General features: G+C 40.6%; 1 protein-coding gene across 4 annotated transcripts; it reads left to right on the top strand.

Annotated features, from left to right (window-relative positions):
- The first annotated feature begins 41,435 nt into the window (after positions 1-41,435).
- LOC311262394 (uncharacterized protein) lies at positions 41,436-45,550 on the top strand. 4 transcript variants are annotated; one of them, XM_084361733.1, is made up of 4 exons: positions 41,436-41,509; positions 43,674-43,829; positions 44,252-44,347; positions 44,819-45,550. In XM_084361733.1, exons 1-4 carry the CDS (start codon positions 41,504-41,506, stop codon positions 45,125-45,127), a joined length of 567 nt encoding a protein of 188 aa, XP_084217859.1. In that variant the 5' UTR covers positions 41,436-41,503; the 3' UTR covers positions 45,128-45,550. The 4 variants fall into 4 exon arrangements, with proteins under 4 accessions (XP_084217859.1, XP_084217862.1, XP_084217861.1 ...); XM_084361736.1 differs by lacking the exon at positions 41,436-41,509 and adding an exon at positions 41,814-41,908; XM_084361735.1 differs by lacking the exon at positions 41,436-41,509 and adding an exon at positions 43,433-43,514.
- Positions 45,551-72,089: the final 26,539 nt, after the last annotated feature.

The following is a 72,089-nucleotide window of genomic DNA, read 5'->3' as shown; positions in this document are numbered from 1 at the left end:
AATGCACACACAGATTCTCGCAGATATGCCACATATATCCAAATAGCTGAACCTCCAAGCACTCACAGATCTACAGGCACTTGTTAACAGATGAGGACATTCAGAGGCAAACATATTGTCAGCCAGGGGTGATTTCACAGCTCAACAAACAGACTGAGCAGTGACGCTGCCATTACAGGGAGGAACAACAGCTTGTTTGTTAAATGAGGATTAAAAATACACCAACATATGTTGATGAATTAGATATCTAGAGAGCACGTACTTTTACACTTTACTATACTTTACAGTTCTAAACTACACTATACTACACTATACTATACTATATTACACAGCACCACACTATGCTATATGACATTAAACTAAAGCCAACTAAGACAATGTGTTTAATTTTGGGCTATATAAATTAAATTGGATATACTATGCTATGCTATACTACTTACCATACTGCACTATACTGCACTTTAAGACACAACACTATACTATACTATACTATATTATGCTACGCTACGCTACGTTACACTGTACTGTACTATACTATACTACACTATACAGCACCACACTATGCTATACAGCATTAAACTGAAGCCAACCGAGTCAATGTGTATATGATTTTGGGCTATATAAATAGAATTGGTCAACTATGCTATGCTATGCTATGCTATACTTTACTATGCTATGCTATGCTCTGCTATACTATTCTGCTTTTTGGCCACCATTGGTAATCAAAGCAATTTGTAAAGCAGGCATTTTAACATTGGATCTGACCCTTATTACAAAATCCAATTTAGTGTTTTATTATATTTATCATACGAACACATTGGTAACATTGTGTTTCACGACGGCAATTCCAAAGCATAGTGTGAAAAGCTTCTGTTGAATGCAAAGCCATAACGGTGGCACTTTCTGCATAGAAAAATACCAGAGCAAAGACAAGGTCAGTGACACTGCAGCACAGGTTGACAGGCGTACCAATTAGTAAATTGTTAAGCCACAAGCCCCTGTCTTTTTTCCTGCCACCACCTACAGTGTGTCTGAAAAACATGGAGCCCTAGAGAAACTGTCAAGTAGACCGGCAATAAAACTGTGACAGAAATGACCACTTGAACGGCCTGACAAATAGTGTGTGTAACAAGGAGAAAATGTACTACAGTAATTATCATCACCCATCCCTGTGTTTTCAGATATTTCTGATTCCCTGAAAGCCATTTATACAGAGAGCTAATGAACTGAAGAGAGCTACAAGGGGAGTAAGATGTGTCTCATTTCTGCAGGAGCCTATGGTAAGTTGCATGTCACTTTTACAGTTTGGTGCTGGCAAGTACTTGGAAAAGTTATCCTGTAGTGTACAGCAAAGTGAAATATCAAGTAGCTTTGCTGAAGCCCTCTGCAATTAAATTATGTGTATCAGTAGTAGCCATTAACATAAAAATTAAATCCAAACTGAAAAAAAACAAAAAACAAAGAAAAGATGGAGATTAAGTTACTAGCTGTGTGAATAGAAATACACCCAGAGAAATACACAAATGAATGGAATCTGTGACCTACTGCAAATGTACGTATGTTATTGTCACTGCAGTGTAATACAAGAGTCTGCAGATGTTTTGAGCAAAGTGAGTGAGCAAAGTGAGTGACATAAGTGACAAGCCAATATGTAATTTGTACAGGGTTAAAAATGCAAAGAATGCTAATAATCGTTTTTCAGTTATTGTCATGATGATTATTTTTCTTGGTTAATGGAATAGTCTGGTCTATAACATTTCAGAAAATTGTGAAAAGTGGCCATCAACATTCCCCTAAGCCTAAGTTAATGTCTTCAAATCACTAGTTTAGTTCAATCAACAGTCCAAAACCCAAAAGTCTTCACAGTAACATCATAAAGGACCAAAGAAACATGCATTTACTTGAGAATATTTGTGATGTCAGTACACGTGAATGAGCTTCAGTGATTGATGGGGTATTGTCAATACATTTTGTGCAAACATGTTTAATCCACAAATCCAATACAAAACAGCACTAGCAAGCAAATTCGAGGATTGTGAAATATTTCAGGGAATAACAAGCACCCAACTTCTCACACTTTTTCATCTCCAGAGCTGACTATGACTGACAGGAGTATCAGCGACTCCATCAGATGTGCACACTTTGAAACAGTACGATGCTGCAGCAGATAAATGGGACTACAACGGATTCCGAGTGCTCAATTTTGGCTATCAAACTTCGTCTTTTATCTTTGATTACCTTGAAAATGTTCATCCTTTGAGCTCCTGATTACAGCTGCAGAACAAGGCCAGTATCGCCAAACTAATATCGGTCTTCCCATGCGTGTGTTTGTGAGTAGATACAAATGAAGCTCGGTGGGTGTGAGTGCGCATCCTTGCATCTATAAGCGTGTGTTGCTCACTTGAACGCCTCCTGCTGAGAAGGCATCTGTCTGCATAACAGCCCTCAGGTAATAACAGTAAAAGTTCCCACCTGCTGTGCGAAATGAACTCAGTGCCACTCACACACACTCCTCACACGGACAGGTTGTGTTTATATTGCGGGTAACCACCAGCAGCAGCCCAGGGGGTCTCACAAGGCTCTAATTAGGTGAAGGGTGGGCAATCTAAACCCAAATCAACACACCAGATGACTTGACTGAATTTTGTCTTGACCCATCATTGGACTAGTTCAGCTGGAGGATGAACCTGAGCTGATGCTATTTCCGGGGTTAGAGTTGGGGATGAAGCCATGGAGTGAGTGTAAGTGTGACTGATACAAAATGACTGATATATAAATAAAGGACAAATTCAGAAAACAACATCCATTTCGGAAAAATACTTTTGCTAATGTCTATGACTGATTAAATAAAAAGACATGTATAATAACATTTAGGTGGAATTTAGTGAATTAGTAATTTTCCCTTACACAAACTTACTATGATATTAAAATCACAAATAGGCCACTTTAGAAATCCTCGATGGCAAATGGGGTCGTGTGACAGTCGCTTCGTCCAAGACTAGAATAGTCACAGCATAAAGAAAAAGATTATGAGAAAAAATATAAAGACAGAACAGAGAAAAAACTTTAAATAAAGATAAGATAAAACAAAATGGTGAGCTTTACTTAACAAATGAGAAGTAAAAAAAATATGTAAAAACAAAAATATGTGCAACTCAGTTAAAATAATATTGAATATTAGTTGAAATAAATAATATCTAAATATACAACATGAATTACAGATTATACAACAATGATTGTACAGATTACTGCACAGAATTGTTGCACAAAACTATTGTACTGTTATTGAATGACATAAATGTATTGAGTGAGCCATGTCATTGCCCATATACCTACATCTTTGTCAGTGCTTATAAGAGTTTTATTTACTTACAATATTCAGCCGAAACATTCCTGTTTCTGTCGGACAAAGATGATGGTGGCCCAGAGCTTGAGGTTTTGTTGGACACTCCACATGGAATGGGATGTTGAGGGATCAGATAAAACTTGGGCCAAGATATTCACATAACATCAAGGTTAAGAAATTGTATAAGTCTTCATTTTGGGCGGCAGATAAAAACGCAATTGGCACGATAAAAGTATATATTCTTTGTTGCTATCAGTCCACCTCTCCTTCAGCTTTTTACCAATAATGACCTAAAAGTTAGTGATACGAGCAAACTAATCTAAACTAAAGCCCTTCTGGTGATTACATGATTTCCCCTAAAGGGGAGCCGGCAGAGTGGAGGAACAAGGAGGAGACACCAGCCAGCAGCAAGATGTATGGCTCTTTGGGCGTAATGCTAGAGGGGAAACAGACTTCAGCTTTATCCAGACAGTAATTGCATCATCAATTATGACTGCTAAACGCTTTTTAAGTCACCTGCTGATGCGGCCACCATTAACCTCGCTGCGCTTGACCAAGGTGAACACTGCACAGCGCAACGTATGTCAAACATGCCATCAATGCACGCGAGCAGCACTCAGGTGTGCCTTTGTAGCCACACACACATGTAGGACAAGGTGGTTTCTGCTTGCAAAACTACAGTGGAGACAAAAACAAGCATATTTCTATTCATTTTAGAATCAAGTAAAGTTCCTTGACGTTTGAAATCTTTATTTTGCAGGAGAAACGGTTGTTTAACCCGCTTTAGAAAGTATGTAGAGGCAGTAATGTGGCCTGTAACACAGCCGGTGAGTTAATATGCCCTCTCTCTCTCTCCCTCTCCCCCGCTGTGTGCCTCTGTCTCTGGATCTCTGACTGGGAAATCAATACTGTCTCCAGCCCAGCACAAGTCAATATGTGTCACCGTGCCTTTTCTGTGGAAGCATTCATATGTGTTGCGTGGCCGCGACTGTGTGAATGCATTCCAGCAGCACACCGAAGCCGATAGAATATCAAAAGTCCTTGTTCTCACAAATAGATGGAAAATCGTCCAAAGTGAGGCCAATTTGCTGGTGTTTATCTCAAAAGGTTTCAGTTTATTAGTCTGAATTTTTACAGTTCTGTTTAACTTTTTGAATAGAAGTCTGTATCATTGAAGCTCTGCAGCGGGGAGACACATCAAGGAACACTTAATGAGCATAAAGAATGCAATTTGTCCGTTCAAACCGATACTTCAGCTGCAGAGAATCCATCCTTTTATTCAATCGCACACCCAGCTGCTCAAATTTAACTTTTACTTTGATTGCATAATAGCACTAGGACACCTGTAGAGAATGCTATTAGTTGGACTCTGGCAACTCAGTCACCAGAATAAATGTTGTCAATGTATGTTTCTGCAAACCATGGATATGTTGAAACTTTACACTTCTTTATGTTCAATTTTACACTGTGCATTGGCTAGGTTTAGGCACAAAAACCACTTGGTTATGGTCAGGAAAAGATAATGTTTTGGCTAGAAATACTTATATTTTGGTGGCAACAAACTTCCCGTCAGATTCAGATTTTTTATTTACTCTTGACCATTACATCATGGTGTGGAGTACAAACACAAAACCATAATACACCGTAACTATCCAGAAATGATTCCCAGCACAAGCCAAGTTATTTAAAGAGACGAAACATTACTCAAAATGTTCCTAGCTTAGATACACTCTACAGTCTGCAATAACAGTATAAAGTTAAATATACGGATAATTAACAAAGTATGTCTTTCTATCATCAATGATACTTAAAACAATATTCTGCAATATTCATCCCCCTGGCACCGCCTATTTTCACAAAGTAAATACTTCTCTTACTCCTCTTTCAATCCACAGTGCAGTCCAGTAATTTTGTTGAAACACAGTCCTGAACTGCGGTCATTGGCTTGGCAGACACGTGGTCTATGACAAGTACAAATGTGAACGTATCACGTTAACTGCCAACATTTTATTCTGGCGACTGGGCAGAATCTGTAGCCTTCTCACTGATAATTAATCAAACCCTGCCTGATAAATTTTACCTATTTTACAGAAGAAGAAAGAGCTATCCCTGGTTTTTGTTGTCCACATCACTGCAAATGCCGTCTATTGTCAGACCTGAGCATATCTTATCCACAAAAATATTGGCCTTCATTTATTAGTGTATTTTCCTGGATAGCTCTTGTGTGTTGATGCATTTACTGATATATGTGCTGATGTGTGTGGTACGTGAGTGGGTATGTGAATCTGTGCATGAGAGAGAGAGAGAGTGCCTTGGGCTGTCTCCTCTTCTACCTTGCTCTCAAGGCACAGGTCAGGCTACAGGCTAGACCTTCATGCTGGGTTACAGCACACACAACACGCGATGGGGCTCTGGGAGCAACGTGAGTCTCCCAAGAGCCTCAGAGCGAGTGTACATTATGCCGGAAAGCCTATATTTTTAGATTCTAGTCTAAAAAACATCCACTTAGAAGTGATTAAGGCAGGCGAGATATTAGTCAGACCAATCGGTGAACTATGGGGAGTGTTAAAAGGATGGTAGCCAACATTGCTGCAAATTAATTGATACAATGTGGATAAAATGAAGCTTGATTGTGCATCATTGTCTTTCTTCAAAGAGGTTTTGTCATTTCCTTTGTTTTCTAGTTTGGAACTCAGACACGGAGACTAATGACAGACCGGTGACTGATGTCTGCAGCAGCACTTGAAAATAAAATAAAGCCTTGCCAAGTCATTAGGAGGAAAACAAAAAAAAATTTGGACTGGCTTTGTGAGTCCTGTTATTTTCATCATTGATTCTCAGTCTTGAAATGGTAATCTTTGTGAAAGCTGTTTGATTTTTGTGCCAGTGTTTCTGAAGGGCACTTCCCAGGAATCATTCATTATTCAAACAACAAGGGAGCTTCGCTGTGACGTCCTTTGTCTTGGATCGCCTATGGATAAATAGACCATAGGTGTAACTGGTGTGTTTGTCTTACTTCCTGTGTGTGTGTCAAACAACCTGGAAATGTGAAATGCATAATTTCCTGTGAAGAGCAGCGTTCTCGGAGGAAACACACGATCAGAACAGGAAATGTAAATGTGTGAATTGACTGCTTAAAGCTCGTTAAGTTTAAAATAGGATATGTTAATCGCAGAAGTGTGAAGTGCAAAAGTGCAGCTTGTTCAAGAAAGTTATGAGATAAACTTCTGCTTCTTTTCTGTGATTTGCTTCTAACCTTTAAATGTTGCTCTCACTTTTTTTTATATCGATCACAAAGATACGGGAAAAACAAAGTTGTGGAACTAACTGAACTGAACTTACTGAAAAATGTTATAATAAACTTCATATCAGGGATGGTTTAATAATTAAGGCTCTTGTGATTAAATACAGGAAATCAATTAGGCAATACGGAGACACGGATAGATGTCATGATGATCAGTATTTCTATCAGAGAGAGAGAGAGCTAGAGAGACGGAGGCTGGCCTCCTGCGTCTGTAAGCCTCCAGGCCCTGCTTTCAACCCAGAATCAATGTTACTCCACTTAGAAGTAAATTGAAACAGTTTTTCCATCGAGTCCCCGCCATTTTAATTTTCACCTGAAGGGGTCAGAGAGAGGACACTTTAGTGATGATGAAAGACATTTTCCCATTTTCACAGCTTGGTCACGCTTTGACACATCATTATCCCATTGACTTAATACATGGCTTCCCCTCTGCCTCACCCTTCCTCCCTCGTCCATCAGCACCCGCCCCTCTCTCTTTCTCTTTCTCTTCACCTCTGTATACATCTACCTGTAGATCCCTGTATGCTTTCGCACAACTCAGCCTACTATACCTCCCGTAATTGTCCTTTAACTTCCCATATCTTAATACTCCCTCCTCATCCCTTTCTCCATCTACCTCCTCTCAGTTTTGTGCCATTTCTCCCCCTCCTCCGAATTCTCACACCTTTAATGCACTCCATCCATCTCCACTTTGACTGCCTCTTCTTCTATATCATCCTCCCCCTTTGTCATTCTTTTCCCCGCACATTCTTTGTTTTTCTCTGCTGCAGTTCCTTCAGTGTGTGCCAGCTCCTCCCTCTTCCACTGTGAGACAGTTTAATGGCTCTAAAACAAAAAAACAAAAACAAATCCCAGACTGAGTAAAGCGTTCATCAGTATTTTGCATTTCACTGCCAGAGCAGCGCTTTCACTTCCAAGTCTTAATTGCCATCTAAAACAAAAATATAAAGGGTTCCCTAAATGTCACTTTTGAACTTGTCTGCATTGGCGGGAGAGCTTTGATGGCCCATTATAGTCAAATCCTAAAAAACTTACATGCACATGTAAGCCCATTAAAACATGCAGGCAAGTACAAACCAACACAGTTTCACAAAGACACCTTGCGAACAAAGAGACATCAAAAGAGATATAAAATGGACCTCTGATGGATGGCTGTAAAAGGGTTATCACAAGCAACACTACCCAATATTATATGCTTGTGCCCTATATTTTGTATAAAATGCACTTGTTGAAAAATGGGAATAAAAAAATGGAATGAAACACCCTCTCATCACTTCAACGTCTCAACAAAGTGAGAGGTTATTGTGAATGTAAAAGGAACCAAACTGAAGTGATGTCCTTGTTTTTTTGGCGGCCATTTCACGGGCCGTCCAGTTTATTTACAAGGCAATGCAACCACGGCTAAGTGATGCACACAACTCCTCAGTTAACATGGGAACTCATGGCATAGTTAGATAGCTTAGGTTTTTGTGATTCGATTCATGCAACCATTTCTAGATACAACCGCATCAACAAACATACTGACAAACAATCATACAAAGTTTTGACGAACATTTCTCTTATTCCCAAACGTCCAGCAGATCCATTTCAGTAAAATTTCTAGTGGTAAGTATTCCATGCATTAATGGTGACAAAATAGCCACAACCTGCAATCGTGCATGCTTTTATCTGTCCACAAACGTCCTCCATTCCACTCCATAATGCCATTATTCAGTTATATGAGCACTAGAATGGCAGCTGACCTCCAACCATTAAACTGACTCCTCATTTGACCACATAGGAGCTTATATGCCCCGACCCAAAGCCTACAACAGCAAAGGAGTGATTGTTTGGACAGGAGACCCTCTCACTCCAACAAACTGGAAATGTATAATGCACAATTTCCTGTGCAGAGGAGAGTTTTCTGAAGAGAAAATGTGGATGTGCGTATTGACTAGTTATAACTTGTTTAAAATGGGATGTGTGTACAAGTGCAGCTAAAAAAAAAAAAAGACTTTAAGTAGCCCCTTAAATAAACAATCACTATCACACTCTCCGGACCGTAATATCTTCTGGATAAGGTCTCTGGTTTGTTGAGTCATTTTTGTCATTTTGAGACACACAGTGTGACGGGCTAAAAATATAACGATTAGTAATATCACTTCATCCGCTTTTAAATAGGCTATACATGCAGCTTGTTGCTCATAAGAACTCTGTTTTTGCACTTAAGCCAATAAAACTGAGCTCAGAGAGAGTGTATGCTACTAGACTGTGGACAGGAAGCAGGGAACAGTGGGAGGCGTTCTTCCCTGTTGACTCAGGATTGCGTCAGGCGTAGACCTCTGGATAGATACTCCCACATCTCTCAAACTCCACTCAGCACTGGAGAAACTTGCTGCATGCAAGCTGACAAGCATCATCTCAACAGGAAATAGACAACTGTAGAGGATGCAGAACCATTTGTGTCATAGTCACATGTTGTGAACAAATAGTCCTGCTATGTGCTGTTACACCCTGACACAACACTAATCAAGACTTGGGTCTTTAGAGGAAACACAAGTTACCTAAGTGAGAACAAAGAAAATGCAATGACCCGGCCAAGCAAACCTATGAGCCAACAGCACAACATCACTGCACTGTGGAAACATGCAGCAGTGCTGCTTCAGCACCACGGACAGCTACTGGCCAGCACCAGGGCCCGGTGAAAGCAACACCGTCAGCACCTCCTACAGGAACAACAGGCACTGGCTCAGCCTGATGTCCAGCAATAGTCATGGTGATATACACACATAGTCGCTTATATAGGTACTTTTAATACCATTTTCAAACAGATTGACTCACAGTGGACTCGATTACAATAAATCATGTACTTTAACATCCATGCCCAGTGTAAAGGATTTTAGTGGCATCTAGTGGTGGGGTTGCAGATTGCAACAAACGAAGTACCCGTCGTCTTACCTCCCATACTGCGGCCACTAAAAACACAGAAGACCCTCTGGAGCCTCTGGTTTTTCGCTGTGGCCCATTGTCGAAACATGGCGATGCAACATGGAAGAGGACCACGGTGAGCGCGTCCACCGTCTTGGACAGCTAGGTACGGCAACATCACTAGGACAAGACACATGCAGAACTGCAGTAAAACAGTTAGTTTACAATCATGATTACATTTGCTAATAATTATTTTGGATGCCATTGAGTGGTTTTCTCTCGTACATGCTTCGGCAGTATTGTTCTTAAAATTTCCATCTCAATAAAGCCCCTTTTGAATTGATGTGATCGGGAGAAGCAGTGATACAAGAGGCAACCATGTGCTACGGTCTGGAATAATCATTAGTAAATGTAATCGTAATCATCATCTGGATAATTTATGCCATTTTTTTCTTTTGGTTGTAAGTATTCCTCTCTTCTTTGAAAAGTTTTCCCTTGCATGAGCTCTGCTGGTTTGAGAGACACCAGCAGCGCTCCTGCTACCTCTTTCTCTCAAATTTGCAGTTTTAAAAATCTCTTTTGATCTGACAAATTCTTACAAGGACTGAGGACATAGTTGCAAGTGTAATGTAATTCTTTATTTAATTAAAGCCTAAACAACCAAAACAATATTCTTTTCGTGAGCTAATTTTTCCAAACACTCTCACCCATCTGAGCATTCAGAGTCAAACGAGGAAGAAAGATGCTCGTATCATAGACTTGTATCACAGCTGCTACATCTAATGGGTTGGTGTTTTACCCCTAAACTACAGGGATACAAACCCTAATCTAATCTACTCTGCTTATTATTGCAACGTCATACAATTATTTATAACAGTAAACTAAGATCAGAACCTTTTCCATCAGCTGACAGGTTGTCCCGGTGCAGGATAATCCACGTGTGGCAGCATGGTATTGGAAAGCAACTCTCAGGCAGAGTTTGCACATTTTGTTCCTCTGTGTTGAGCCTCATCTATCAGGACTTTTGTCAGTGCAAAGTCTGAAACAAAACAAAGGACTGAAAAATCTCAGCATTATTACACTTTTTCCAATTTGCTGCTTAAAGGTTTTACATGGACTCCACATCCTGTACGAGGCAGTTGCCTGGCCGGCTCAGCACTAACTCTGTCCTTTATGTCCCATCTATATTTTAATGGCAGGACGTGGTGTGTGGGCGTTGAGCGAGGGAGGACCACTGTGGAAGCTCTCTGCTCCCAGGATAATTAAATCAAGCTTTAAAATGTAAATATACCATAAAACAATATTGAGCTCCACTGGTTTTAATTGATACCCGTCCTGAATGCTCGATGAGGCTGTTAATTTTGACTGATGGCTCACTACGGCCGCATGATCACTGACAGCAGGCCTGGAGATGGAAACCATCGCACTCCTACAGTCAGGACTCAATCAGAAACTTTCAAGGGTGGAAAACCGAAGGAGAGGTGTGCATTCGCTGAAATATCAACACTTATAAGCCACCTCTACGTGTCATCTCCCCTGTGATCATTTTACCAATTCCAACACAGCAGAGGGGGTGCAAGAATGCCAGACTGGAGCGTAGTTTGCCAGGTCTCACATGTGTTTCAAGTGTCAGCCAAAAGCCCACACCTCCCCTATCAGCCATCCAGCACAGCCTCCACCATATACAACATGCACTGCGTCCAGGCTCTTTGCCATGCAGACAGACCGGGTCTGACTGGGTGACAAACGCAGACTTCAGTTGATGTCGTATTGGTCACCAATGACAGTCCAATTTACAGTGCCTCCGCAGAGCAGGCGGCAATGAATTGATTTAATTATAGCCTCCCCTATGTTGGTATTTTCTGCCGAGCTGGAAAATACCATTTGACTGATGTGTGGTTTGAAGGCCGATACAAAGACTGACATTTTCAAAGCTGTATATCTAGACGCTGTTTTCAGTGTATTTAAATTTGACCATAAACTCAGACGTAATAAATATCCGCATCAAATATATCACTAAAAACATGACGCATTTTTTCTCCGAGCAGAATGTGGTCTGGAGAATGCTGAATGAAGGATGACGGCAATAAAACGGTATTAAATTCTCTTTGGCTCTGGCAGGTAACCATCAGTTAGACAAGAAACTATGAAAAGCTGCTGCACATTATATTGGCTAATTGATATAGTGGCTTAATTTTCTGTCGCAAACAGTTGACATGAATCATTTTGATAAATCCTTTTGGCTGACTGTGGCCGACAACTGGTCTGTTTCACTGCAAATTTGATGGGCCAGATTTTAAAAATCCAAAATTCAGATGCACCAGACATTTTCAGCAGCATATTTAAAGGAGCAGTTCACCCAAAAATGAAAGGCCTGTCATTATCTAACAAAATAAAAACAAACAAACAACCAAAAAAAAAAGACATAAAATGGCACCATAAAGCTCGTCTGGCCAAGTCTCTGGAAGGCCTGAGGTCACAAATCGATTTGAAAAGAAAATATTTACACCCTCAATGCATGGTCAAGCTCATGCAACAACTTCAATGCGCTAACACTTTTAGCTTAGCCGCTAAAGTGAAGGTCTCTGCTTTAAAAAGGGTTTATTTAACGCCTTTTCAAATTAATTTGGGATCTCTGGGCTTCTGGCAACTTGGATTACGCCAGATGAGCTGTATGGAGGCATTTTCTTCGTTTTTTTATTTTTTGTTTGTTTTTGACATTTTAAAATAAATCCCCATCTGCTTCAGTTGTTTAGAAGAATGCTGCAACACTGTTTTGCCGTGAAGCTCAAGAAATGTTACGTTTCGTGGATGTGAGCAAATATGACCCGTTTCTTAGTTTCTGGTATTGAGAAATGTAAATAAATGCAAATACATGTCTTGAAAAAAAAGCAACATAAGTACAGAATATGGTGACTTATACAGTATGTTCATACATCACATCTATGAGCATATGTGTGTCAGACATACACGGACATTCACACTTTATATTAAAGTCGACATATTTTGTAAAATTCATGCACACTGGGCCACGCGGAGGTTGCCTCTGGGCCGGCTGTGGTCACCAATTGAAAAGGCCTTATAGCATGTAGTACTGTACAGTCACTGCATATATCATTGTGCAGTTCTTGTGTGTGTGCATGTGTGAAAGTTCAGATAGTGATTTATTAATGAAGGAGACAAGGCCTTTTCCTATTCAGCCCTCACTGCTCCAATACTCTTCACCAGAGCCAAAAAGGAAATATATAATTCATAAGTGCTAATACAGTGGCCATTTTGCATTGTTGAGAGCAGCTGCGTGATGCAGCCTTGATGATGCTTCATTATGACCCAGCATTTAAGAATACGCGCTGTTACTGCAAAAAGTTTCTCTTTTGTCTTTCAGAGGAGGGTTCAGCTGCTGCAGGAGTGAGAGTTAGCCTGTTACAATTACTGTGGGTCTTGGGTTGTTAATGGTGTGTGGGCAACTGTCAACTCTCCAAGTACCTGTTATAGACTTGGAAAGGCTTCTTGAAAGTGGAGACGTTAGTTAATGTTGAAGAAACATGTGAACTTGCCAGCAAAGCAGGCGCTCCCTCCTCTATTCCTCCTCCTTCTCTAGCACTTCCTCCTCCACAGTTTCCCAGACTGACTTTGCTTCCTTTCGTCATCTCCTCTCATCTTGTCCTCTAGCCAACCTCCCTCCCTACCTGCTCTCTGCATCACTGCTTTTCTTATATGTCCTTTTGCCTCATATTTTCTATACCTACTAAAGTCCTCTGTATATCCCCCTTTCTATTCCTCCTCGGTCTGCCCTTCATCATTCCCTCCACACTCACCCTACTGCCCCCCTAAATTAACTTTTCTCCATTATATAACCAGGGGTAAAGGTGGAGAAGCTCATCAGTAAGTTCATCACTTATGCTGCCTGTCAGACACACTTTATGTGCAACTGTCTCTTCACGCTGTGCCTTTTTTGTCTTTTTTATGCAACACGTTTAATATCTACTGCAAAATCAATTGGCTGCTTTGAAAAATGAAAGTAAAATTTGATTTGCTCTGGTCTCGTCGCCACCTGAGTCAGCTCATCTCCCACGGGAAATTCTCATCACAGTGTGATGCAATTCCATCAATTACACACTCAAGACATAATGCATGAAAGTAGCAGAATTTGTAGTGGCCACATTTGAACCTCTGCTGAAATAGTGCACAATGTTATTGCCGTTACACTGTAAATCTATTTGATGGGAAAGTTGGAAAGCAGACTAAAAGTTGTCAGTGTTTCATTTATTGCATCCCATCCCTATCCCATCTACTTGTGTGACACAAATGATTTGGTTTAAACTGACATTTAAAAGTGTTTAATCTAGAAGAAGGTGGCTGTGCTGCTGACACCCATAAAAAACCTCTAGCATTTGAACTTTTCACACAACTACGTGACTTCTCTCAGCTCAGGAGGATAAAGAGCCGTAGCACCCAGATTAGTGTTCGTCTTAACTAATTATCCACCGCTAATTAATGTGGGGAAAAAGCAATCAAAATGGCTACACCTGTCTAATTATATACAAGTCAAACTGTGCGGGGGTTGATCCAAGAAAAGGTGAGTGATGAAAAGTCTCTGGGTAGGACTCCTGTGCTGACAACCTGTTTAATTAGGATTAAATAGGAAGTTGTTAATTAATTAGTGTATCATGGTTGACCGGGATTTGGATGCTTCATGGTCGGAGTTGGTGGTTGCTGTGAAGACCTGCTGTAGAAAAACTTCTCAGGAACACTGAGACTCTTCCAAGGACATTTGTGTTGTGTCCATCACTGCAACGATTGCTGCTTTCCATGCTGGCGCTGAAGGCTTTGTAAAGGGACATCACCCTGAAAGATGGAGGGAAAATTCACACTTCTTGTTCTGCGTGAAAAGAAGTTCAGCCAAAGTTGATATTCAGATTCAGCAGTCTGAATTAGCTAGACAAAGTGGGTTTCGTTCAGTCGTGGTCTGTTTGAGGGGCATGGGGCGAAAATACTCTATATTCTTCTGCAGTGGTTTAATGGCTTTCTGACTAGTGGAGGCAATCAGGTATGAGGACTTTGGAAAATTGGCTCTTTCTTTAACAGTGCATATGTTACAAAAGGAACACTTAACAACCGGCAGCACCAACAACTCTTTCGGCCTACATGTGTGAGTAATGCATGATGACTGACCACTTTTTTGCTTTACCATCACAACATAATGGGTACAACTGAGCACTGAGGCTTGCTGAGTGTCACATTCAGCGGGCAGAATGTGTTACTGAGTCATGAAGTAACAACTGTGACCACTTGGATTGAAAACCAGTGCCACTAACAGTCTTTTCAAACTTCTAATTAAAAGAACCCAAGCTGCTAATTGCATTACATCACACATTTTCCTCCACTTGAGTCATCCCCATCCCATGCTGAGGTGTCTCGCTCTCCAGGCTGCAAAGTGAGCTCAAAATAACTGCTCTTTTTAGTTCTCAGACCCAAGGCGGCATTGGGCAATAAACAGCCCTGCTTTGTCCATCATCAGTACGGTCCGGAGGGAACCTAAAACCTGGGACTTGATTCCCGTTGGCACTTGTGTTGGCATGTTTCGGCATCCTAAGAGCTGCTGCCTGGGGGCTGCTGATAGAGTGGCTCCTGTGCTGTAAAGGGGCTGATTGAAATCAACTGGAAATCAACCCTCTCTACCTCTCTCTTCGCTCTTCAGCAGGGCAGACTCCAGATGGTGCCGCCATTTGCGTCTCTTTTTATTTTGCTTTACTGGCACATGGACAACTGGCACTGAGTAGAAAGAACGGGGGAAAGGAGGGACGCTGCGCCTTTCCTTTATGAGGCGGCCAGGAAGGAGAAAGATACTTTATCCTTCACCGCTGGATGTCAAAATACTCTCCAGGATGTGAAAGTGATGTAATGTTTAGAAATATAGACCTCTGGTGGATGCATGTATTATCTCTGCAGGAGCCCTCAAATTAATACATAAAACATTTCAGGAGAGTATCCTGAGCAATTATGTTTGAACATTTTATAGTCTACGTCCAATGCCAAGAGACAGTGCCAATGCAGGAAGTAGTGTTTCCTTTATAGAGTGAGGCAGAACAACTTTCAATATCTCTATCGGGTCTGAGCTGCCGAAACCCAACCAAACCTTGACCATATTTTCTTCGCTGTAAATGTGAATGTTCCCTAACCTTTTCGTATTTCCACGTACAGATGTCATACAAAGCAAGTAAAAAATAAATATTTGCATCAGACATTAAAAATAAACATCGTCATCAAACAAAGCCTGGGATCAAAGTTACTCAGTTATACCTTTAAAGTCAATTTAGAAATGACAAAAGTAGACATTTTAGATCCCTGCAAATAAAGAAACTTAAAATCAGTAAAACCATATATGATGATTTGACTGTTTATTAGGTACACTTGGCAAAAAAGTACATTCAATACCAAAGATCTTAAATAAATTTGACCTTTGGGAAGCTTTAAGTGTTCAGTTTTTGGTGCCTATGACCTTTTTGCAGCCTAGAGTCACACCCAAACATTTATATATTGCCCTAAAATGAGCATGTTCAATGTGTTTCCATTCACATACCATACAACAGTGTAGCAACTCCGACACACCAGCCCTTGCCATATTCACAACTCTCTCTTTGTTGCTGGTAGCTGACCTGGAACTCGAATTGTCCTCAAACAACTTATCTAAAGGAGGCAGGCGGGTCTTAATGCCCTGGCATTTCATTTGCGCCCACCATTATGTGACCGGCTTGCATGAACAACATGCCAAGGTCTGTTATCATTTTAACTGACAAAACAAATAGCTACGTAACATTTAGCTTACATTATAAACTTATTTTAACCCACACCCTGAACTTTTCATTAATCAAACCGCACTGAGACTGTTTCACAATGTTAACCACACATTCATTATTGTAACCATCATGTTGAAGTGCACCTGACTATTGTTACCATGGAAACAAAGTTCACCTGAAGAAGGTCACCTGACTGTGTCCTTTTCTTGCATGTCCAAAACTTGTGAAATGTGGATGGTGATAAAAGACGTGTGAAGAGCTTAAAATGCGTAGACGCACTAAATGGTACGATATTTATTTCCCATCCCATGAGATCACGTTGCGCTTGCACGCCAATCAGCTTGTTGTGTTGTACCTCAACACATGTTGCTAAGAGCGTATGGCTAAATGTTTTAGTGCCAGACTCTCTCTTGGGAACTAGTTTGGCACAGCTATATGACCAGCCCTATAATGTCGAGCTTAAATGTATAGTATCTTATTGTTTTTTAACTATTTATCTGTATTTGTATTTAACTTATGTTACTAAACAGATATCTGCATAACTCCAATGTCATTGTATCTTGTTTCCCACCAATACAGGGCTCTAATTGCTTCACATAGAAATGTATGTTTTAGGAAACTAATTTTAAATTCTCTGCAGCATTGGTGCAATTGGTATGAATAGTAATTTATGCACTTTAAACCTGAGTAAATCTTCAGCAGTATAGTTCAACGGTCCCTTCACCTCTGTCTGTAAATATGGCAGAGCGGGACGAGGCACCAGCAGCAGACACAGTACACTGCTGCACTGCTGTGTCTTTGCCCCCCTCCCTCCACTCTCCCCCCCACATGTTGTCAGTGTGTTCGGCGTGTGTTTGTTTGGCGTTGTTTTGATCGCCGATGCTTGTGTGTTTGGGCTGTGCTGGCTGGGCGGCGAGCGTGCCCGGTGCAGAGCTGATGGCGTGCCAAGTGCTCCCTGCGGGCCGGCTGTGCCTTCCACTCTGCTCAGCCACCGTGAACGCCGAGCCGACAGACTGCTGCAGGGGGAACACCACTTCCTTCTCTCCTTCTCTTCCTCTCTCCCGTACACACAGAGAGGCTGCATCCTCACCCCACATCAGCTTTTTTCCTCCCAACCCCCCCGCCATCTATCTCCCAGGTTTTCCTTTTCTCTACTTACCTTTTTTGCACTCCTACATTTTTTTCCCTGTTCCTCAAGAGACACATTTTCAGTCATATTAATTTCAAAGATCGTTATGAATAGTTTTAGATGTTGAGATTCAAAAAAAAAAAAAAGTTCTTCCAGTACAGCAATTAAAGCAACATTATGTTTTATGGCTTGTTTTTTTCTTTCTCTTTTTTTTGGTGCCCATACAGTTTGAGATTGCAATTCACTTTTCAACCATTGTTGTAAATATGGACAGCTCAACATGGGCATTCGTTATTATAGCATTACTTACAATCAAAAAGTAGCGCGTCGATAACTCTGCTAACACAGCCAAACATCAAGGAAGTGCCACAACACAAGCTAACAGCTAACCAGCTAACATTACTTAACTAGTACGCAGCATAGAGTCCAGCTCAGTGTCTGTCTTGCAGCCTTATATTTAGCGAACAACTTGGCAACAACTAAAGTCAGTCCAGGATTCACTACTTCCTCCTACTTCTTGCTCCGTCAACGTTTCACCTTCACAACGCTTCCATTCCACCACCTCTTTCCGCATTCTGAGCCTGAAAACCTCGTCCTGTGCTAGTTGTGTATACACCAAGACTTCCCCGGTGCTCCATGCTGCAGTACGGTAATGGCTAGCATGGCTAGCTGCATATCTTGTAACTAAGCTAACTTAGCGTAGACAACCGGCTGCTTTGTGAATGTACAGTAGTTGTTCACATACTAGCCTATATACTACGTGTGTTACAGGAGGATACGACTAGACAGCACACGTTAGCTTGTTGTCCTATTACTCTCCCTGCAGCTGCTGCTGATGTGTTTACTGACCCTGTCACATCCCCATACTGATGCTTAACTGCTCCTGCTGTTCATTTGCATGTTGTTTCTTGCATACGCCTAGCACAACCAAAGCTCCAAACCGACACACGATACGCGAGCCAGCCCAGCACGTTGTTAAAAGCAAGTATATCTTCAGCCTAAGCGGTTACTTTAGCAACAAATAAAGCTATCTGTATCTGTATTTCTGTGTTGGTTTGTGGGTGGTGTACCAGCTATTTTGTGCCATTCCTAAGAGCAGTCACATGCGGTTGCTTAAGTTCCGTGTTCTCATTTATCTCCTGGCAGCTAGGCTGTACAGAGACCTCCTGTCCCATTGGGTTACCCCTGCCCAGGTTCTGAGTTGCAGTACCTACTGTTCATTAACATTTAGCTCTAATTACTAGGCTCATTAAAGCATCGAATTAGCACCAAAAATTCTCTCAGCCTCCTCTCTGTGCTTAATCGTTAAGCAAATGGAGCGTCACAAGTTTGAAGTGATTACTATTGAGATGTAAGTGCCACGGCCCCGTGAAATGTCACTCAGCTGCCCTAAAAAGAGAAACGGGAGAGAAAGAGAAGAAAGACTTGAAGCAATTTACTCCAGCTTGGTGGGAAAGCTGTTTTGTGTGCACGCAGGGAGGTCAGTTCTAGCTTCAAACATCACACAGCTATTATTCTAGCGCTACATGCCGTGAGAAACAGCTTCTCCAGAAGGTCAACAACATTTACATCCAGAAAAAAAAAAAGGGGCTGACAGCTGCTCACCTGTCAAGCTAATGCAAACTTCTCAAGCATTTGGGTCACTCCCACTACACACATACACACACGCACACACACACACAAACATTAACACCTTCACTCTTGTCCGCAGGTTTGTGCATTGACTTATGAATACCTCAGTTTGCACACACATGCATGGAGCGCACACCAGAAAACACACACATATTGACAAACACGCTGTGCTGCTTGGTATTCGGGAGGTCAAGATTAAACGGCACTTACGTCGGTTGATCCTCCCAGGTCACCATCTCGAATAGCTAATGTCAGATTAATTGATCGGTTTATACTTCTGAGAGAATATATACAGCACATTAACTGGGGATGAATAATTAAACATTTCTGACATGCCGATAAACACACATGCAACCTCTGTGGCACACGAGTGTGCACGACATGCCCCTGAAACTGGCCTTCACAACTTTGCAATTGAGACAAATGTGTGATCCGAAGCGTTGCAGAACACCACAGTCATGTTGAAGCATATTAAACAATCAAAGTCTGTTACTTCATGCATGCTTGATTCTAATTGAGTTATTGGCTGCAACGAGGAATATTTTGGGCCGATTCAGTCAGCAGCTGTAATAGAGAACGCTACATGACAAGCAAAGTCAGTGGTGATTTGTTCATCACTCTTTGTGTCTCGGTGCCATAATTCATAAACTAAAGAAGCAGTCAACACTAGAACGAGACCAGACACCCTCATCTGGCCCACATGGAACCACCAGAATAGAATAAACTGTTGCACATATTTGGGCCAGTTATGGTTTATTTGGTTCACTATTGGCTGACATGTGGTCGTGGTATGGCCTGCTTGTGGTCCGGATCTGGCAAGAGTGGACCACCCAAGTGCAATCACGGTACCTCGTATGTAGGTAGGATGAACCGATATGCTGTGGGCCAGATCTGGGCAGCAACAAATTTGCTATCCCGAAACAGTCCCTCTATCCGCAGTTGTACTCACTCATAACAAAACAAAACAAAAATCTGGATCTGCACCAAATGTTAATGGGGTCTATTCTGGGCTGAGACCCATCCTCCATCCAAGTTTCGGGGAAATCTGTTCAGCAGTTTTTGTGTAATCCTGCTGACAAACCAACAAACAAACAGAGGTAATAAGTAGCCATGGATACACGCATTAACACTGCATAAACATGGTATATTTAATAAGCAGTTGACACAGTAGGAAGTTTTAAGGATTCTACTTTAATACATTCATCTTCGATTGCTCATTTCCACCAAAAAGGTTATCTTCTCACCCGTGTCCTTTGTTTCTTTTGTTGGTTGGTTGGTTTGACAGCAGTAATGAATGGATTTCCATGAAACTTGGATGGAGGACGGGTCTCAGCCCCAGAAGAGACCCCATTAACTTCTAGTGCGGATCTTGTTAAAGAGACAGATCTCAGGATTTCTTTCTCACTTTCTTGATCATTGCGAGACAGGGCCTAATTTTTTGCTGCCATTTTCGTGAAAGAAATCAAGCATATTAAGATGGCTGGTCTCTCAGGGTGAGTACAATTTCTTGCGAGCCTAAATTATGGTTAAGCAGTTAAAGGTAGTTTAAAAGTGAGTTATTTATTTTATTTTTATTTTTTTTGTTGGAGAAAGTTGCACTAATAACAGAGAACATTGTATTACACACTTAAGATCCGGTGCCTGCCTGCCTCTCAATCAGTCTGGAGGTGGAGGTGACCTGTCTCATGAATAAAATTCTTGTGTGGGCTTAAAAAAAGTATAATTATAAATGCTAAAAAATGAAAATGGGATCTGAAAAGTTGGAGGGAGTTCTCCGGCGCAGGGCACAGGGTTAGCGATGCCATGGGTGTTTTACTGAAAGGCAGCAGGAGACGGAGTTAATGTGGTGTATCACTTTCGGAAATACCTGCTCCTATTACGAGCCACTCATCTCCAACAAACTCTCCCGTGACTCTTTCTACCTCCATACTTCTATTTCTATCTGTCTCTCCGGGTCTCACCTCTCTCCATTTCATGGCTGTTTTCTTCCTCTATTTGCTTGACAAGACAATGGATAATAACCCTGGAATAGCACAGAGACCGGCAAATGAGAGTAATCAAGCTGTCTTGTCCTGGTGGCGTTCAGGTTCACTCATCAAACCCTAATTATCACCCTGGAAACCAATGTTCCGCTTTAATTGTTCTGATGAATGAAATATTACAGAGAGGAGTCGGGCTGCAGCCGAGCGGAATAACAGCTTTTAGCCATAAAACACAGCAGAGTAGGAGGAGGAGGACGAGGAGGAGGAGGAGGAGTGAAGGTGACTCAGGAGAGAACGAGACATAGTGTGCGAGAGCTGGCAAAAGTAATGGATGAATAGAGTTCGGCTTGACAGATGTAAGAAAAAGAAGAGGAGGGGAAAAGGAACGGTTGAGACAAACTATAAAAATGACAGCGACAAAGTAAAGAAAGGGAAGCAAATGACTCAGGCTGAGGATGTTTAAGCGCGGTTTAATTGCTTCACGATAGCACACAAGGAGGTGTCTGGCTAGTAATCGAGACAGATTGCACCCAGAGGTTTTTTACACGGCCCCCAGGTGAGTTGTTCCGGTGTAAAAAAGCACTGAATTATTGGGCACGCATACCCATAAACCGTTACACTCCTGTATGGCTCCCTCTTGACAAAGAACACCAGTAATCAAATCTCAAATCAGAGGCAGACATAGATCATAAATTTGAATAAAATGCATCTCTTTATTGTCTTTTTGTCTTTTAGATATTGTACCTTTTTATTTCCTTTCCTTTCCTTCTCTGATTTGTTTCGAAGACGTCACGAGCGAAACAAACCTCCGGATAAAAAAACCAAGAGGGCATGAAATGAGACGGTTGCACACAACATCTGCGCTTTTGAAATTATCCCTTAAGGCTGTCAGATGAATGCATCCTCTCCTCTCGTACGCATACCCTACATGCACACACACATCTCGTCCCTCAATACTTTCGTGAACTCTTAAAAGTCCTCGCTACCTGATTTTGCACCCAGACACCATGCCGTAAAGGGGGGAGCGCGCCGTCATCAATAATGGAGCATATGGGACATATCCGCAGGGGTTTGTAGCATTATTGATATCAGTTTCTACCCGCCCCCCAGTTGTTTCCAGTGCAAAAACAGCGGGGGTGGAGCCACAGAGAGAACAGAGAGAGATGGCTGACAGGGAGTAGCGGGAGCCTGGCCAAACACACACACACACACACACACACACACACACACAAATAATAATCCATGTGTGTCTACATACACACATGTACTGTACATGTACACATTTGCATGCACTTGCACTAGGATGACAGAAGGAGTTAATGTCAACACATCCTGGTACCTAAACGACTGATTAGGTCGAGTGTCCGCCTGTCAAACAACATACAATATATCACCACTAAAACAACATGGCTGTTTCAGCGTTATTGCGGCACATATACCAGACCTTCGTCGCAGTTTGTTAGTTTTGGCAACATAACCAAGTTTACAACAAAACAGCATGGATTAGCCTTGGATCACTACTTTGCATCTGTGTCTTTTGTCACCGACGTACCTTCATAACCTAGGTCACTTATATTATGTCATATACGTGACGCCACTTCTCTACTTTGGTAAGTTTAAAGAACTTACCAAAGTATACAGTCACCTTTGGCTTTTGGTCTCACTCTGAGCACAAGGAGGGGTTTCTTAAATGAAAGTCCTGCGCTTGTTTGGCCTGTACAGCCGTAATCACCGCGTAAATATGGGTTGCAATGACCTGCGGTAAACTAGGCAAATGTTTGGGCCCCCCACAGAAAGGGGCCCCCCATGGCCACTCATATCGGCACATTTTACTATTAACCCCCTTAAAGCTCCCATACAAGGAACTGTACTGTACCACTGCTGCCCCAAAATCAATGCTTAATGAGTTGATGATCTCTGGCCCTATGACGTTGTTTGGTTTCTAAATTTAGGTTGTAATTGTTCAAGTTTTAAATGTTATTTATATTCACAAATTCAACTAATTTGAACATTGGAGATTAAAAAAAAAAAAGTTGGGGATTTCGTACATTTTTCATTGATGCATTTATAGTGATGGACGCAGGTTAGAGGGGCCTCCTGGAAATTTTAACCTTGGCCTGCAACAGTCTCTAGAATCAACGCTGCCAATGGTTTGGCAACCTTCTCGTCTGTAACTCCACCGCCATCCCCTCCACCTCCTGATATGAAAGTCAGGTCATTAACATGTAATGCGAACATGATTTGACACTGAGGTACGTAGCATGCGACACGTTCAAACGCGAATGTGTGAGTGGTTTTTGCAGGAACGTTAACTGCCAGCATTTTATCCTGGCGACTGGGCTGACGAGTTTCACTGATAATTTAATCGAGGAAAGAGGATGTAAGAGACATCGACAGACTTAGACGGGAAAGTACAGACACAGAGGACAGATTTTAATAGCAGGACAAGATGTTTCCTGTTATACATAGGCACTGTGACCGCCTCGGCGCTTCATTATTACTTCGTAAAAGAACTCATCGACTGATAACTTTCATGTGAATCTCCACCATCAGTGGAAGTACAGATTAACATGAGACGGTTTAATAAGCCAGTTTAATAACAGTGGGATGGTAATATGGTGAGGTTGGAGAGTTAACTTTGGTCGTATCAGAAGTTGTCTGAACAGCGTTGAGTCGGAACACTTTGCCCATTGCGTGACTGGCCTCCCTGAACACCTTTGCCCACAGTAAATTATGGAGGAGATGTAACTAGTCCTGTAAAACTATTCTTTATTGTACATTATTCATTACTCGTAAATACATAATGGCTTTAGCTATACTGTCTGTATAGCTGAATTCATTATGTATTTTCGTACATCAGACACACATACACACACGCACATTTATATAAAGTAGTATCTGTGTTTGTCTTGAGAATACAAACTGAGCATGATAACCTTCACCTCCTCTGTTCACTTTCTCGCCAGGAGCTTCCCTGTCTGTAATCACACAATCCTCTGCTCTTGAAATATAATTTATCTATTCAGAGACACAGATATTTGAGCTTTGGACTCCTTAACTAACCATTTAAAATTCATTCATTTTAACAAAACATTTCATACACAGTGGAAATCTGCTCTGTAAGTTCAGCTGACACCGAGTGAAATGGAAAAATCGGTCCATCTCACACTGGATGTGGACATGCACGGATTTGTGCGGTGACTTGTCCAAACCCACTACATGTTAAGTGTTGATCGAGCTGAACGCACACCACCTGCTGCAATTTGTCATGAAACGAAAAATAAAAAAATAAACGACAAAAGCTGCGAGTACGTGGGGAGGCTGCGTCAGGGGCTGGTGATAAATCACTCCTAAATTGCACATCCAAACTATTAAGCTAACAAGGCGGTCAGCAGCCCGGGTTGACTTCAAACAACGGCAGCACAGTTTGCAGAAAAGAGCGCGCAGAGTGAGACGAATGCTAAACGGGAGAGATCAGAGAAGGAGCGCGCGTCTCTCCGAAATGAAACATTTCCTGTCTATTGTCTTTTGTCCTTGGGGCTGCATATGGAGGCCTGACTACTGTGTTGCAGCTGATGCACAATAAAAGGGAAAGGTAAAAGAGCAGCGTTCAGGTTCATCACGCCTCTGGGCAGAAGTGTGTAAACCACACACAGCTGTGTCATAAATAATACACATAATATTAAACCAGCAGAAATCAGGCTGATAATATCAATGCAGGTCTTTATGGATCGAAGCTGACAAAATCATTTAATCTTTCCTTTACAAAGCCTTCAGTGTTTCTTCTGACCTCACTATTGGAGGCTGGAAACACCTTAAACAAAATACAGTAACACTTTATAATAACCACTAATAAGTAATGGTCAATTTCTAGGTAATTACACTTAAGTTGATAGTTATTTCACAAAATTAAATTGTTTCAGCTATTCAACTGATGTTTATAATACTTTGTATTAATAAATACTGTGTAGTTCTTCTATAAACATCATTAAAACGTTGTAGCTGAACAGTTACATTGCTTAATAAATGGTTTATAAAGCATTTCAGTGCAATAACTATAAATTAATGTTTAATGTTTCGGGGAAGAACTTATAATCCATGTTCATTCATTGATTTTCACAACTGAACTTACTGAATAAACAAACTTTATTTTATGGTGCTACTTACAGTATATTTGGAGGACCCTTCTAGCTTCACACAGCGTTCTGGGGACCTCCTTCCCCTATGAGGACATCTTGTTTATTTGGTTATGGAAATATATAAAATAAATATTTCATAGTTTGTATTATAATGACCTATGACCTTATTAATATTGTAAATTTTATATTTCTGGGTTTGAATTTATTTTCCCAAACTACATAGTGCACCTTTAATAATGCTTAAAAATAGAATAGTTACATGTTGCATTTAAAAATTAGGGCAGAATAAAGATTTATTTTTCAATGTGAAGAAAAAAATTGTTGAAAAGGTAGCACAGGATGCCAAAAAAAAAGAGAGATAATTTATTAAAAAATAAATTATATGAATGAATAACAATTAAATTACTAACAAACGAATAAATGAAACCACAAAAGTATTACGATATATTAATGTATTCAGGGGATCACAGAAAATCAGCCTGCTACTGATTAAAGGATTTTATACCACAAAAAAACACCAAAAACTGAAATGCTGGCGCCACAAAATACCAGTGCAAGTCCCGCACAAATTAGAAGTCTTGTTCCTGTCGAGGGCAACAAGTCCTTGCCTCTTATCTGCAGTCCAGCTGCGTTGGTTGGTCCTATCAGCAGGCTGTTATCTTGGTGCCCTCTTAAACCTCGGCACTGTATGAGCTACCTGGGCCTTATCAGTGTCTGTCCTCCTAGAGAAGGATCCATGGCCGCAGGGCCTTCACCGACCCTGGATCGACCTCTCCTTGGTTCTTCTCTTCCAGCCTGGTTGGCCTGTTTTACCCTGAGCTCTCTCTCTCTCTCTCTCTCTCTCTCTCTCTCTCTCTCACTGCCAATGTCATGGTATATAGAGTAGATTTACAGCCAGCTTACGTAAGTTTTTGAGTGAAGAAATACAGGAAAATTCAATGTGTCATTGTAATAACCACTTGTGGCTACGGGGGCCACTGTTCAGGAGCCACTTTAACTGACAATCAATGGCTTTTAATGCTGCTGACAATACATGAGATTGGTTATTGCAAGGTTATTAAAACTGGTCCAAATCTGATTTCAAGTACAACAGAAGGAAACAGCAGTACATACTAGTTTAACAGAAACATTTTGTCTTCCTGTAAATATATTTCTGTTGTATAATTCCCGTTGAAAGCCAAATGTTTAGCGCCTGACAACAACAATGTGCCTGCACGTCTCTTCATGCTGGGAAAAAGCCACATTGGTATTCATGGTGCACTGTAGTTAGAGCACCCAGCATCCAGCACATTACAGCCAACCAATTATTCCATAACAATTGAGAACATGCATATTAGAAATGTCAAATTACAAGAACTAAACGTGCTCGGTGCACGCCTTGCAAAACAATAACTGGGTAAACAAGACCACACAGCTTTGCCAAAGTCAAATGCTGTCTCCTACTTTATGAATAAAAAAATAAATAAAATGAAGTAACACATCTGCAGCATTTGTTGTGCTGCTAATGTGAAGCAGAATGGAATATAAAAACCTCAGAGTAGGAAAAATAAAGGGACGAACCACTACTATGTCTTTGAAAAGGACTACCGGAGGATAGAGGACCTGTTGCGGGGGGAGAACTGGTTACATTACATTCAGTCTTTCTGTCTTTTTAAGTACATATTAAACAGAAGGAATTACAAAGAGATTTAATGTTCCTGTTGGCTGATTCTCCTCCATGGTTTGTCCATATTAACATTCTTCAAGTTCTTAAAGAGATCTGTAATAAAATGACAGAATTATTATTAAAACACAAGAACTGTGAAATGTGAGCACAGGAAATTCATAAAAGTTATTATGAAAATGACACAGTAATTGAGAAATGGATTAGGCTTTTATTAAATGGTAACGGGAAGGGTTTGACATATCCAGGACTGTCATTCTTACGCACACCGAATATTATCAACCCAGTTGCCAGAATAAATGTTGGCAGTGTATTTTTCGGCAAACCGAGGATACTTTGAAACTTTATGTGTCTTTATTTTGCAATTTAATATTTCTTTGCAGCCTGGTTGCCAGGATATAATGTTGGCAGTTAACGTTTCTGCAAACCACAGGTACATCCCAGTGAATACATGTCATAGGCAATGTACCGTATTGACATTTGTACAAAACGTACCATATCACATGTGTATTACATTTTTATTACCTGACTTTCACAAGTGGTGGAGTTACAGGCGACAAGGCTGCGAAACGGGCGACAGCGGTTTGAGACTGTGTTTTGATATTTGTAAACGTGAATCCGACCATGTTTATGGCGACCACAACTGCATGTTTTTCCCAGGAAGTCCGGCCATCCCCAGCCCTGTTTGTGGTGATCAAAACAAGCCTAAACATGGTCTAGTCCTAACCCTAACCACGTTTTTTTCTTTTTTTCACCTAAACTTAACCAGCGCACAAGCACAGCATTGTGACAACAGAGAAAAGGCAAACTGAACCTAAACATACATTGAGTTGCAACGTAAACAAATGGATAGCTTTAACTTACCTGTGGTTTCGCAGAAAAAAAAAAATGTATGTTGTGCTGTGCTCATGGTCTGGTTAGGTTTAGGCAAAAAAAAAAAAACCCCACTATGTTAGGGTTAGGAAATGACCATGTTTTGGCTTGACTTGTTTGGCAGTGGTCTCTCAGTCGGCAGCCTAGCTGTCTCGCCACCGCCATCTCCTCCTCCTTCTGGAAGTACAAATTAAACTTTTAGAGAAACATAAAATGACAACATTTTATTCTGGTGGCAGGGCTGAATATTATCTTGATTTTAACTGAGAAAACTCGACTGACAAACACGACAAACGGCAACAAATTGTTTGTGCCCTGAAATATAAACAAAAAATCAAGCATAATCCTTTTTCAAAATACACACAGTATGAGCACACACGGCACATGGCCCAACGTGTACACTCATTGAAGTTGACAGGAAAATGAAAGAACATCACGGCCGCTGACGACCCCACACTGCTGCGAAATAGCCCGTCTCTCACCGGGACATTAAAAAAGGACATTCTCATGCGAGTAAATCTGTTGTGACTCACGTTAATTGACAGGCCCAAGTGGCTGTACAGAAGTGGGCTAATGCTATCCCAGGTAGCTGCGTGCTGACTGTGGTGGTGCTGGTGGCTTTACGGTGGCAGTAATTATTGGAGTGGCGAAGGTGACAGCCGCGCTAATGAGTGTTGACAGCCACACCCCCATGGCTGTTTGTTCTAATAGCCTAAACATCAGGCATAGAACGAATTAGTTTTCCCTGTCTTGCACACACACACACGCACAACACGCTGGTGTAATCACCAGCGCTAATGTGTGACGTGCATATTTGTGCATGCAACACAAAAACACAGGCATGCATCTTTGAATATGAGACACTTATTGGAATTACAACTGTCTCCTCCTTATCCAGAGAAGGTTGACTGAGCATCCGAGGCTCTTTTGCAACAAGATTACACTCAAGCTGTTCGATTCATTCTCACCTAGTACAACTACAACCTGCTGCTGTTGAGCATCTCTCTGTAACAGTCGGGGGTTATGTGCCTTGTTCAAGGACACCTCAAGTATACAGTAACATTTTGCTGTGCTGAGATTTTTATGCTTTACTGGGGCTTCAAGACTGCAACTTTAATGTTACAAAACTGACTTTCCCTCACATGGCATTCGTATATATCAACCCAATCACCAGAATTAATCGTTTGAAATGATGTTTCTGCCGCCCGCAGATATGTTGAAACGTTATACTTCTTTACGTTGCAACTTAACGTTTCTTTGGGTTACATTTTCAATATTATGTTGTGACAAAACTGTGCTTATGGTCTGGTTAGTTTAAGGCACAAAAACTACATGGTTAGGGTTAGGAAAGCATCATGTTTTGGCTTAAAATTCCTGCTTTGGTCGCCACAAACACGGCTGGAGATGTCCTGACTTAGGCGACTGGGCTGTACGGTGTCTTGTGTAGACATTATGTAAATTTCACTACAAATTCTCAGGGCGCATACCACAAAATATATTTCAGTAAACTCCAGCACAGAATTAGGCAGCACATCTTGGTTTCCAGTGTTCATATGGCACCAAGGTCAATAGCATGCACTTTCGCTTTAACTGACAACTTATAGTTGTATACATATGCCTGCATACAGGCTGTTTTCCACTTTCCAATATCACTAAAGGCATAGTAGTATATAGAACAATAGAAACCTGGAATTCTTTACCACTGCTTTTGACAAAATAGACAAAGAAATCAATGTTTAAATCAGTGTTTAAAAACATTTGCCTGAACTGTAATGTTCAATTTATATTAAAAATGTCTTTATGCATGTCTATATGTTTTTAATATGGACCCTAGTGTAGCCATGCTTCAGGGCACAGCTAATGGGGATCCTTATAAATCAAAAAATGTATTATTATCATGTCATACTTAGAATGAATGGCTCACTTATCTGTGCATCACACTTCAGTTCAACATACAATAAGGTAATGAGCTTTATGACATCTGACAAACTGCCACCTCTTTAAACCAGTCAAGTTGTTGTCTGGTTGCTGCAGGTGGTTGCCAACTGGCTGCCAAACAGTTGCTGCAGTCACATTTTTCAAAGTCAGTCAGTAGTCTTACCTTAAATCCACAATTTAACAGCACGTTTTCATAGCACAAGAATCTAAGAAGTTTCCACACACTCATCACACTGCTCATTATCCTGATCATCTGTTGAACACGCCTCGTTTCCCCTTTTCACGTTAACAAAGAGATAAACAATAGCTGAGTTTCCTGATAAGGCAACAGCGCGTGCAATAGATTAGAGTGACAGTAGAGTGTATTGTTCAAACAAGCCAACACATGGACTGTTGGGCTCAATGTCGAAAACGAATTTTGAATTTAGCAAGGTCATTATCACATTTTTTTTTTTAATTTGAACTTTGAATTAAAAGCGACATCACTAACGTCAATACAGTTTTTATTCACACGAAATATAGTTCTATGAATGATTGTATAAAAAAATCTGAAATACTACTTCGGATGTATGTTAATTTCATTGTAAATCAGATCCAAACCTTCAGCACTGAGAGACACTGAAGCAGGTTGCAAGGTCGCACAAAGAGTTCACCATGCATTTAGCCATGATGCCCCAAAGAAATGGAAAAAACAAAGAACCATGTCGTTGTATTTCCTAGCAAGCATGCCCAAAGAGCATGGCCCAGGGGAGCCAGCTTGAGAGGCAAACACTGTGAACAGCATTCTTTTCAGAACAAAACAAGAGGCCCAACAGCAGAAAACAACTGCGTTCATTTGCCTGATCATTATATTGTGACAACTTATCTGGCTCTAATTTGGAAATAATGAATTATATTAGCCGCAAATCCTGTTCCCTTCTAATTAGTGGCTCTGGGACCAGGTTTGTCGTTTATGAGACGATCGAGAATGGAGTAATTACATTGTATAAATCAATTAGGGCCTTCCAGTTGTGTACAATGTATTTTCCAAAGCAGATTAAATGGCGCTTATGATAAAGACGGAACCTGTCCAGCGTACTGTGGAGTGGGAAATTAAAAGGAGGGAAGGAGAAGGAAGTGAAAAGAGTCTGAAAGGGGGGGTAGGGCAGAGGAATCAAAACAGGGCTACAAGGGCAAGGGCATGCTGAGAGGATAATTTGCACTTCCAACTCAGTCTCTCACATGCAGGCACAGAGACAGATGTGTGCAGAAGGGCAGAAAGAGTAAGAATCTGGAAAACAAAAAAAAAAGCAAAAAAACATGCCCAGTCTGGTTTTGATCGATGTGAGCTTTAAGAATGCCGATAATAATTTTGAAATCGTTTTGACACATTTTCTGAAATGAGAAAGTACTTAAAATACGTATGCATAATGGTGAGTTATGCATCATATCAGTTTAAGTGGTCATAATGGTTCAGTTAAATAGTTCAGATATCATATGATATGTTTGGCTTCATAAATGACATCCAGATTTATGCATTTCCAGGATTTTGATCTTTGCAGTATCTCATTCTGCAAAACTGATGTTAGCTTACACTGATCCAGGGCAGCGCTGTTGTGTGATGATTAATTTAACATTGTCAAATGTGATGTACTTAACTGGGAATTTAAGACATGTCTGAAGAATGGCTTGGGCCCAGAATGTCACATTTGGAGGTGATAAATGTTAGCGGGAGCATTCATCTAGGGTGTGGACTCGTATTTTTGACTCTTGTCCCTGTCCAGCACCAGGTGTTTCATTGTTTTTGGATGTGCATGCTGCCAAAAACGTTCTGCATTTTAAGGCTATTGCCACAATATGATGCACAACGTTTTGAAAGTCAAGTGATTGTAACGCTTTTTTGTTTGTGTCGACAGGTTAGCCAAACATGATTTTTTCCTAACCCTAACCAAGCGGTATTTGTACCTAAACCTAACCAGCATCGTCAGACTAAAATGGAAAACTGACCATAAAAAAATGCAAAGTTGCAACTTAAAGTTTCAATATATCCATGGTTTACAGAAGCATTACCAACATGTATTCTGGTGAATGGGTTTATAATGCAGAGTATACCATCTTACTTAATGTAGACCAAAAATGAAGTATTTTTTTATTTACCAAAAAAAACAACAACAAACATTTATATTATTAATTAAGCAATCGGATCAAGTTAGAGGCATTGTTTTGGAAGTGTAGTCAACGCTATGCGACTTTAAACAATTCAACAAGAAAATCCTGAAAAATAATCACTCCTTTTGTTACAGTTACTCTACAGTACTGTACATACGACATGTGTAACATGACGTTTTATTCTCGGCGGTGCTCAGATCTCTTTTTAATTTTGTTGTCACAGGTTGTGAACATTAATTAGACTTCTAATCATGCCGGTTCTGCCCACTCAGCCAACAAAAGCTGATTACAGACCTTAATTGAATCTTTGGCTTGATGCTTTTAATTTATTATTTTATATATTTGCATACTTCGTTTTACTTAAAATCTCTAATTATACCGATTTGATAAGTAATCAGAGCGATACCAATTAATAATTCGGAAAAGCTAGTTTGGCTTCTCATTGTTTGTTGAGTCATTTTCATCATTGATCCCTTGGATTAGCTGTTACAGCTGTTACCCAGCTATTTAAGGTTGTGATGATGATAATATGACTCACTGTGAAAGTAATTAAACATGGCATAACATAGCATGCAGCACGAATATAAATCAAAATACTACTAATAATAATTTTTTACCTCCACCATGCAGGTTAAGTTTTCACCTTTGTCTGTTGGTTTGTTGGTTTGTCAGCAGGATTACACAAAAACTACCTAACAGATTGCTGGGAACCTGGATGGAGGCTGGGTCTCGGCCCAGAATAGACCCTTTTAACTTAATGTCTCAGGGAATATTGTATTGGTCTTGATGAAAAACAGCAGGCATATGTAGGTGGCTGGTATCTGTGAGTGAGTATGGATAAAAAGTTGGATGTGGATCCAAATAAAAATCCAGATCTAGCAGGCTTAAATATGTTTGAGTTATTTTATTATTTTTTTTTTTTTATGAGATGCCAAATAATTCTGTGTTTCCCACCAGCACAATCCCTTTTGTTTATCACTGACATTTGATGTGTCTTATTGTTTGGTTACTTGTGCAAACACATAAGGCCTGAAAAAAACTCAAATGACTCAAAGCACTTGTCATTGTTGAGAAAATACTGTGAATGCCAGCGCTGTAAAGAATGATCACGAAACAAGAAATTAAATTTGCATAAAAATTCGGCACTGATTAGGAGGTCCACCTACGTATTCTCTCAGACCTTTTTGTGGGACGATTTTTACAGTATTTAATTGGACCCCACCAACCCTTACCGAGCAGATCTGCACAAGGACACACACCGCTCTCCACCCTTCTGTTGCTACGGGCTTTGCTCCAACAGTGTCACCAACAGCTATTTCTGGTGCCACATGCTCTGCCACCTTACTCCTCTCAGCATTTTTTTTTTCCTTTGCATTTATCCTCCCACTTTCACTCTATACTGAAAAAGGTCATCTATGGATATAATGATCATGTGATTATGGCTCTGATTATGCTGGATGAGTAGATATCTTTATATAGTCTGCCAATGGAGTGAAGAATTACAGTTAACTACTTTATATGAAAAATGGACACATACTTTTTTTCTCTTCAAAATTCCCTGCAGGAATCATTACAGTTACAGTTTCTTCCAATTATTATCTGTAAGCTATAGCAACTCCACCCTGCTTCTCCTATATAGGAATCTTTCAAAGCAAACAAGGAATTTAAAGTGACTTGCTGCGCACCCCCAGAGCCTGGGGCATCTATAGTATAAGTTACATACACTGTGACTCACTTTATAGAGAGGTCTGGGGGGAGAGGGTCACAATGTGTTGGATGTTGCTGCATTATGACATACAAACTGTTCAAACAGCGTCTGAGAGTGATGACACAAGGAGCCTTCAAGAAATAGATCATGAGAGAGGAGAGGAAGAGGATGGGATAGAGAAGATGTGGTGAAGCAGTTGGGTCGAGGAAATACGACAACAGTGCAAGCAGAAAAGTGAAGAGTCAAAAGGGAAAGATAGGGGGGATGATGAAAATACAGATAACACAAATAAAATGCTAATTTTAAGAGAAAGAGAAACTATTTTTTGGTGTGTCAACATTATTTAGACTATTTAATCTTCGTGCCATTACTCTCATTTAATGGCATCAAGTGTGACTGAAATACGTATAATTAGCAGCACTATAATATTGCAACATCTTTGCTCTAATGGCTTTGTCCTATAGTATGTACTTACATTAGCCTACAGGGATCAACCCTGTTAGTCTGTTAAATGCAAAGCTGACTCACTGAGCCCCTGAGCAAATAACGTACACTTAGATGAAGAAATGCAGTTTAATATAGAAAGCTATTAGCCTTAAATGTTACTTAGTTGTTTTTTTTTTTGTTTTCGTTTTTTTTGCCGTGGCTACCTCCCCTGGTGGTCAGAAAATCACCATTAGTAGTTAATAGCTCATGAATCAACGCCTGATGGACAATGACTGATTGTGTGTGTGCGTTCTAACCATTGTAGACGGCGGACAGTTAAGGACAGGGCTCCCCAAACATTTAAATTAAATCATTGTTAATGCTGTTTTATTTTTTACTCTTTGAATATGAAGGATCCCTTTTTTTCCCCATAATCAAGTCTGTCAATTAAGGGGTTTTAGGATCCTAGTACTATTTCTTATCTCAATAATACAACAGGTATTTGTATGGAAGAACATTTCAACCAGTTAAAGATTAAAAGAGAGATGAAAACTAAGCTTGATGAAAAAAATATTCCTTTAACGTAAAATATTCCCACAATAAGTCATTGTTATGAAATAAAAAGTCACAATTATTAGATAAAAAAAAAAAAGATGAAATTGAGGTAAAATTAAAGATAAAAAGTAAAATGATGAAATAAAAAGTTCAAATCATGAGATTAAAAAATCAATCATGACATATAAAGTCATAATAATTAGATAAAATTTAACATTTATCTCATAATAATGACTTGCTATGGGAAAGTAAGATAGTTTTCATCCATTTATTTTCTTTAATTGACAGAAGTGGGCTTCCATATGTTTGCTTTTTGTCCGTGGTCCAACATTAAGTTTCAGTTTTGGTCCTCCAGGGAAAAGGGTTTGTACAACCCTGGTTTAGAGCATTTTTACCTGTATTGCCTCATTTCCTCTGTTGACAATTATTTTATTTTGAAAGATAAATTGTATTATTAGTTATTTCACAACACACACACACACACACACACACACACACACACACATACACACACACACACACACACACACACGATAGCGGGGCTTAAGCTGAATTAAGTGTGTTATGTGGTGTTGTCTGTATTGTATGTTTCAAAGGTCTTTTTAAAACACAGACCTTGAAAGAACAGGTGATTGTGAGGTGAGAAATAAACAATGCAAAATATTTTTCTCATTAAAAATAATCTGTAAAGGCAGTTCATTAGAGTTTAAAGATAAAAAAAAAAAAAAATAACATGTACCATCAGCCTGTTTCATGATTGTTTAGGTTCACATAACAGTCCATAGGTTGCAGAGGAAGCCAGCAGTAGTGATGAAAACGGCCCAGTTTGCTGCGACAAAGTCATAAATAAATAAATAAAGAAGTGGAGGCTTGCGTGACAAGAAGTGATTTAACAAGCCTCTCTTTTCTCCCGTTCGGGAGGGGCTTAGTGCTCCGGCCTGACTCCTCCTCAAATATCACGCTTCATGATGGTGACAGAGTTTGATGGTGCAAGCAAAACAAATGTTGAATGAAGTTGGTGTGAATCCCTTACAGTCTGCAGAGGAGGAGGGGTGGAAATGGAGAGAGCTTTTAACACACATTGCTCTATTATAAGATTTCAGGTCAGGCCATGCTGAAGAAAGACATAGAGCGTCCTCTGCTGCTGTCTCCACACTTCAGTCTTCTGTTGTACCACAATGATGTGCTGATAAGATGACAGCATGACTGAAGCCTACTGAACAAAAGTTTTTTATAAAAAATCTCTGCTCTACTGATTCCATCCGAAATGCACCCAAACTCACTACACTGCATTTAACCAGTGGTATAGTCATTAGACAGTTAGGCCCAGTATGGGGCTGAAATCTGTGAGAACAAGACAGAAAAAAAGCTTGTGTAGCAAAAGATTTAACAGATAAAGGAACAGGTCACCCAGGGGGGAAGACGTAGCAGCAGGAAGAGATGAAGAACTGAATACATGAGGAGGAAATCTACAAGATAGTCAAGTCTTGAAAGAAAACTTTGGATTACTTTGGATCGGAACTCGGTAGCGTTCTCTTGTCTATGAAGTCTTTGCAGAGCGGACTCAATCATCCACTCCGCTTGATTGTCTGAGGCAGAAAAGTGGCTTGGAAAAGTGTAGATGGACTTTATAAAGTTGGACAAACATGAAAGAAGAAAAAATGTTTTTTAAAAAAGGCTTCTGGTCATCAATCACGGCTGCTTGCCAAGTGGTGTCTTAATTGGTCTACCAGAAAAAGTGGCGGAAAACTACTCCGAAGCTTATTCCCCGAGAAATTAACAAAAAATGTCTAAAAATGCCTTATCTAGCAATGTCTGCCGGATCCGTCTTTTTATACGGATCAGCACTAAAAGTTATTCGGGTCTGTTCTGGGCTGAGACCCATCCTCCGTCCAAGCTTTGTAAAAATCTGCTTGGGTGAAATCTTAAGACAAATAGGAAGTAGATGAACTGAGAGGGGGGTGAGAACGGATGCAATCCCCCTTGTTAGCAATATGTCCTAAAACTATCCCCCTTGTTTTCTTTCCAATCCGTCCTCTCCACCCCTCAGTATTAAAGAGGGTGCAGGGGCAGACGGATTCTTTAGTTGAATTAGTTGATTCACTGATCCTTTATCTAACTGAGGTTTGTGCAGGTTAACATCTTTGGCCCTGACCATGGCTCTGAAATAACAGTGCTATTCATTGATAAATCCATGGTGCTGTCTGTCCTCCTGAAGTCGCAGACAGATTTGTAAGTGTGCCCTTTTCTCTCAGTTCTGCCCCATGGGACCTTATCTATTGGGAGAGACAAATACGTTTTTGATCCTGTTGAAATTGAATTGAGCCCCGAATTACACATGATGTTTGCCAATAAAAAATAAAACCCAATTTTCCAAGCCAAGAAAGCCACAGTTTGTCATAAAGATAGTAATACCATCTAGTTGTGTAAAGCAGCTCAGTGAACTGCATCGTCTAGCTCAATATACACCAACACCAACATGGCCGTCACCTCGGCAGAGAAAAGTCACTTACGCGACTGTTAGTTGTGTAGTCTTTCTAATTATGTATTTTCACTCATTACGTACTTTCACCTATCATGTGTAATCCATGGCACAATTCAAACAGGATCAAAAATGTATTTCTTTCTCGCCATTCACTACTGTACAGGTTTTTCTGAAAGTTCCATGGTGGTCCAACAGAAATGGCGTGACTTCACCTCTCTATAATCCAAAATATTTCAATGATCCTTCAGTAGCATCTGTGCTGCTGAAAATAGCACTCCAGGTCGAGCCACCTCTGTAACAAAGCATTTAAGGGGGGGACACCTACAGATATGAAGTAGTTTTTACCAGAGTTTGGGCAATCCAAATTACACCTCAGTCACCTACTGCTTATGGGGTCTCTAGTAGGTTCCCTGTTTAGAGCCCAAACAGATGGACAGGTTTTCTCCATCCACTCAGAGAGACTTCTGTGAATCCTTTGGGTCTTGCAGAATACGATGGTGCAATGAGCAATCCAGACTGGACTTTTGGGAAAGTAGTTGGCGTGCAATGCTTGTGACACCTTAAATGAGGCTGTAGGTGTCAAAAGCCTTGAGAGTGGGCAGCCCCCTTCAGACCTAGAAGCTGCACGACTTCCTGCATACCACCTCCAAAACATTTGTCTAACTGGGTTATGACAGCCTGACAGAGAGGCATTTAGCCTCTCTCCAGGTGCAGGACCTGTTTGCTCAGATGGGAAGTGCTCTTCTACCAAATGCTAATTCATGTTGGTTTTAGTGAAGTAGTGACAGCAGTTTTAAGATTGTATGGATATTTTCTTCCTTCGCATACACGATTTTTTTCTACAAGAGAACAAGTTTGAATAGAAACAGACATCTTCAGCTACAATACATCCCACTAAGCAGATAATTGCGTGAAACAATCTGCCTGCCTAACTGCTGGAAATAGATGAGCTCTAATTTTGTCAGCACATCTTAGGCAATAGTTCAGCAGCGGCAAAATTAAGCCATCGTCTTTGTTAAGATATGTTTCTCAAAGAGAAAGAGAAATGTATCAGCTTAATGACAGCACTTCAGTTGAGAGCTGCACAAACTATGAGTTTATGTTTTAAAAAATGGAAGGCACTGAGGAGCCAGAATGGGAAAGACAAAGAGAATGATAATGTGGGAAGAGGTATTCAGGCTTTCTGAGCCACGAACCAGGACATCTTATTCTTCCCCCTTTATCCCTTGTTGTATTGTTCCATTTCTATTTCTGAAACAATGCATGTCTGATGAGCTATAGCTTCCCTACATATAGTGGCTGGAAAGTAAACCTAACTTGATATTCTGCTTGTTACATTTTTGGAAGATTTGAAGAATGAAACTTATACAGTAGATCTATCTGGGATACGATTTTTAGAGCTTTAAAGCTTTAGTGATTAATTAACCATGAATATTCAAAGCTTCCAAGGGGTGGTGTCACGATGCATGATGAGAGCAGACAAGGTAGACCCAAATGCAGGAGATGGCAGGCAGGAAGTTCAAGGGGTTATATACAGGATCAACTGCACCTCGAGGAACAGGGGAACTCTACAGAAGACTTAACTAAAGACTGGACTTAAATACAAACCAAACTAACGAGGCGCTGGAAACACAGAGGGAACAGGGCTGAGCTAATTAAACAGATGCGAGACAGGTGTAGAGGGAAAATCAGGCTGGTGAGGAACACAAAAGAATACAGGAGGGAAACAGAAAGCTGGAAACAGGGCGAAAGACACCACTCTAGAAAAAACACAAAACACATAAAATGGAACTGAAATGACAGGACCATGACAGGTTAGGGGATAACACAAGCTGTCATTGACGTACTTTCCTTAAAGTTGTGGTCATTATTTATGCTATCAGCCCATGGAAATGATGTGTCTGATAAGAGACAAGGACAGGAAGAGAGACATCAACCTCTGTCTATTTCATCAGTGCCTCCAAAGTCTCAAAAGTTAACAGACGAACAGAACAGAAGAAAGTGAGTCTTGGGCAGCTGTGAGGTTTGGCTTGCACTCGTTCTTGCAGATACAGTCCTGTGCACTTGTATCACATTCATGTTCCTGGTTTTGAGACTAAATATACTCCACAGTGGACCTCCATTTCTAGTTCTCAGTCCTTTTGGTGGAGCAGACGCACCTTCTCCTTTCTTCCTTTGCAGTTTTTGAATACTGATTCTACTTGATTGCATATTTTAAACACAGTATAATATTGCAAATATAGCTACATCTAAAAGTTACGCTAACGAAAGACTTTTTCTTAACTGTTTAGCACCACACTCCTATAGCTCCAGGTAATGGTATGTTCATCTAGTCCTTATAGTATGGACTACCTCACCCGGCTGCTCTTTTCATATTCGTACATCCATATCCCGGTAATTCACCCTATATCTTCTCACCATGGTCTCCACCCTGCACCCAGGTAACTGCTCTATACCCTGGCTGGGAGTTACACGTGTGAATATAGTTCATCTTTCCACTTTTCTCTCTATCCTGACTTGTTAATTTTGTATTACGTTAATTTTGTTTTATTTTTATCAACAGTGTTTTTCCTTCTTGTCCTATCCATTGTGTGTATATCTGTTGATGTGGGTGGTGAGCTACTGCACGCTGCAGCGTATAATGGCCATTGTAGAGATATAATGGTTTAACTCTTACTCTCAAAACCTGAAGTGCTCTGAAGTGTTATTATGAAACACGTGTTGTACTCTGAAGTACTGCATCTACCTGAGCCTATGATCCATGATAACAAGCCTTGAAGAAGCTATTTTAACCCCAGAAATCTTACCATTCATGTTTAGTTAATAAGAAAATCCAAAGTATTCGTATCTTAGAGCTTCAAAGTTAGTCCGATTCATTTTTTTCTACTTAGCCAAATCCCTGTGCCTGCACTTGTTCTCTTTCCTTACACAGTGTCGTAGTATATAAAATTCTCTTCCAGAAAAGTACCCTTGAGGTAAAGTAAACACAGATCCAAAGCAGCGAGCAGCAGTTCACCATCCTGTCCACAGAAAGGTGCAGATCAAAGGCAGCGGTTCTTCCTCAGCGCCTGGGAACACATGCTTTGATCCTTTATTGGCCTGACCTCCATTCGACCTCGTGATTTCAAACAAAGGCCTTTGTTCTCATTCTCAGACCTCAGGAAGGAGCCAGATGAGTACAAACTCCGAAGTTTGAAGACGAGGGAGGATGGGAAGAAAGAAGGATGAGAGACATTATGTCAGGCGCGGAACAAGAACACGGGCCCGAGGAGAAAACACTCGACAATGCTGTAGAAAGTCATGAAAATACGTATCGGAACGAATAATGTTTTGAATTTGTATGTTTGGGTCTCACCAGTTCCCCTGAATCCACAGTGTTGTGCTAAAAGGATTTTTGCACCACTCATCTACTTTAAGCACACTTCACACACATAATTGTTTTTGCAGCAGAAGTACGTGTCTGTTCTCTAATTAATTTTAATTTCAGTTGGTTTCAGTGGTATGTGCCAAGCACTAACCCTTCATCTGATTAGTTCACTAAGACTTTGATTAGACTGCAGGCAAATCAGATCTGTCAGATCTGATCAGAAGACAGACTGTCTGCACTGTTATTGACAAGTGATCAGATCAGATTTGTGTGTCCAGACATCACTAACCCCCATCGGAAAAACAACCATAAAGGTTGAAAATGCAAGCAGTGATTACGACCCATATTAAAGTTTGTTTTGTTAGGCGGCGACCTCTAGCGGCTGTAGTAATTATTACAGCTTCAAAGGAGGAAGTTAGTGAAAGTCTGTTTGGGGACGAGGTCGGGGATTGATGTTCGGGTTAAACAAGCACAGGATATTTGTTCAGGAGACTGCTGTTCGTGTCCAGTGTGAAACCAGAAGTCAACATGAGTTCTTTTAACATATTTATATATTGAAGTAACATCAGGCAGATGATGTGACGAAAGATACTTGATGTAGGTACACTCTAAAAAGTCATTCAGGGCCTTAGTATATATCACAATAATAAAAAAGTATATTATCTTAATAAAATCTCTGAAAATCACAAAACTGATTATTTCACTTGGATCTATCAAAATAAATGCTTAAAAATCCAACAGTTAATTTTGCCTTATATTTACATCTATTATTTAAATTTATTTCACAAAAAAAATTAGTATTTGACAAACAAATTATAATTTAAAGATATCCTTAATATTTTCAGTAAATACCAGTCAGAATATTTGAGTATGGAGCAATTATAACAATCGGTTTCAAGAACTTTAATTATTACTTACTCTAACTCGATAGTCTTCATCTCTAACAACAACTTAAGAAATTGAGTAACTTAAGGTCATGACGTGCTGCCATTCCCGCGCAAAGAGAGTGGAACCATGGGATATCTACCCTGCTTTTTGCAACAACAAGAGGCGAGCAACGTCTCAGAGACACCGCGGTGAAAATCACTTGGAGGACTCCATATGCCGGTAAGTAGAGACTAGCAAAATGTAATTAAATAGCGACCCTGTCTTCCTGCACATAAACTTTATTGTTTTGTTTTTTTAAAAATACTTTGACCACCATGCTGTTGTACATTAGCTAACTTCGTTAACAGTTTTCTAGCCACCAAATTGCTCAGCTAACACACGGTTCATTCAGCTAACACACCGTTTTTTTTTTTTACCAAAAAATGGGTGTAAAATGACTAATTTGTTCGTATTTTAGGGCTACTCAACATGCTCAGACATGACCAATTTTTTCATCAGGGCATGCTGAGCAAGCGCAAGCGGTGAGGTGGGGGAGGGGGAAGGGTAAATGTGCTCCATGTTTCCGTAGCTGCTGGTTTAACTCTCTGGGGACGGATTGGGCGGCTTCGCCTAAAAGGCGTAAGTTTTACATATCTGTGAATATCTCTGAAACGGTTTATAATAGAGAGATGTGTTTTTTGCACTGTTTTCCTGAGATTCCGCTGACGACGGAGATATACGGTTTGTGTCTGTCCGACACTTCCTTGTTGTTTTATGCCACCGCGTAAAAGACCAATCGAAAAATAGATGTTTGGCAGACTGAGAGCGCAGTCAATATTTTCTTTTTCAACCAATCAGTGGATGTATCTATGACGTATTCTAGCCAATCAAAGGGGGGACAGGCATAGACATATATACATAGACGCCTCATTGAGCGCTGGACCGTACGTCGACGTCGCCGCCATATTGGAGGAGGAAGATCTGCCCCGTTAACTAATACAAGTGAATGGAGTGAACTTTATAAAGCTCCTTCTGCAAAGTGCTGTAAGTTGATGCCTCTCATTTACACATTCACACACGTACGAATATATTCAGGAAACAGACAGGAACCAAAAACAACGTCTGTAACGTTCTCTGATGATTATAAACGTTAACTCCTCCTTACATGTTCAGTATACAGGTAGGCACCAAACCACCGGATGTATTTTTATAATGTTTTTATAAGTGTTTACAGCTGCCAACGTATGTTACGCTGCTACTGTGATGTTAAATGACAGTTAAATATTGAATCTGTGTCTATAATAACCAGATCCTGACATGTAAATGTGACATCTGTCTACCATACTGTCACCTTATGGACTACTGACTGCATAATATATTAATCAGAATCAGAAATACTTAATTAATCCCCGACGGGAAATTGCTTGCGTTACAGCTGGGAGCAGCTGTAATTCAAAGTCAATAATATGTAGAAAAATAGTAATAACAACAACAACAACAACAACAATAATAATAATACAAACTATAACCTATATAGGCCTATAGTGTATATTTATAAAAGTAGCCCACTGCAACTTTACTTTTTTTTTTTTTTTTTTACATGTAATGTTATTTTATACAATATCATATTTTATAATGTTCTGTCATGGAGTTTATCACTTCACTGCTAAACGAAAAGAAAGCAGGCTCACTGCCAGTTGCAGTTTCTTATCTTGATTTGCGGACTTTTAAATTTTTTGTCTCCATGATTGTTATTATTATTACTTAGATTATCAGAAATCACTGTGTAAAAACGACGTTGGTGCTGTTTATTCCCACACATGTCACATTTACGTGTCAGGATCTGGTTATTATAGACACAGATTCAATATTTAACTGTCATTTAACATCACAGTAGCAGCGTAACATACGTTGGCAGCTGTAAACACTCATAAAAACATTATAAAAATACATCCGGTGGTTTGGTGCCTACCTGTATACTGAACATGTAAGGAGTAGTTAACGTTTATAATCATCAGAGAACGTTACAGACGTTGTTTTTGGTTCCTGTCTGTTTCCTGAATATATTCGTACGTGTGTGAATGTGTAAATGAGAGGCATCAACTTACAGCACTTTGCAGAAGGAGCTTTATAAAGTTCACTCCATTCACTTGTATTAGTTAACGGGGCAGATCTTCCTCCTCCAATATGGCGGCGACGTCGACGTATCGCATCAGCGGGCCAACCCGCTCAATGAGGCGTCTATGTATGTATGTCTATGGGGACAGGGACAACAGAGAGTGATGTGTCGGCGTAGAGCAGAGCAGAGTAAATAATAAAGTGGCTGGTGACCGTACATCCTACTAAAAATTATAATGGAACAGTCACCAGTTCTTTTCTCTTTTCTCATCTCTATCTCTTTCAGGTTAGCGCAGAGTTTCAGAGGATCACCACACTGAATCTTGAGCCAAAATTCATGGCAATGTTGGACTTCTATACACCTAAACTGCTGTCCTTGTTTCAAGCGAAGAAAGGTGCTGGAGGAGAGCGACATCGGGCACAAATGAGTGTTCTACTTCAGGTATTACAATTTATCCTCCACCTATTCAATTTATACCTTATTTGCAATAATCATAATTCCACCTGTCTCATTCACATTTCTCTCCTTTAATTACCATCTATAATTACCTATTCGTATCCTAATCAGACAACTTATCTTTATCCCCTCTGACTCTCCCTCATTCCTCCTCCTATCCTCCAGCCATCCTTAACAGTTCTTGCTTTTTCTTCCTTAGTTTTCTGTCCCTCAATCTCTCACATCCTCTGCACACCATTTTACGTTTTGTTTTATTCTAACATCACTACACTCCAACTCCAGTTAATTTTTTCTAATGTAAATTCTATTGAAAGGTTTGACATCAAAGTTTTTCCAAAAAATCAAAGCTCTGCTTGAATGTGTAGAATTGCATTTTGTTAGTTGCTGAAAGACTTTTTGTTCTGCAGAGTGGAATCCCTATTCAACAGACACGTGAGGTTGTCATCCGATGTCTCATTGACCATCTGGCAGAAGATGCCAGTGTCTTGTTCAAGGACTTTGAGGTTAGTGTAATACTGTAGTTTTCGTGATTTTTAACAATGTAATCATGGGTGACCATAGAGTTGCTGCAGTACAGTTTGTTTTTTCCTTACCACACACAAAGAAGAAGCTGCTTTTCATATAGTATAGAGCAGCTGTGGACATCAGATACTGTACTAATCACCCACATTCATTTATAGATTGATGACTGATGACTGACTGATTTCACCGTCTGTCCTGCTTTAAATACGTCAAATGTTATTTTCTGTGACAATTTTGTTTGGGGAGAGCAATAAATTATATGGAAGCATTAATTAGTTATTTTGTCTGTTTTTAAAAAGAGATCAAAAACAAATTTGGGACCACCACAGTAGTATTGTTCAGTTTGTACACTTTATGTCCTGCTATGTGCTTTTATGTTAGTAGGTGATATTTGTTGTGTGACATGCAGGTTGAAAGTGAGCCCTAAACAGTTATCTTTACAATGTCTGCAGGATGCTGCTGATGGATCTGCCAGTGTTCAAGAGGAGTTGGCAGAGGAGGTCATGAAGATTTACCTGCTGCGTAACCAAGATGGGTCAGTCGATGTCGGGATTGTGATTGAGGGCAACACCGTCCTCAGCGGTCTTGGCGATATTAGCAGAGCCTGCTGCTATTTGCTGGGACTGACCTATGCGTTATATCTGCGATACCCAAAGAACCTCAAATACACTTTTGAGGTATTCCAGAAAGTACTGCTGGAGCTGGAATCTGGAAACCTTTCCAACAAGGTTCAGAGACTGAAGAATTACCTCTCTATGTAGTTGCTGGCTACTGTTCAGCAAGATGCTCTCTTAGTGAGAGAATTTTTCTTTGGCAAGTCTAAAGTTTAGCTGATGTTCTGTTTCCATTCATAGTGAAGTTGCAAGTTGGACTGGTATTGTTTGCTTTTGTGGAACTTTAATGTGAAATGTCACTGTTCTTGGTGCATTTTAGAAAGATGTAAAATGTCATTGTTCTTGGTGCATTTTAGAAAGATGTAAAATGTCACTGTTCTAGGTGCATTTTAGACGGATGTAAAATGTCATTGTTCTTGGTGCATTTTAGAAAGATGTAAAATGTCATTGTTCTTGGTGCATTTTAGACGGATGCAAAATGTCATTGTTCTTGGTGCATTTTAGAAAGATGTAAAATGTCACTGTTCTAGGTGCATTTTAGACGTCAGATCAGATGAATAAATGTTTAATTCAAAATGTTTGTGTGTAGAATTGCTTTATGTTTATTATTTTGTTTCATATATTGACCTGATTTTAAAAAATTAAGTAAATGTAACATATTTATTCTGATATTTGATAGTCCAGTATGAATTACATTATGTTAAAAACATTAAGTAAATGTAGCAGATTTGTTTTGTTAAAAAATAATCTCATTTTCAGTTGCATCTACCTAACATTTTAATTATATCTACTCATTCTCTTTGAGTGGTTTGAACGTAGGGTCACTATTGCATAGACTTAAAATTTTAATTATATCAACTCAATTTTATATTTCATGGTACTCAATGTAGTTGTTCAGATCTGCTTAAATTTTTTAATTACATTTACTTAATTTATAAGGTAAATCTAAATGATTTCACAGCTTTCAAATTTACTCAATATTTTTAAGTGTAAAAATGTTACACAGATTAAATTGAGTAGAGCATAGTTAAAGTTTTTAGAGTGTATGTTTGTAATGAAAGTTACAGAAGTAACTCAGTGATTTTAACTCGAACCACGATTTTGCCTAAACCTAACCAAACAGCGACCGTACGATAAAGGTCCAGTACACGTGTTGCTTTAATGCTGTAGTGGCCATGTTGTTTTGGGAATGGTCATATATGTCATTTTGTTGATGAGGCTAATGCAGAACCATCAGAAATGGAGAAGAAGCCCAACGATTCTGACCATTGTTCTGCATTGTGCTACATACAACTTTGCTAGTAGCAGAATTGATTTGCCTCCAGGCTGAAGTTTAAAGTGATAGTTTGAATCTTGTGGGCTTGTATGAGGTACTTATCCCTAGTGAGTGTCCTGTGTGGAGAAGCACCTTAAAAATATATATCTGTTTAAGTGTACGCTATGTTTTGAACATTTTTGGTGCTTTACATTGCTGTCAAACAGCCTTTTCCTTTGGCACTACCTTCCACTTGTGCCTAGGAATACCGATGTTGTAATGTGAATAAAACATAGTCATGTGGGTTGTCCTCCAGCAGCAGGCGGTCCTCTTACCCTTTGTAATGTTCCTTATGTGTCAGGTCGCGTTTCCTTCAGGGGCAAAATCACATTTTCATATCTGCTACTGGCATTCAAGAGATGTCTTTTACATTGTGTTCTGTGTTTGGTGCATCAGTTCTTGCAGAACTCCCACAATAAAGCTTTAAAAATGGTCACAACAATCTAAAATATAATAGATTATCACTGTATGATGTTCCAGCGACTTTGTGATGTAATGAAATTCTGCATCACAAGTTTCTCCCTTTTTTTATTGATTTCTTTAGCTGCATGGTATCGCAGTCGGCTATTGTATAGATTATTCCACACTCCACTGACATATACATACTGCATATAGGAGTCTTTACAAAAAGCACATTCCTTAGGGAAGTGAAAGCCTGACATGGCAGCTGATAGGTTCAGTGAAAAATGCAATTGACAGGACACTATAGTTGAATAGGGTCAACATTTTAACGAATACATATCCCCATGAAACTTTCCAAGTCGATAACTTACATTAAAGGGGCTCTATGTGACAATTTATAGCAGTTTATATGTATTAATCACTTTTTTATTGGCCATATGTGAGCAGAGTGTAACATGACGTGAAAAAAGAGACCTTTCCCGTCTGTCTCGGTTGCCTACTATACAAGACTGTGGATATGTAAGAATTTTAGTTGAAAGTTAAAAATATAAACAGGATGTGAATAAATACCAGTTTTGAGTGTATTGTGTTAGCATGCTGACCAGCTAGTCCTGGCCGTCTCGGTCCAAAGCTCCTGTGCTAGCGGTGGGAACATTAACACTCCCCTGGTCCCAAAGCTCCCAATTCTGAGCCGCTAGCCGGGCTAACTAGCTAGGCGCAGCTACAGTAAGCAGCAGTGTGCGGTTACTCTGGTGATGTGCTGCCCCTGTTTGTGCGGAGTATGACTTCTCCTGATGGGCAATTCCTACATATTGCACTCTTAAAACAAATATATTTTTTTATATGTTTTCTGAAATGTTTAAATTTGCGAACAAGACATTTTATATATTTAAACATTTGCTAATTTGCATACATTTCTAGAACATTAATCTGGCTAAAATAAACAACTAGGTGTGGTAATCTGGACGCTCCACTAGTCTGAAGGAAGACACGCTACTGTCGCAAAATAGCCCAAAATGTCAAGATTTACCAATGCAGGAAGAAAAAGTTTGCTAATAGTTCCTGACTTTGAGCAGAAACCATATGAGTTTGAAGGTTCATGCAGTTGTAGCACAGGTGCCTCATCTTGGTAAAGCACAATTTGTTCCACTAGTGCGATGCTGTCATGCCACGGAGCCGTTGTGAGTCCCGCACATACTGTAGCAACAACAACCTCTCAACACACTCACTCTGTATGCGATCATTTCACAGGCCTAATATGAGACCTAGTCTACAACTGCGCTTCACCCTGTATCCCATTACATCGACAATCATCATTTTCCCCATATGTCAAGCTGTGTCGGGGACTCTGTGGAAGACTTTGGCCTTGTGTCACCCTCCTGCAGTCAGAATGGAAGAGAAATATTTATACCTGCCAGACAGATAGACTGATGTTTAATTCATCAGTTTAAGACTGTGGCCCTGCTGACCGTGGACTGTGGGAGATGGAGGCTTTTCAGGGTTTATGACCCCTCATTAACACTCAGTGGGGACACACTGCTTGAATGGCTTCGCTTGTGCGCATGTGTTTGTATGAGCAAGATTGTGAAGGTGTGCTATTTATGAATGTATTCCATAAAATGTGTTGTTATTTTTATTCGCCCAGCTGCTTCATATGTCTGCATATTTACTGTACGTGTGTGCCTCACATAACAAATAGCCGCCGAGGCAGCATTTCTTTGCCCCCTGACCCAGCTGTAGGCCTGCCTGTCAGCCGGTACGCACCACATTACTCCCAAGGTCCTGCTTCGATACAACCCTCACCATTAAAGCACATTAAGTCATTGTTATGCAGGTAAAAGAGACGTGGAGAATGCTTGCAATGAAATGATGATTTGTATAATGAGAGTGAGATGAATGGAGGGTAAATGAGTGGGACGGAGGGAGGAAAGGTGAAAGAGTTTTGATGAGTGATGACACTTCTGAGGGTTGAGAGGGCACTCCCACCCCTCCCTCTCTGCTGCTGTTGTATTCTCAGTATTCTTGACCTCACCACAACTTTTGAGCCCTCTGCCTTGAGAACTACAGGCAAAGCAGAAACATGAACTGAGAAGTTATATCAGCTTTTTAATAAAACTTGTCAATGATATCAGACAAGCCTCAACAACTTCTTAACAGAGATCAAAATATGCTGTGAACATTTATGAATGACTTTCTGACTGCCTGCAAGTCGACATCCAGAGAAGAGATATCCAAGATGACATCACGAAACAACCAGGGAGCATGAAAGCACATTTGAGATGCCTAGAAGTAACAAAAAAGGATGTGAAAATACAGAAACATCTCGACACTCTGTTGAGAGTCTGTTATCCAAAGTAAGCAGGAGAAAACAGATGGGGGAGCTAAATTGGTATTCAGTCAGTCTTGGTGTTGTGTACCATCTGTTGAGAATAATATGGCACCTTCAGATTGCAGAGGATAGATGAGAGGGCTACTCGCTCGCTGCAATCATCCCGCCGAAGCAACAGCTTCCTGGGCTTTACAGTTGTTAGAGCGGAGAGCTATTTTCATTAAGTGGCACATAAGTAGAGCTGTGATGACGACTAGCTTCCTTTCTGTGCTGGAATGTGTGAAACTCCATGCATGATGGCATACTGTAAGTGTTTTGAGTAGTAAGTACTGAAGCAGACCGAAAACCCATGTCAGTTTGGTAGAATAGTAATAAAAATAAAAACTTCAGTTGTCAGTGCTCACTGGTGGAAATTTCCCTCTTGGATGCTTCTATGGTAGATAAACATGATAGTAGATAAGTTCTGCGTGCAAGTGCCTCGTCACATACAGCTGATGACCTCCTTTTTTTTTAGTCTGGCAGTTGAAAGTATCTAGAATTTAACATCAAGATAGATATGTATTCATTATTAGACACTTACAGTATTTCTCTTCTACTTTGCGAAAATGCATAGCATAATTATCCTGTGTAGCCTGCAGTAGCTTTTTGATTATGATCCATGAGTTGTTTCAGTTTCAGGTTGCCAATTTTCTAACCATTACTATATTGATTATTCCAAAAAGCTGATGACATGAATATATTTAGAAAGCAAAAGGGTTTCAAAGTTAGTAGGCGTTCCATCTGGATCGTGATCTGGTCGTTATGTTGTGTCAGTTTCATCGGGGTTGTTAGAAAAGTAAGAAGTAAAATTAAGTAGAAATTAAACTGCAGATCATGATTTTTTAAGCATAAGCGTTTGTTCACACAATTTATGCAATTAGGGCCAAGCAGAAACCGTGTGAAGGCCCTATTGAAATTTTGCAAAATGGCTTAAGTGCAAAACTGATACCCACACTGCAACAGTCAAGAAAATCTGTTGCCCCTAAAGCTAGAAGACAAGGTCTGAGAGCAAGTGCATCAAACACACAGTAACATTTTTGTTGATATTTGAGCAAATAATTGATACCAGACAATTTTTGACCATTATATAGCCTGCCAGTGGATCATCTGTGTTTGCATGTATGTGTGTGTGTGTGTGTGTGTGTGTGCGTGTGATCAAGCGAGATTTGTACACCACTTTGGCAAGATGAGCAAAGTGCGTGTACTGTGTCATGCATTGTGCCAGTTGCATTGCTTGAGATCATGCCGATGTATACATCTTATTGTATGTGTGTACAATGTGTTTGTGAATGCCATGTCATTGTGTAAACCAGAGGTCCCATGCCAAATTCCTCTGCTGAATGCTGCTGGTGGTATGAAAAACCACTGCAGACACAAAGCTGTCAGGAAGGACATATGAGCGGCATGTCCGATCAAACACACACACACACATAGGGTTTATACATGGTCCCACCACATCATGCCAGGTGAAGCAATGATGGCACGTTTCCACTGAAGCCTCACAGCAGGTGGTAGCCACACCTCTGTGGTCCTGCTAGATAACAGAGCCAACCACAGCCAACCAACAGGCAACAGGCATTTAGTGGGGTTTGTGACTACCACACCTGCAACACTTCAAGGCAAACAACCCATGCTGCGCAGTGGGAAAAAGACTTGGTCCGTGCCAGTGCGGCTCCCCTGCTCCCAGCTGTTCATGGCATGTCTTTGGACGACCAACCCCCCGACAATGGAAAAACCTTAACAAACACACAACTGTCAGATTACTATGACACGCCACTCTTTTGTTCCCTCAAAATATCTTCCGTTTGTCATCTGCTGATTTTGATGGTTTTTGAGCTGACAATGCAAACACACTTACAGAACACAAACACATTTTAACTGTTTACGCTTTAAGCAAATAAATGGCAGTTATTAATAGCAACCGTACAGATTCACTCAAACTTCAGTGCAATGATACACAAGCGCACGGACACACATATGCACACAGAAGGGCTGTTGTAATTGGTACTGTGAGCAGGGCAGATGTGAATTCAGCAAGACAGATGCAGGGGTTCAACTCTGGTACCACTGCCTGATTTGCATGAGCTGCTGCTTGCTTGTCAGTCATTAGGACAGGCTCAAACTCTCAGTACTCTGGCAGCTGAAACAGTCTCCCGACAAGGGAACGCAGGCGTGCTTGTGTATAGGAAGAAGAATGCGAGTGCAGCCTGTGTGCCATGGCTTGATTTATACATAAGGCTGTATTGCACCATGATAAGGCTGGAACAGTCTTGTCATGGTGCAATACAAGACAAAACAAGACACCACGGCTTGTACAGCCGCAAAATTCACTCAAGTGGATATTTTAATTTTCACTTGTTTATGAGAAATACTTAATATACGAGCTCATTCATGCTAAGGGTAAGGCACTAATTTGTGCACATAATACAGGCATCCTGAAGCTTAATGGAATGGCTCAGGCATCACTTTACATTTATCTCTGCACATTCCCGACTCATTTCCATAACAGTTTACTGCCTTTTGCATGGGTAAGCATTGATGATAAGAGCTGGCAAAATAATACGACACAAGAAAGAATCTAATTCCAGTCTCATTAATTAAATGAAAAAGAGTATAGTTTTCAAAATATGTGGCTGTACAGCATGCTGCAGAGGGGATAAAGGACGAACTTACAAATTGCCATACACATCTACTCTTAGTGTGCATGTGCTGTTGCAAAGCTGCTCATGCGTTTGGTTTAGTGTCTGAGTTAATTATTGCTCATTTGGGCATTAATGTCAGGGCTGGTAGAAGTAATGGTTTGTTCATATTATCAGAGTGAGGATAATAGGCCTATAAAACCACGGGCTCTCTGTAGTTATCACATACACATGGGCAGATACAGGGGCGAGGCCACAGGGCCGTCGTCCCAGCTGAATTCTGACTGGCCCCAGAAGTGCCCCCTTGCTTCAGAGCACTTCCTTGGCAGAATTTTGAATGAAAACTTTCTACCACAGTGTGCACTTGCGGTTGCCAGTAGCTCCTTCAAACATTGCCACATTTGTATTTCCTTTGTAATTTTTTCGTCTTTATTGCTGAAGCATTTAATTCTGGACTTTGATTCAGTTCAGTGGACCTTGGGATGATCACTGCCCCTGGCATCTTTCAACCAGCCAGCTGGGCACTATAAATTAAGGAAGATAATTTAAAGGTCCCATTTTTAAGAACGTTTATTTTTCAGTCTCATTCCCAACTCATCAAATAATAATGCTTTGGGATTGTAGGTCAGGTTGGCCACCATCCCAAAGCGTCAGTGTTTGACAAGTCGGAATGAGACACAAAAATAAACTTTTCTTACGAGTTGGACCTTTGAGTAATCATTCCAACATTCTTTGTGCTAGATTTTGGAGCCAAGGGCCTCATTTATAAAACAGACTTAGTCAGAAAACTATGTATAAGTAGTTATTTATAAGATCTTTGATGATGTAGACATGATCTCGTCTCTAAGAAAAGTCTAGACTTGACATAAGTGATTTTCCTCCTAGTTATGTTGGGGTTTTGCAGTTTGGGACACATATGCATCCTGTGGGAAAGTCTGTGGTAAACTTAGTAAAGTTTTTTTTTAACAATGTGTAGCAGCGACATGCTGCCAAGCTGTGTGTTTGGCTTAGTTTGTTCGCCCACTATACTATAGTTCACTGACTAATACTGAACATGTTGCCTGGCTTCCCTCTACCATCTCTGTGATATTGTCTTCCAAAAAAGTTTCTGTTTTTGTCCATGGCTGTTCCTTAATAAGTGCTGGGATTATATAAGGGAAAATCACAAGGCAGGTGCCGTCAATCTAAGTCGATTTGGATTTAGATCACAGGTGTGTACGTTACAAATAGGATTCTTAAAACCTTTTTAAACAAGGTTTTTTCAGCCTCTCTAATGAATCAAACATAAACACAGATGAAGTTCAAGTACAAATCTGAAAACATTCTTGTAATTTAGGCCCCAGTTATATTGTGGTCTATATGTGGACGAGCAGACTAAAACCTAACATGTCTGTGTCGTATGACCTTTGATGGAGAAACTCCTCTACTAAATGAAAAACACACTTCAGAGAATAGACTAATGTTTTTTGTTCTTTTTTTCAGATGGACACACCACTTTATTTGCTGTTGGTCTCCGAAGAGTATCCAAACATGATTAGGCATACTTTAAGGGGCTTAAGGCAAGTCAAATTAAAAAGCTCACCAGGGTGAAAAGGTTGCAAGTGAAGTGAGGAAGAAGAATTTTTATTGGTCACAATCATACTGAGTACAATATGGTGACAATTGTTCTCTGCATTGAACCCGTCACTGAGGAGCAGTGGTTAGCCTTCGTATGGCACCAAGGGACCAACTCCAGTTCTTTGTTTGTGTGCATTGCCAGAATAAATGTTACTGTAGCTAAGCACATCTCTGCAAAACCACAGATAAGTTAAAGCCTGGCAGATCCGCTCATGCGCATGCATGAACACAGCCTCTAAAACACCACATGGCATGCATACATATATAGTAATATACATACAGTACCCAGACAAATAAACAAAAGCGAGACAAATATATAAGGAACTGACAGAAGTCTGTTAATTCATCTTTCAGAGGCTCATATCAGATCACTCAGGTTGTGTGCATGTGTGTGTGAGAGATGCCTGCTGATCATTGTTGTAGCAGTTACCTGACCTATTAGTGCCTCTCTACTGGGAACGGAAGCGTTTGATATTAATAGCGTGTTGAGTCCGACCTTGTGGAGGTTTTCTTACGCTCTCTCGCTGTATTTTTGCCTCCAGGATTTAGCGGTTCCCCTTGTTTAGTGGACAACCTTCTGAGGGGGAATCGATAACTTTGAACTTGGTGAGTAAAATGACTGCAGATCAATAACACTGTTGCCTGAATTCAACCAGCATGATCGCCTCTCCTGCGGAGGGACGAAATACAAGTAGATGGATAGAGCACCGGTCTGCAATACAAAAGTGTCAAAAGAACAACTGCTAACATGCAATTCTTTACACTTCAGAGTGTCTTTAGTGTCAACATACTGTACAAGACACACTGTAGACATGAGTCGCTACAGATGATCAGAACCTTTATGTAATTATAACGCAACTTTTTTTGGTTTACAACTGGATATTTTTATTTTGGTCCATCTACTTTAAATAGTAAGTAAAAGGTTTCTATACGTAATCCTGGTTTTCATATCTTAATTATGCAAACATAGGCTGAGCTGCCAGCTTCACAAACAAAGCCTATTAAAGATTAGCTAGCCAGATCAGAGGACACAATGTTCACGCCAGACAACAACTAGTCTTTTCACTGAACCTGCATGGACAAAATCAATATCAGCCTTGAGATCGAACCCAAAGTGTGTTTGACCTTCATTTCAGACGGTAGAGAAGATGGTGGTGGAGTTACAGGGGAGAAAGCTGTGACTGTGGTTTGAAACTGTTTCAACATTTGTAAGTGTTACACAACTGAATATTTTTTTAACGAGACCTCAGGACATCTCCAGCCATGTTTGTGGCAACCAAAACAGAAACTTTAAGCCAAATTATTAACTTTTCCTAGACCTAACCAAGTGGTTTTTGTGCCTAAACCTAACAAGACCATAAGCACAGCATAAGCGCTGTTTCCTTAATGCAAGATCTGAACACTCGTCAGATTTTCAGTTTCCAATAGTTTTTAGTCATATCATTAATAGTAGTGTCACTACTAGTAGTAGCAGTAGTAGTAGCAGTAGTAATAAAGACTGTATAAGCTTCTCTTGGTTTTATCTGAGTTCTGAGACTAAAAACTTTCAAGGCAGCTTCTCCAAGACTGTCTATTACATCCTCTGCTTCTAGAAAGGTGACCCTCAATCAAACTATGTACAGAACCCACCAAAGCCCAAACTTTCTCCGTCTCTCTGTGTCTGTCTCTCGCTCCTACCAACAGTGAAAATGCAGGAAACAGCAGAAACGGCAACGTGCAAAGGAGTAGTGGGGGTGGAGGGTGTTTGAGATCGGTGATGCCAGGGATGATGGGATGCAAATGGATGCGTGAAGTGTTTACACATGGCTAATTCCCAGCTGTCAATCAATCTGGAGTCTTGGGAGATGGTTAAACCCATCCGACATGATGGGAAGGAGGAGAGGACGAGATGGATGGGAGGTAAAGAGGAAGAGTGGGGGGACAGAGAGTTTGTCAGGAAGAGGAGGAAAAGAAGACAGGAATTAGCTTGGGGAGATTGTCCTGCTGGATGACTTAATATTATTGTAACACAGTATACATTACAATGAGTGATACTAGGCAGGTATCATTGTCCAATGAGTGAGAAAAACTTTAAATGGAGAACTCTAATTCTCGACGGTAGGGTATATTAAATGGTGTGCCCATGCATATAATTTTAATTTCATTTAACCTTTTCTAAGCACCAGTGCTCTTTACTTGGAAGCCCCTGATTCACACACAGTCACACACACACGCAAGCCTGGAAGCCGTCCAGTAAGACCGAAGTCTGATCTATTGGCCACAGAGCAGTCTTTCACTTCTGCACCCATCAGGAGATCGATCCTGCCATCACAAGCCCACACAAGCCTGCCTCTCTAACCTTTACGCTACTGCTGCATCGCTCATTTTATAACCTTTATTCATCCAAGTGTGGTTCCCTGACCATAAATGCTCATTTACTGAGCAATACAAATTTTCAGCCACAAGGAAGTATATTACAAAACAAAAAAGTGATGATTTAAAATTGCTAAATTACTTTAAAACATTTATGATTCAAGAACATACTGCTCATATAATACTACTGAATTCAGAACAGAAACCTCAGCAGGTTGGCGTGTTTAGTGAGGCAATGATGATGACAATATGCTGAGCGAAGCTCAACTCATTGCATGTCCTGTGTAGACGGCTGCATTGTTTAAACTGGTGGTGTAGCCGTTCCATCAGATGGACTTTAGACATTCAGATGACTAAAAAATAACACACATCGAGTCAGACAAGATGTTATGCTTCAGTGTTCAATGCCAAGACACATAAACACTTTACCAGTGTTTACTCATTGTTCAGTGATGAAGATAAACTTGCTGGAACATTTGTCAAGCTGTTGTCTGCAGCCAACCCATCACTGAATGGGTCGATTGCCAATGACTCCAGAAACGCTATATATGACCGTTCCCAAAATGACATGACCACTGCAGCGTACCGGCTCTAGGTGTACTGGACCTTCAGCGTACTGTCGCAGCTAGGTATCATACTTACACAACAAAGGACCCAAACGCACACAGGTAGACAGGTACAGAACAAAAAAGCTTTATAAACTTAAGGTGAAATCCTGAATATGAACACACAAAGCAGGAAGGGGCTAGTCGGAGAGGACAGGTGAAGGTAATCAGGACAATCACAAGGGAGGGAAAACGAGACAAAGGGCAGGAAGTAACACAACATGACACATGAGGATGAACCTTACAAAATAAAACAAACCCAAAACAAGACATTTGGTTAAGTTGAGTCAGCCAAACTACTTAGTTAGGTTAAGGAAAATATTGTTCTTTGAGGTATGATAAGTATGTAACTTATGACTTTTTCGCTCTTTAAGGCAGGCCACCTGAACTCCTCCTTTGCTGTTGTAATAATTACAACAGCCTCTAGAGGTCACCATCTAACAATGAACTTAAATATGGGTTGTAGTATGCTGCTTGCACAGTCAACCTACATGTTTGTTTCCTGGTGAAACTGACTTTTTTTAAAACAAGGGGTTAGGATGACAGCTAACGCGTCAAAGTGACCCAAAAGCCACAAGACCTGACGAAGAGATGTTGAAATAAGACTAAAGATTTCAACTCAACCGTACAGTAACTCTCCAAAAGCAGAACAAAGACCTTAAAGGGGCTCTGTATGACCTCTGTGATGTGCTGGAAGCTGCTACTTTAAAGTTAGCAAACTCCATTTTCAAACTAGCGTTTGCTACTCTGGGCACTCACATCCTTTGGACCATCGTGGAAAATCCAACCCGAGTCCTTCACAAAGAAATCTACACTCCAGCAGCATTAAAAAACTTCAACAAACCAGCCACAGGCTTGTATGGGCAACGGAGAGAGATGGGGAAGGTCTAATTTTTCACATCATGATACAATCAGCTCACATATCGCCAAAAACATAGATAGAGTTACATAGAGCCCCATTAACATGACTAAAAGCAAAAACAAAAACAGGACACCTCACTTACAGAGTAGTCACTCCAGTCATTAGACTACTTTAGATAACGTCTGAGAAATAGAGAGAGGCAGGGCGACAGAGAGCAGGACTGGTTGTGTGAGACAGCGAGAGAGGGAGCCCGTGAACCCACTGTGCTGATGAGCTGTCATCTTGGTATTATGCAGATGCAAAGCAGCTGGTTCACACAAGGGTCAACCTGACAGGAAGTCAGTGCAGCAGCCAATCACGATGGGTGCTGGCTGTCAGCAGGGAGACAGAAAGTCCACCAGAGACAAGGTTTCTCAAAAGACAAGCTATAATCTGTAAAGTTTGGTTTGTGCTTTGCTTTCAATCACACACTGGGTTTTGGGAGGCTTCCATTTTATCTTTTACTTTATTCAAATAAAAAGGTTGATTAAAGGTTTGAAATTGTAAGTTATCGCTGTTTTTGATCACTGGGGATATAATCCATATGGTAGCCTAGAGGAGCCATGGTTGCACTTTTAGAAGAAAAAATCCCATTAATTCAAGGTCACATGTTAAGCATCTGATTATCTTGGAATGACAACTCTGTTTTCTCATGATGACGGCTTAATTATCTTTACAACGAGATAATAATCTAAGAGAAAAAACTACTACTTTTATCTTGCAATAACTAGATAAAAGAGAAAACAACTCATTTCAAAGTCAGGAATGAACTGTCAAACTTGAGAAGTCCTAGAGGAGCTCAGACTCATGGACAGTTTGACATTGCCATGGCAACAGAGTTAAGTCAATCTGCTGATGAGGACTGTTATACGAACGAAAGATCCAGAAATTGTGAAAAAAGTCGACCTTGACTTGAGGTTGTTTTGTCAAATTCATCAAACATATAAGGCTGCACACACACACACACACACACACACACACACACACACACACACACACACACAACGTGTCTGTTTCCAGTAGCGTGTTCTTCTTCCTTCTCAGTCTTCCCTGAGTGCTTATGTTTCAAATCTAAAAAAGTAAATGACAGGTGTCTCAGAGGAGTCTTGACTGCTGATTCTCACCCCTTCTCATCCAGGAGTGAGCCTTTAGCTCGCCCCAGTCAAACCTCCCACCTTTATTCTGAGGAGACTCCCCAAGGCCCCAGCACGGTCCTTCAGAGTGATGAAGGCCTCTCTGATCTTACTAATTGATCCACAACTGGGAATAGACGTGAATCCAGATCGCCCCTTCACCGTTTTTTTTCTTTCTATCTCTTTTAAAAGTGCTGTTTCTCTCGTGTTACAGGCTGGAAACACTGGATGCATGTGCAGCACTGCTGCGTGGCGTTACCTCTCTATTTTCATTTCGGCGTCCATGTTAACAGGTTAGACCCTTCACACTGGACGCATTAGACACAATTGTCACGCGCGTGTCAAGCGTGGCTGCTGTGTCGAGTCATCTAGAGATTTGGAGTCTCGCCTGTTTCTACCACGACACATATGCAGTTCTCAGCAAAAACTGACCTGAAAACGACCTGTAGACAGTCATACGGACATCATACAAGCATTTCACTACAGTTTTAATGTCCGTATGTGTAGGATATGTTACAGAACAACAAAATCACAGTTTACATTGCATTGACAGAATATCGCATACAAGTAATTACAATAATTACATAATATATGTAGTTGCTACAATGCAACTGCATTATCTGTTAAATTATTTTAACTTTAGTTTTAATAAAAAACAAACAAATCTGAATAATTCGCCCCTCTGTTCCGAATTTTCACAAAAGGAAGTAATATTCATCACTTTTCATACATTTGTTGTCCCTGCCCCTTAGAGAGTCTGTGCACGCCACTGCCCTATATTTGTCAGCCTCTCGATGGTGACTGATGCGGTGTGACCCCCACGACTGACAGGAAAATCTACGTGGTAAATATTACAAAATGCATGCCCTCTTCCTTTCAAACTTTCTATAAGAAAGGGGTATACTTCTCTCGTGGAGAATATCTATTTCGACTTAGTTCTGCGCTTCAGATGAGCATTTGAAATCATCCATATAAAATGTGTCCTTGAAAAGCTTCCGGAGGATCGTGCTGCTTGTGTTCAATAGGCCACAATGACGAGAATAAGCCGCAAAAATCTGGGTTCTCTGTCTCCTCATCATAAGCTCCGACTTCGTAACAGAGTTCAGCGGTGGGTAAAGACAGAACTGAGTACTGATTAGAACATCCTGATGATAATTTGAAAGGATTGTGGGATATCTATCTGCTACATCCGTGAGACATTTATCCGTTAAATTAAGCTGCCTTAGCATGATCTGAATACAACATCCAGCATGCAATCATGTTGATGATTGTCTCTTATCTCACACACTATACTATAATCTACAGTACTCCTATTATGGCCATGAAATTTCCTGTTTTGCTGTGACATCCTCCAGGTGTTCTAACATCTGTGCTGGAATAGATGGACACTAATTCTCTCCTCAACATCTTAAAAAACTTTTTTTTGCTAACCGACCAAACTTGCTTGTATCCATTGTTTTAAAACAGGGCAGGTAATCAAACTTCCACTCCAACGTCTACAGATCTCTGAGCACATTCATAACTCCAGTAAGTCCACCACCTGTCAGCTTGATCCCATCCCTTCTGGCTCTGTCGAAAGCCTGCCTGCCATGCATGTCTCCTCATATAAATAACTCATTAACATACTGTGAGTAGAAAGGATGGAAAATAATCATATTGCAAACTTTCTGGTTACCTAAGGTGTAAAATCCTCCCTTTAGGTTTGGCTTCCAATCTGAGCCCAGCTCCAAGACTTCATCCTGTTGTTCCATGTAAAGTGCGGCCTGTGTTTGTCATGTCCTTCTGCACAAGTCCTGTGGAGATGGTTGCCGATTATTTCAAAATACTTGTGTTCTATAACATCTCTGTTGTGTTCAGTCGATCAGCCAGTGTGCACGCAGCCTCGGAGATGCACTCCCCCAGCCCGCCTGACGAGATCACACGAACACATTTTAGGGACATTTGAAGATTAGAGGGTGTCGTGTGTCGTACAGATTAAGAGCCCCACCCGTTTAACTTGACACGTCAACACTTATAAAAGTTTTAATAGTGGGGTAGAGTCAATATAAAGTTGGAACTTTGAAAAACTTGTAAGGAAAGTCTCCCTCAAGCTATAAACAGAGGTACGGCTCAGCAGCTGAGCATCTTCCTCCTGAAGAAACACCTGTCTACTCCTCTTATTAAAGAAGACAGCATCTGGTGTGTTAGCTGTAAGGTTTGAAATAACAGCGCTGTCTCTGTTTCATGGTTATAACACAGAAAGAATAAACCCAGGAATCTACGTGATATGATGGTTTTGTCAGACGTGTCAAAAGAAATTGCCAAATGTTACGGGCCACTTATGTGTACATAAATGCACATGAAGATGCATGTAGGTGTGTAATGACTAATTACACACACACACACACACAATACGCCAAAGAAGATTTTCATTCCAAGCAGTTCAGACAAGATTTACAGTTTCATGGGCGGGAAGAAAACAGCGAGGTCTGTGTATGAAGTGATACATACATATGTGGGAGGATGAGAGCCAAAATAGAAGCGAAGAATCCGTGAGAGTGTGGGGGTTCTGATCCACTAAAAGATGTTGGCTGAATATGTAAAATGAAAGAAAATTAAGGGAGGATGAAACCGCATGAAAAATTCAGCAAAATCTATTTTTGAAATATGCTACTATGCGTGGGAAAAGAGGATACGCTGATAGACATGAAAGGCAGCGACTATTGTATAGACGTGTTTAAAATTGCATGACGGGGCTGTGGAGGATTTCAAAAGAATTCAAATGCAGGGTTCATGCAGAGTTTAAATTACAATACTGCAGCACTGCTCATCTCACTCTTTCTCTACTCAGTAGAAGCGATGGTGAAATGCATGGAAACTTCACACTTGCTATTCATCTCCCAGGATTAAAGAAAGAATGTGATTTTTTTTTTCTATTCTGAAATATTTGTTTCAGATATAGTGGTTCTACCATGCTTTTATTAGTCTTGCATAACCATAGCTGACCTCATTATCACTCTAGTGTTAATGTGATAGTGTTTGTCTTTAAATCGATCGCACTTTTTAGTTGGCGGTAAATCCAGGATGCAGCGACTGAACCCTTGCAAAGAAGAAACACGCAGGAGAATTATGACCAACAGAAGGCTTATACCCACTGCCTACTTCCTGTGAATCATGCTACATTTATAAACCGTTTTATCTGCTTATTAATTTTGCTACCATTTGTGCCACTGTGCAGGTGGTGATGAGTCAAGACTTAAAACAAGTGAACAAGTGGGGATTTCACAGTCTTGCTCAAGGGCAACTCCATCGTGTGATTCCGATGACATGTGTAATTCAGATGTAGGGTGGAAGTTAAAAGCAAAATGAATGAGAAGGAGAAAAGTTAACTTTGCGATGTACTGTTGTTGTTAAGTTACAGGGGTACAAACTCAATCAATGGAAAGAAATAAAAACAACTAATAACTTAACCAAGTAAGAAGACAGTTAGCTACTAGTAGCCACAAGGTTGCAAATGTTTTACTATATATATTTATTTATTTAAATGTTAGAGTTATGGCTGAAAATCACAGCAGAAATAAACAAGTTTGCCAATTTCACTTATCTCCACAATGCAAATCCACAGCTAGTTTTCTACCCGGAGGTGACTGTGGTTGTTACTGCAACAGCATGGTGATTCGGTCTATACTGCAGTTCAGTTAAGTATTTCATTGCTTGTGGCACAGTTTCAGAGCAGATGAAGTTTAACTGATTATTGTTGCATTGTTACATCAAGACCTTTGTTAGACCTTGTCACCAAGCAAAGATTGACGGGCACCTTCCATTCACCATCTAAAATGCCTCTGTTGTAGCATTATCTGGAGTTACTTCATGCATCCATCATTCAAGGTAACCATAATTGGCTCTTTGGCAAACTGTTGTTATTTATATATTCTCTTGTGGATTCTTACTGATGAGACTTGTTTCTTCCTGGTAATGAGAGGAAAGTCAAAACTTTAGAAGGTCAAATCCTGGTCTTGAACCATTATTGGAAGTGTATAACTGAGCATCTATAGTGAAAGCAGAACACAGGAGAACTGGAGAAAATAATGACCAATGTGACACCTCCTCCTTCTTCCATCTGTGTTACACGGCTATTAGATAATATTGGATACAGTATGCTCCTTTTGAAATCAATGTCTGGTAAATGAACATGCCGGTACACAATATCAGTGCAATTATAGCTCGAATCACAGATGTAGGGTTCCAGGTTAGGTCAGGAAGGACATGGGCTTAAGGTGCGCCAGCTGATCTTGTTTTCCCATGTAGCACGCCATAGTTGACAACCGATGCTGCTTCATGACGCCTTTCAAACAAAAAGACTAGCATGGTTCAAACATTGAGCAATAAACAACTGTAAACGAAATGAAAGAGGGGTGGCATTGTTGGTGCTGCAAGGGAGGAGTGTGAAACAGGGTAAAAGGTCACTGGCGCTTTTTCTTTTTAAGGCTTTTCCAAACACGGAACAACCAGCTTCATACACACCACCATCACTTTACTGTTCCAAGAAGTCGGTCCCTCACACCTACTTCACATTGACATCATGCATGTCGAGGCAAAGATCGGCCAGGAAGCAATGTGTAGTCGATCATGTCCTTCGGCCAAGATATGACAAGACTTTAGGACTCAGTGACCATCGTAACTAACATTAACAATATCATTCTGCTTGAACCTGGAATTTGTTAACCATCAATTTAAAAGCACGGGCCAAATACAAACCTGTAACTGATGGGGAACTCTAACTTGGTCTGGCCTTTTTGGGTGTTGAAATGCCAGTTAAAGTGCCTCATGAGGCGAATTCATATCCTATGTGGGATTGAGTTTGAATTTTGAGTTCAAAATTTGAATACAATCCAATTTACAAAAGTCAGTTTTTGTCAAAATATATCTAAACTTGTGCTATCCATTATGATGGAAAAATTTAGGACTTTTTAATGATAAATAGAGAGCAAGGCAGAATGAGAACAGCAGAAAAGCTTCATCGAAGAAAAAGAAGTGTGAAGCAAACAGAAAAGAGAAACAGTGAGAGGGAAACAGCACACCTTAATTTCCTCATTGATTAACCCTGCTAATGTGCTAATCTAGCCTGGTATGCTTTCTCTCTGCAACACCAGCCTCATCAAGAGCCAATTAGCTCCTCCGCAGCCCAAGGCCATCCATCATAACAGGACAGACACACTCATCTTTTCTCCTTAATGTTGCAACACGCAACAGCCCCCTGCAGTCAATACACTTCCCCAAGCGGAACTACAGTAGAATAGTGGCCTTCCTACAATCGATAGGCCATGGGTATTGGTATGAGGTGAATGAAACTCATATGCTTCTTCATAAGCAGACAAAAAGAGATACACCAAGTATGAAGAATCCAAACAGAAGTTGTCTTTAAAACTTAAAACTATATTACGTGTGCAATAGTTTTAGAGAAAATACCTGGTATTTAGTGTTTGGTTTAGTATATGACATTCAAGGCCAGCACAGCTGTCAGCTGTCCATCTTTATCTTTTCACCTGCTTGGTAATATCCTGACTTCAGACACAAGAACCTGTGCTGGTGTGATCGAAGTAGCAGAGCCGAGGTTGTGCTTATGCACAGGTGAGTAGTAAGTTCAACAAATTGGGCTGGATTTACTCACAGTAGTACAGTAAGTACAAAAAGATGGACAGCTAGAGTAACTAGGGCTCTCAATGGTCTCAGCCACTCTTTGATTTGTTTTAGCTAGATAGATCACAGATAGGACAAGCACACAATACCAGCAGACAGAAGGCATATACAGTAAAAGTACACACCTGTGCAGAAAAGTAATTTGTGTGTGTAACAATCAATGATATCCTATGCATAATATGTCAATTTATATAATGCCATATATTTGGACTGCAGTCCAGGACCACTGTTGTTGAACCAATTGCTGCTAAATGTTAGCAACCCCAATAAGCTGTGTATTTGCTGTCTCGAACACATCCCATTCCCCCTGCCAACAATTTACTCGAATTGGCAAGTGAGTCTACTGTATATCCCCGCTCGTTCGCTGACAACTGACTGAGCGCTCAACTGAACTGATTGATGAATCGTCGCTTTGTTTAGTGGCTCATTCACCTCCCAAATTTTGTTCTTTTGAACAAATGTGTGACGGTGTCGAGTCGATCGAGAACGACACAACACTGTTCCTTTCTGCATGTTATGATAGTGACAAAAACGACTAAATATAATTCCTTATGTATCATAGGCAGTCGTTATGTTCGGAGGAGCTATACCTGTCCTTATCTGGAAAATGAGCGTATAGGTCGACCGTGAAAGCAGCTTATTACGACCCAATATTACATTTGTTGTTGGCCATACTGGTTCAGTTCAGGCAAGGTATTAACCCTTTTCACTTTGTTGTTTTGTTTGGAGATACATATAGAGCAACTTTATATGTGTAAAAGAACAGTTGTGCTTCTAGTTCAGCTCCATTTAAACTGCTTCTGTTTTCAGAAGCAACAACCCACTGTGTAGCCGTGTTTGAGATCTCTCCACAAGACAGGATTAGACCACTGAACATTTATGCATGCGTCCCTCATTCATTCTAGCTTTTACAGCTTCATAAAATCAGAGCAGATTTGTAAAGGGTAATAAATGCATTAGGGCAGTGATATATAAAATATTTAACCTAAAGCTCTGATTTTATGGGGCTGTGTGTTCGTTCTGACGTGTCAAGGTATTGCTCTCATCCTCATCCTTCACATACATTACCGTGCTGCATCTAAACAAACCGTCTCACACACAGCCACACACCATCTGTCACTTCAACTGCTGCTGCACACTGTATACAAAATTATCTCAGTAAGATGAGTGGCATTTCCTTCCTTGTAAACTGTAACACCTTACCATTTCTGCATGTTTGAGCTGAGTTATTTTATAACAGACCACGTTCAAATATGTGCAGCCATGCATTAATTATACCCACTTATTCACAGGGTCACTGGCAGATAGGAAGGCAGGGTACACCCCAGACAGGTTGCCAGGCTGTGACAAGGCTGATGCATAAAATACTTAATCACGTTCACACCGATGGAGAATTTATCCAGTTTAGGTGAGTTGTATATTCTCAGACTGTGGGAGGGAACACACATAAGCACAGGGGAGGGAGAAATGTTAGTTCAGTCATCAGTTTGTTGCTGTGAGGCAACTGCACCAACCACTAAAAGCCATGGAGTCATCTTCGTATGTAAAACTCTCTCAAATGAATTATATACATACATGCCCCCAGTAAGGTAATTTCTCTGGAGAAGGGCATTTAGGTACATGCAAACTGGTTAAAGTAATCCTCAGAGTTTGGAATGCCGTTCTCCTGGGTGTTCACGGCACTGGACTGAAACTTGAGAGGTAATTGGATAGCTGAGGGTTCCTAAAGGAGCTTCAGCATAATTTCTAATCAGCAGCACGCTCTCAAAAGATGGTCTCATCGAGTCCAGGTGGACTCTTGAAAGTAAATTTTCATGAGACCAACACGAAATCATCTGATGAGCTTTTGCATTGATTCATGAATGTTAGATTTTCAGTTCATTTGCCTCTAAGTGGGAGGTGTTGTGGGTTACTTCCACATATCTAGGAATCTTGTTTTTCATCGTCTTACCAATCACCACACTCCCTCTGCAGACTTTCTTGCTCTATATATGATATCGCCTGTCTTTCTACGTCCCGCAGCATAGTTACTCTGGCCACTAGAGGTTGCCGCCATCATAAACTGTTAAGAAGACCAAAGTTGTTGTTTTCCGGGCTTGATGAGCAGCCATATACATGGAACTGACTTCAATAACATTCTTTGGGCTAATTCCCTTTCCATCTGCTGACACTACAGCTGAGCTGACACACTCCCACTTCACTACCTGTTACATCCCGAGACAAATCACACACACCCACAGCTTCACACACACATCACAGCTGTGTTTGGGCTGTTTATTTTTAGGACATGAATTTTAATTGATTGGGCCTCAACACCTTTCGTACGACGACAGTCGACATTCGACATTCGAGCAAAGATGAGATGTATTAAACGGCATTGTCTAGTCATTTCAAGTAAAAAACTTCTTGATATGTTGGTAAAAAGGTACTCAATACTGTTATGTGTGAATTAGTCAGTCCACCACTTTGACCCAGAATTAAATATCACAACAACCATTGGATGGGACCTACTGACTAGTGGGCTTTCCTCAGCTATCACATCACAAATGAAACTTAGTTTAACTGAAAGTGATGGAGGCCATTATTTCTGGCGGGTCTTGATCTGGGTATTCAGTCAGCACCAGAATTCGATTCACAGCTTTCACGCTGACCAACCACCTGAACAAATGCACTCAGGTAACCAAACAGTTTAGCTGAAGGAACAACATGAAACTACAGTTTGCCAGTAAAATTCAGTTGAAAGTCAAACTAATGAACCTCAGTCATATTCATGTGTGCAAATTCACATAACTGGACAAACACAGAGGAAACATTGAGATTGGTCATACTGCAAGTTCGACTGCATTGTCATGGTTTAGCTTTTTGGTGAGTCATTTCCTGTCTTATTTTGTAGATTATAACCTCATGTGTCTTGTTGTGACTTCCTGTCTTTGTCTTTCTCCTGCCCTTTTTTCTGTGTACACCTGTTTCATTTGTTCATTGTGTAAGCACATTAAAGCCAGTGTTTTTCCCTTACCCCTTGTCTGTCTGTCTGTTTTCAGCCTGCCTTCCTATGTCTGTTACCCGGTCCTCATGTGTTCCCTGTGTTCCTAATTTGCTCCCCATGGCTTTTGGTTTGTCCGCCGCTGTTGTATTAACCTTTCATTTTCCTGGATTCTCCTCGTTGGCTTTTCTGTTGCCAGCTTTTGTTCGCCTGCCTTTCGTTGCTTGGATTCTGAACTTTTGATTTTGAACTTCACATATGAGCTTCTCATTAAAGCTTGCTTTTTGTTTGTTTACCTTCCTGCCTGTGTGTCTTGTGTTTGGGTCCCTTTAACATACAGTAACACGCATGGCAATTTCTAAAAAGAAAAAAGACTGATGATTGTGATGTGAATTCTCTGTTTTTCCCCCAAATTGAAGCCAGTAATAGTAGAAGTTAACAGATACAAACAATTATGACAAAAGACATTTTAATAGTGAGGATGCTGTGCTCATTTCACCTTACAACCACTGAGAACATGGATTCTGAGTTATTTTTTAAATAACCTCCTAGTATAGAAGGTCTTACATACTGTAAATTGTTTGTATATTACATCCACCATATTTATGCATAGCCGTAGCTTCTTTTCAGCTTGTAGTGGCCACCCCCATTGGATGTTTCTTAGTCCTCCTTTTGAACCTCTGCTGTTTTCCCTGCCTGCTTTAGTCCAGGGCACAAAACATAACATAACAAAAGGCATCCCTCGAGCGAGAATGCTGAATTAGCAACTTCCTTTACCTATGGCAAAGAGCTGTAAAAGACTGTGTAAACTCTTGTGAAGTGCCTGTTTACCTGCCATTGTCTCTGGGGCACTGTCAAATCTAATCCGGCTTGAGCCTTGCCTGTCGCGTTCCTGCTTCAAGTCGGCTGCATGCAAATGAGTTCTGCTTCAAAGCAGACGGAGGGGCTGGATGTGGATGTATGTAGAATCGAGTGCAGAATCAAAATGCGTCAGCCAGCCAACAATTAGCACACAAACACAATTGCTGGTTCTATATTTGTGTTGTTGAATGTTTAATCAACTTTGTCTGAACAGGCTGTCCGAGATTTTACTTTTCCTGCCTTGCATCCTGTTGGGAGAGGCTGTCTAAGAAAGTATTGTCTCATTACGTGTAAATCACCTTGAAATGACGGATTCTGCGGTACAGAATTGAATGTGCTTTATCCTGAGCAAGACTTGTTTACTTGATCTACCATCTAATTTGTCAGAAGTAACATTAGCATCCAATATCATATTGAATATCCCCTGTCCCGGTGCAGACTCAATTGCTTCATTTGAAACCTAATTCACAACAGGTATTGTATACTGTACTGCTGCTAGAAGTAATATTTTCATAGCTAAACACGTTTTCCACTTGGGAAATAGTGTGGAATTGGATGTTGCAAGTGGGAGAGAGAAGACTAATCTAGAAATGGATGTTTATCGACAAGCTCTCAGTGCTGTAGAAGAGCAGCTGCTGCCAACTGGAGAATTCACACATTACATTGCCGGCCATGCTCGTTTCACACACACACACACACACACACACACACATACACAAAAGCTGCGCACACATCTGAGGGTGTTCGCCAGCTGTCAGGCGCCCAAACATGCGCCAATTTATCATCGAGATAAATGCAAGTTTTCCTGGACCGTCGTCAACCCGTCACACCAACAAGACGGAGCCCATGGAAGTGATATCATTATTGAGTATCAGCTTGACTCACAGCAGAAGTGTTCACTGCAGGGGGACCCGAGTCTTTTGCTGTCCTCTGTCATGCCTGTAGGAAAGTAGAGATCAGAGGGAAAACAGGAGTTTGATGGACAGTCTGATGAAGTAGCTCAGCCAGGGGTTTCTAATGGAGATGTCCATCTGCTGCTTTATGCAAAGCACTCCCTCAAAAAGCAGCAGGAGAGAGGGTGGGAATTAGCCGACAAAGGGCTGTTCAGGAAGGGAAATTGGGGGAAGTTGTGTTAGAAACTTGTTTGTTGGACTGACAAAACTGTCACCCGTGTCTAGAAGAGAGGGTCATGGTCATTTACTTTACTTTCTGTCTAAAGTTCTGTGGTATAAATTTGACTTCTTGCAATTTACCTTTTATTCACTGCATAAAACTTTTCAAATACATGGCCCAATCCCAATACACCCCTTGTCCCTACCACTTAGCTCTACCGAACCTCCGTTTTGCACGTTTACGTTGAGGGGTAGGGTTTCCCAAGTCTTAGTAGCTTGCTAGCTAGGGAAGGAGTACTGTTTGCTAATGTTGGCCCATGACGCACTGCTTACGTTAGTGGCTGGTAGTGAAGCAGTTTTCTTTTTATATTTGATGGCTTGGTTGATAACATGAATTCCAGCCACTGCCCCTTGTAACCCTGTTCTGAGGCAAGGGGTACTACTTGAAAATAGGATTGGGCCCATGTTGAGGCAGTGGTAGGTATATTCCTATTGAAAACATTTCCTCCCTGTCCATGGAAAACTTTAAGTGATGTATGGGACATAGTTATGCATGAAATATGAAAATGAGTTCAAGTGTAAAAAAGCCAAGCCCCTCTATAGACACATACCATGACTGAATCTAAATAAAGACAGGCAGGTCCATGAATCACTTCAGAATAGAACTTCAGCCCTGTCCTTTTTATTCCCCGCAGCCTTGACGAACAGCAATAACAGCTGCAAGACAGTGATCAATCTGCATTACATTTACAAACTACTAAAACAACACTCACCTTTTCTCCTTGCCGCACAGCTATTGCACTGTGGCTGGGGCCAGGAGCCGAGCAGAGAAAGCATTAAACTAAAAGGTCAGCCCTCAGTTATTAGGCATGGCGCTGTTTGCTAATAGCTCTGCCCGGAGAGGCAGCTATTGATCAGGACCCGTCCCTGCTCCAACAGTGAGGAATACACACATTTTGTTTGTTCTTCCTAATTGAGCAGGGTTCACCTTGTGGGTAGTCTTGCATGTATACAGACGCACTTTCTGACACAGCTGTATCCCGTAAATACTGTATGTTTGCACGGACAAACAAATATGCCCACATACTGCATCATGGTGCACACAAAAACACAAGACTCAAATGTAACAGATGTTATCTCACTGTGTTCTGTGTGTTGGATTAGACCGGCTTCAGTCAGTACCACTGTCTCAACAAAACATTTTTGTGTATGGAGAGTTTCACAATTGCGTTACTTCTACTGGACTTTATAATAACATAACAACTCCCTGCGGTGACAGCCGTAAAAAGATTTGAGGCGAATCAGACACAGTAATAAAACCTCTGCAGTCTTGTTGTGATTCAGTGTTTGCTTACCATTTCAAGTGATAAACCCCGTCTACAAAAAAGGACTATTCTTTAAGATATTAATGCTGAATCACAAAGCACATAGTTTTGTGCTATACATGCAAGACAGATGACAGAGATTTTTCGCTGACGGTTATTGGAGGATTCAATTTCATACAATCGTACAACAGAAAATTGCTTCTGTACTACTGACAGTGCATTGAAATTGGTAAGGGTGATGTCTGACCCATTTCAGATATGTCACAGCAGATGTTACCTACCATATCACTTCTCGTCGGTTTTGGGACAAACATTTCAACACTACATGTCAACACTATTTCTCAACCTCCATGATTGTTAAGAGGTTATAAATGTCAAAGTATACATACAATCTGAGTCCCAGAGAAGCAGGGAAGGCCAAGTTGATGTGTCGTTAACAGAACAGAATATAAATTAAAGCTTCAACTGTAAAATACTCTTGCAAGAGAGAACACAAGACTGACAAATACAGGCAGGCACATGCCTGTGATGGGCAAAAGCAGCTGGGAAGGTACCCAAGCAACAAACCTGCAAGAAGAATCCATCACAATTCACCGCCAGCATGCGCTGTGCTCTGCAAAGTCCCTGTTTTTGCTGCAGTGTTGTAGCTTTGTAGACTTGACTTGTTTTTGCACTCGCAGCAGAGACATCAATCAAATGTCAATCAGGCCAGCTAGATTCTCAGTGCTGTGAAGAACAGAAATGTTTAGTGGCACAAAATGGGTTTGTATGCAAGTAAGGTGATCACACTCTGGAGTTTTACTGAATGGTGCTTCATGCACAGTTACTGTGAATTAGCTTAGCTCAAGTGTAAACCCACAGTGATATCACTCATTGGTTTGTGGCCTCTTGATAGTTTCTGAGGTACAGTAAGATGCAAAGTCTAGCAGCCCAGTAGAGCTGCAGCAAAACAGAATGTTTTGGATGCTCTTAAGAATCAAGTTACTCTGTGTCCACTCATTTAAATTGCCCTCTATGAACATCCAGGAACTATCTGAAGTCTCTGTGAATCACGTGACCACCAAGCATTTCAAACTGCCATTGTCACAACGCTTCTCTACTCTAGGGCTTCTGGACTGGCCATAGTACAAACTTGATCATCACAAAGTAGCAATGCCTTAAACTATGCCCTGGTTTATTGGCTATTTTACTTGAAATGGGATCATAATTTACAAAATCAACATCATAGTATATTGAAGAAGACTTGAAACTAGCAATTGAGACCTTAAAGTCATTAGGAAACCCTTTACTGAGGTAGTAGATCAAGAGAGAAGTGGGGTCATTTTCTGATAAGCTTACATATAGTTGCTCCCTGCCGACAATTAAAAATAAATGCACTATAGATTACATAGTTGGGGTGTATGTAGGCCACTTGTGGAAATGGAAACTACATTTAAAATAGACAACACAATATGCAAGAGTTAAGAAAGCCAAAGGGAAGCTCGAGTCTCCTTTAATTCCTGAACGCTTTGCGAGAAGCCTCTTATCTCCAGCCATGAGGCATGTGATAAATTGCTGCAGTTCCACTGACGCTTTTGTTCTGTGGGAGGTCAATAACTCATCTATGATCACTGAGTGTGACCATCCTGATGCACTCTGATCAAGAGAGTAAGACTCTCTCTGTGATCAACTACAAATCTGTCATCGCAATGCCGAGTGGCACAACCTTAAACAAATCTCCAACAGCTTGATGCCTCTCATGCGGGTTCATTGCCGATACAGTGCCTCGGCGAGGCAAGTTCTATAGGGGAGTTTCTCCACACATAAATCATTTTGTA

The sequence above is a fragment of the Pagrus pagrus genome (genome assembly GCF_965226575.1).
Source record: "Pagrus pagrus genome assembly, chromosome: 9".
In the NCBI taxonomy this organism is placed as follows: domain Eukaryota; kingdom Metazoa; phylum Chordata; class Actinopteri; order Spariformes; family Sparidae; genus Pagrus; species Pagrus pagrus.
Note: the sequence above shows the minus strand (reverse complement) of the source record. Positions and strands in the feature narration are given on the sequence as shown.

Excerpts from the sequence above, each read along its gene's own strand:
- LOC311262394 (XM_084361733.1), top strand. Across the intron at positions 43,830-44,251 it reads AAATGAGTGTTCTACTTCAG|AGTGGAATCCCTATTCAACA; the intron begins GTATTACAATTT and ends TTTGTTCTGCAG. Across the intron at positions 44,348-44,818 it reads TCTTGTTCAAGGACTTTGAG|GATGCTGCTGATGGATCTGC; the intron begins GTTAGTGTAATA and ends CAATGTCTGCAG.